Here is a 52184-nt window from a genome sequence, read left to right as displayed (position 1 = left end):
TAAAATATTGTAGCAACTAATTCAAATAAAATCGTCATACCAAAATTTTAAAAAATTTGCAACAATCTATAATAAACAATCTGCAAATAGAAAGAACGAATAGTCATGTGAATGGAAGAAGAGTTTACAAAGCACCATTATCATTGTCATTTCTTATTATTTGCCTTTTTAAGCTTTTTCTTGTTTGTTGTATTATTTTGTTATATTTAAATATTTTATTTTGATTTATAGTGATGGGAGATGGATTTTGATAGCTAAAGATTTTTTTTTAGAAAAAAAATAAAAGAAGAGAAGAGTAAGTAACTTGAGTTTGGATTAATTTGAAAGAATCTAAATTAGACTATTATTTTTATTGTTGTTGGGAATTGCTTGAGGCACTGATAGAGATTTTCTTGTAAACAAGGAAACATGATTTATCTATTCTTTTCCTATTATTCTTTAACTTTAATTTTTGTGTTTTGATATTTTTAAAATGAAAAATCATATTGAAGTGCAATTGGTTTTTTTTTTTAACCAGATATTGCAGTTTAGAAATTGATTTTGTTGAATTTAGATATTGCAGTTTAGATGTCTGATAAAATATCTGTATAAAGTGGTATTGTTATTATTGACCCAAATAAATATGATAAATAGTATATATTGGATATATAATGAATTTATTTCATGTATATGAGACTCTGATTCTTGATGAAACTTCTCCACTCAAATTATAAAATCATATTTTATATTCTTTTATTTAAATATGGATACAATACCTATTCTTTTCACCATAATGAATACTGAGAAGAAAACATAAGATATGTAAACTTTGATATAACATGCATTCTCATATCGAAGGATAATAAATAGTTAATGATATAGTATACTCTGAGTTTATTATAAGTATATATTTTATACTAATCTTATTTCGAATATATAAAGAAAACAATACAATTACAAGTCTTTTCTGATGTTCATCGGCTTGTTTAAAAATCATAATTACACATGATCTTTCTTCATAAAAAGACCATACATTTGTAAAACTAATAAAATGTAAAAAAGAATTAAAAAAATTACAATTTTCTTTTTTTGAAGATCTAATTAGAAAGAATCTAACAAGATTTATATTTTGGTTCTTTAAAATCCAAAATTGCAGTTGTCTTATGCATGAATTAACATGATCTAACAAGATCATATTATATGAATAGAAAAAAATGGACTTTTCTCCCAAGTTTCTAATCAATGGTTTTTCAAGCAAACACAAAAATAAGACCAAAAATTATTAAAAAAATATATAATTAACAGTATATAGTATACGCTGAGTATATTATGAGTATATAATGCATATTTACTACCATTAAAGTAAGAAAAAATATAGAGAGAATGGCATGAAGTTCAAGTCTTAGTGCCTATAATTAACAACCAAAATTCTCTCTAAATCTCTAATTAAGTTCCAACTAAATATAAAATAAAAGTATAAAATGATATTAAAAATCGAATTAAAAATAAAAAAAAAGCTATAACTATTCCTTAAGTATAATAAAATGTAAATAAAAAGTACTTAAATAATAATAAAAATTAATTATTATAAGAATATGATTCATGCACAAATTAAAAATTATATAAAAAGAAAATATTAAAAATATGTATAGAAAAATAAAGAAAATGTAGCAGTATATAATATATTCTAAGTATAATACGAGCATATAACAAATATCTATAACAATTTCGTAATTAATTAAAATTTATAAAATTGTTGCATCAATGTTACCACATTATAGTGAATGAATTTAAATATTTGAAGAAATTCTTAAATTAATTTTAAAAATAAAATTCAAAATATTAAGAAAATAGATAAATATATTATAATTATATAAAATATATCATGAGTATATTATGAGTATATAATAAATATATATAGATATTAGTAAATTTGTGTTTATATTGTGTGTGTTTGATATATATTTAGTAAAATTTTTGTATATTGACTATTATATGATGTAGATATATAAAAGAAATATATCAATTATACATTATATAGAAAAACTATCTTCTAAAATATATAAAATAATTTTTAAAAGATATAGTGAAAAGTAAAAACTAAGTATATAATAAGTTTTTTTTTTCAAGTATATGATACTATGATTCTAATATAGTTTTCTTCCTTCAGATTTTGAAATCATTTTTTATATTTTTTAGTTTATAAATATAGTCAAATTATTTATTTTTCTTCACCATAATGAATACAATAATAAAATTGAGTTAAAATTGTTTATAATAAATTCAAACAAATAAAATAATTAATTCTTAAAATACATCTAAGAGAAATGATACATACTTAGTATTAAAGTTAATAATCCTATTACTAAACCTATTAATATTATTATAAAACTACTTATCCATCATGTATAAATTATTGACTGACTAATTATATGAGAATTACATTAAATTTCTTCTTTGAATCTTTTTTGGCTTATCGAACTCCTTAACTTTCCCACATGATTTACAAACTATTAAAACATTCATCTTTCTTAAATTTTATATAAGAAGACAACACAATCACAAATCTCTTCGATATTTATAAGTTTATTATTTAGAAACCATAAATACATTAAGTCTTTCTTTATAAAAAGATAGTACATTAGTAAAATTAGTAAAATGTAAAAAGAACTTAGAAAAGCTATAGGTTTAATTTTTAAAGATCTAATTAAAAAGAACTAACAAGATTTACATTTTGATTTTTTAAAATCTAAAAGATTTTAGTTGTCCTATGCATGAATTAATATGATCTAATAAGATCATATCACATGAACAGAAGAAAAAAAAAAACTGAACTTTTTTTGCCTAAATTTTTAACCAATATTTAGAATTGACTAAGCAATAGCTTTTAAACATAAAAAAATATAGTTAACAATATATAGTATACTACGAGTATATTATGAGTAGATAATGAGTATCTACTATCTTATCATTATCATAATTAAAATTAAAACAACAACAATAAAGAAGAAAAATAAATAGCATGAATGGAGTTTGGGTCTGAAAAAAAGAAAACTTTAAAAGGGATTATTTTGATTCAACCATCTTTTTTTTTTTTGACTTGCCTACTAAAATTGTATATTTTCAATTTAAATTATATATTTTAGATACCGACAAATCACATAATATACCCAGTTATTTTTATCTCTTTTGTATTTGTACCCAAAAGTAACGAGCAAAATTTATATTTTACTTCTTTAAAATTTAAAATTCTAATTGTCCTATGCATGAATTAATATGATCCAACAATACCACATCACACGAATAGAAAAAAAATTAGAATTTTTGCCATAATTTTTAACAAATAATTAGTATTGACTAAATAATAATTTTCCAGCAAAACACTAGAGAAACTAAAATTTCAATAAAGATGCAGTTAACAATATATAGTATACTCTCAGTATATTATGAGTAGATAATAAATATCAACTAATATTATTATTATAATAATTAAATTCAAAACAACATCAATAAAGTAAAAGAAAAATAAAAAGCATTATATGGAGTTCAGATTTTAGTGTCTAGAAGAAATGACCAAAATTTTTTCTTAGTCTTCTTTTCTCATTTTTCTATTTTATATTTTATTTACCTTCTCAATTTATAAACTCTCAAACTATATATATTTTTATTTTTTTCATTGAAATTGTTTTGCATTTCATTAAAAACTTAGAATGCATTCATTTATAACACAAATGGCAGCCTTGCCGCCAATATCAATATTTTCTTTTTATTTTTTTGAAGCTTTAATATCACCGTTCTTTTTTGAAGAAGAATTATCAACAACCTTTTTCTTCTTAAGAATAAAATCTCTATTATGCTTGGTAGGAGATTTTAAACTTTTTTTTTCTCCAAAACTTCAGGTCCGTTTGTTGTAAAACGAGAATCATTTTTCTTACCTATTACACGTAAATCTTTACTAGTAGAAAAAGAACTATTGTCTAAATTTTTAATAATTTCTTATCCATTATACTTAAAATTATTTATATAAAAAATTTTAAAAAATAAGAAATAGAGGAAAGTTAGAAAGACAAAAACAAAAGAAATAGAAAAAAAAATCGTGCAACAAAAGAATTTCAATGAAGAAAATTGTAAAAGAGAAATGGATTTAGTGCAACAAAATGGTTAAAAACATAAAAGAAAATAAAAGAAGCTGAAAATGTATAAAAATAAAAACAAATCGTATAAAAGTAAAGCAGAAAGGAATTAACGTATACGGTGTAATTCTCTAAAAACAAACCCAAACTAGGTTTATAGCCCAATAAGCAATCGACACCAAGGCCTAGAATTTGGTCCCTAGAATATATACTAATTGCCGCTCTGATCCTTCCTCTTTTCTATTTGCACCGGTGGGCAGAGACAAAGACTTCAATCCTTTCCTAGCATCAAAACCCTTGACTACCTCCAGGCCTCAAGCCACAACAAAAGAAAAAACCAGGATGAAAACGGTGATGTACAACCACCAGACGACAATAGAAGTCGATCGAAGACAAGACCACATTATACCAGTTATTAATGATGGAAAGAGATGATATTAGTAGTCGATCTGGCAAGGAAAGACTAATACCCCCACCCTATAGGAGCACCAACAGCTAGCCCTCGCCCTTGTCCGCATCAATCCATGGACGGAGTTCCAGAGGATGACAACAAACACGAGCAGCGGACGATGTCGTGCTATTAGGCAGAGCAAAAAAGCCAACAAAGGGCACTAAAACAACAAATAAAGATTAAACTAAAGAGAAGGAATAGTAAAAAGTAAATCAAAGGCCAGCGGTGGAAGAACCACCACCAGCCACCCAAAACAAAATACTAATTTAAAAAGACAATAGAGAGAGAAACAAAACCATAAGAGAAAAGCAATCAAAATTCAAGTGTCATTTCTTGTTTTTCTTAACTGAAGCTATGTAGATCCAAAACTCAAACTTATATACCAACTGAGTTATAAATAAAAATCATTCCAAATATTACAATACATATAAAATACTCAAAATTTTATTAGATTTTTTTATTAAATAATTTTATATAGTGTTAAATTCTCCTTATATATAGGATAGTTGCACATGAATGGCGGACCTCTGTTGGTAAGAGTCTTCTTTTGGAAATAAATAACCCACAAAAAGATCGTTTTGTTTTATTTATTTTTTCGTCAAAAAGTATAAATAAGTTCATGAAATTTCAGGTAAAATAAGATTAAACTTTAAAGTTAATTATATTTCTAAGATTTAAAAAACAAATAATTATATTTTTAAAATTAATTCTATTTATTCTTTTTTTTTTTTTAATTAAAAGGAAGGACAAGGTTTTACCTACTAAAGGCAAAGCTAATAGGTTTTTATATACAAAAAGCTGAATTAGAAAAATTGAACTAATTTTTTTTATCACTTAAAACTAATTGAGTCTCATGTTACAATTTTAACTTCTATAATTTTTAAACTTTATTAATATAACTGAGTCACTTTAAATTTAAAAATTTAATAAAATTTAAATTTAATAATAACATTTATGTCTCCCAAGTTTGCAGCTGATGACCGGGCAGCTAAAGGTGTCGTATGAAAAATCTAGCCCAGAAAGAATATGTTCCCCGTGTTTTATGCGAATTCATGGCATAATGCTTCAGAATATCTATCTATGGGCCAATACTTTAGCTGTAAAACATGTGGAATTATTATAAAAAAAAAGGTGCTAGTTTTTGTCCCCATTCAAGTTTGTTTAAAATGCTGAACCTCAATTCACCCAATGAATTTGAGGTCTACTAGCACTACCACTAGCACTACCCTTTTGCTTGATGCTGGCATAAAATCTTTCTTTTTAATGGGGGAAGGATTCCATGCATGGCTGCTTAATACTTTCCTAGAGGACCTACCTTGATGGTCTCTCATTCATCTAAATACAAAAGTGCTAGTTAACTGCTTTTAAGGTCAAAGCATCATAGATTTTGGATAATGAAATCATGTTTGTTTAGGCTAGAAAATGAAAAGGAAAGAAAAGAAACATTTCTTCTTGAATTAAATTAGAAGCCTTTTCTTCCCAAGGAATTTTTTTTTTTTTCTTTTATCAGTTTACGAAATAAAAATTCGTCTCATAATACAGCTTTTCCTGGTAATTAGCTTAAGCTACATGGATGAGATATTTAGATTGGTTCCTCATGCCCAAATGTGCGAGATTAGATTGACCATACGGCTACCTACACTGCACTGCGCATCCATGAGAGAACTTGAAAGTTGGCATTCCATTCACCGGATTTAAAGCACAAATTTCTATTACAAACATTAGGAGAAAATTTTAGAATTTTCTTACCGAAATTTAGTATTATGTAATACAGTAATTCATATATATATATATATATATATATATATATATATATATATATATATATAATATTAGATAATTAATATAATATATTTTTAAAAAAATTAATAATACATGAAATGTAAAATATGAATATAATAATAATTCTATGCTGCGTTGCTTATCCTAGTAAAAAAATCCAACAAGATATGTGCTACGTCAGTCCTACATCAGCAAAATGAAAAGATAAAAATGAATAGATATACCAACTTTATCAAACACAGCCGAGTCGCCTTCTAATAAAGAGAAAACTATATATATTATCCATCATTATGACACGGTGGCTTCATCACTTGGCACATGGAGATGACGATTACATCAATATCATGACCAGTAATTCTCAGATAATTAATTGTAATATGGTTCTTCTATAGCAAATATTAACATCAATTGGATACCACCCCTGCAACAGTCTTTATAATCATGAAAGTATTACAATCATTTATTAAAATTCTTCACAAACACAAACCATAAATCAAAGTACAATAACTAGCTCATGGAATTTGAATATCGATGCTTCACGATCGCCCTCAAATGTTTAAAGAACCATCTTGAACAAACTAGAGCAGGAAGGAACCAAGTAAAAGAGAATAAATAAGAACAGAGCCAATTACATGGAAGGAAGATATGTGGGTTCTGATAGCAGATGATTTGGGGCGGGAGCGAGGAGTAAAGCGACCCCTCCTTTTGATGTGAACCCCAAGCTTTCTTGTGTGGAATGAAATGAGTTTATTTTCTGCTAATCGTCTCTCTCTAAGCATGGACGAGGCAATAGCATTCTCAAATTTATTGAGAATGCCCACATCAGCTGAACTTGGAAGAGATTGAGACAGGAAGAATAGGATAATGAGAAGGAAAGGCAATAAATATCTACCGTGAGCCATGTCTCGTAAGCGAAACTGGAGTTGAAATTTTTCCTTTTATGAATGGAAAGTGGAATGAGGTTAGAGAAAAGGATATGTAATGTAATGTTCTAATGGACAATAGCGACTTGGACCATAAGGAGTAAAGATATTAATAAGCAGTAGTTGAGGTGGGTCAGGGTAGTGGAACCTTAAGACTCGAGAATCTAAATAAGCAACGGATTTAGGTATTGAGCACGAACAAAAGCTCCTTAAGGACAGAAATTTTATTGAAAAATAAACAAGGTGACGGCAACAGCCTGGCCAAGTGCATGGGCAGTAAAAAAACAAAAAGAAGGATTCGACCAGCCATGTCTTTCGGTGAATAAAAGAGGATGCTACGTTTATAAAGAAAAGAATGTCACTAGTCATTCCTATGCTACCGAAAAGCAAAAAGAGTCCTAAATCAGAAATGTGGAGTGAGAAAACATCTCTGTTAGGTGGGACCATTGTCCTCACCTCAGGATTTGTACATAATACTTCACCTAACAGAATAACATCAATAAGATGTCTAAACAAAACTAGAGGTATAAAGTTAGAAAAAAAAGAAAAAGAAAACCTAAGAGTCAATAAAGGATGATTTTTTATACCAAAATCACATTTCGACATTGAGACAACTCATGTCAAAAGGAACCAAAAAAAAGGAGATATGCTTGATTCTAATTGCATCAAATCTTCATAATAGTCATCTTCAGTTCAATGGTTACTATTCAAAAACAGCAGGAATTTCAAAATTTCCAGCTATTTCGGGCTTCATGTATTGCTAAAACATAAAGGCTTTCTCAAGTATTCTTTTGATCTTTCTATACTTGTACTTTCCACGAGGCAATGCAAATAGAGCTTTAGAAACAATATACAGGACATACCTATAAGCATGTAGCTCACACTCACTTTGTAGTCAGCCGAATAGGCTGTCCAGAATGTCTCGGTTGAGCTTCTGGAGTGATGAAGCCTGGCAGACTTGTTTAGCCAGTTGGCCCATGACTCGATCCATGTATAATACATAAAGTCCATTTCTGCTTTCCAGAAGTCCTAATCCTTTCCGAGCATGAAGTAGGGATATCACCCACTCTTCAAACAGTACTGCAGGGTCAACGTTGCATAATCATTTTTCTGATTCCCAATGAATGCTTACAAGTATGGTTTTAGACTATTAAAAGTTTTAATAACAACATTTTCAGAGTGCAAGATGCTGATAGGCATTAGATTTAAATATAGCTAGTGAAAAGCGAATGAAAACTTGGTTGTAAAAATATTTTGATTGCTAAAATTTGACAACACAAAGAACAGAAGGCAGTTACCAAGAGCAGAATGCATAAATTAATGTAAGAGCACAACCAACATGGATAGAATGTGGTCAAGAGAAATACCATTGTCAAAACCTTCATCTTTTAACCAAGTCATCAAGTAATCTGATACCAGAAACTCAATAAGCTGGATCCTGTCAACCACATTAAGAAGATAATAGAAAAATAAAATCAGGTCAGTACTCTGTAAAGAACCAAAGGACATATATTTAGATCTTAACTTTATTAAACTCAATAAAACAAAGTTTTTCCATTGGGGCTCACCTGCAGAAAACATACACAGGCTCACAAACTTTATTCTAAGATAAGAGAGCAATTCAGCCATCTGGAAAGTCATTAGACTACACTAGGGGGTCTCACTATGGACTTGGTAATTAACTTAGAAGTAGTTGGATATAAAGAAATATGTCCCATTGATAAAGAGGTTAAAATGAAACTGCCAAGCAGGTCTGAAGATAAAATGAACAAGCCAGGAGGCTTTAAACGATCAGTTAATGGGAACAATACGAGAAGTGATAGAAGCTTGGTAAATGAACTGATGCGAAACTTGAGGAACCTAGAACACTTGACAGAAACAAATGACAATTCCATTGTCATAACATTCAACTTTTTAACAGATGGCATATAGCCAATGAGAGATTCACATGGTAAGGCCTCATTAATCAGTGGAAGAAAATAAGAGCAGAAATTAGCATCTCATGATTGTATAATATTATTCCTAAGCTGAAAAATAATAGGCTTCAGCCTTTAAGAAAATAATTTTAAAAAGGAATTTAGGATTAGGGATAGGACAATTGATCAAGACAATGAATGTTAATATAAAATACTTACATAATATACAAACACCTATGAATGTATGGAAACGAATCATCAAATGGATCCATGAAGAGCAAAGTCTCTGCCACCACAGAAATTCTTTGAGAAACTGAAAATAATGAGCGTTGCCCAATGTAGGCTTCACTTCCAAGCTTGCGGATCAAGTGTTGAATATAGAACTGGGCATCAGTGTCAATGGATGGCCCTAAAACAGCATATCAACTCCTCAATGAAGGAACTTGTTGAGAGAAACTCATGATAGTATTATTGCAGGAGAATGATGAAAAGAAATTATTCTTAACTGTACCAATCAAGGTTGCTTCACTAATTGAAAAATGGAACAAAGTTCCTCCACTATTAGTACCATAGATTTAAAAGAAGATCTAAGTACATCACAATTTCTAACCAATGCTTACCATCTTGTTGCGAAGGGGAACACATCCTTCTAATCAATCGCATAATTAGGCTGCTGACAATTCCTTCAATGAAGTCCATGTTCTTTCCTGTTGATAAGAGGTTCCTCAATGTTGCTGCAAGAAACATAAGGAGAGTAAAAAATGAGAAAAATTACTATAGAAGGTAAGCACCAAAGCTAAGGTTCCCTAAACCAACATATGAACAAGATGAGAACTTCACGGATGAAGCACCAATGATGCAAAAGTCTCATCAAAGCAGGTAAATAGGACAGCATAAACTTAAAGAGTACTCTTTCAAACAAAAATAGCTTCCTCACAATCAACCTATTAATATCATCGAGTTACTGAAAATCTTGCATGCATTCTAATTTTGACCTGTCTATGAAGTTCATAGTTCGCAGTTACATAATCCTGAAGATGTTAGGCAATTACTCCTGATTTTATACATCCTAGGACAACCTACCACTATCTATTTTGGAAGTTATACATCCTGAAACAACCTATCATTATCCATTATCAACCTCTTCCTACTGCTTCCGTGCTCGACCTCTTTCAGTCACATGTATTGCAAGAGTCCACATAACTTATAATATATTATCTGGCATGACATGCTTACAATTTGATGAAGGAAGTTCAACTAAATTATGAACAATGAGAATAAACGTATAAGAGCAGATACAATAATAATCCAATCTGTAACTATAAAGCATTTAACTAAGTCATGAATGTTATCAGACATCACCCTTTTGAAAATCAGCTGGTTGAAGAACGAAACACATGCATTCATGAAATAGAAAAGGAGATATGACAAAAACTATCATTTGCCATCTTAATTTCAACTTAATAAAACGACATTCACATCCTCACAACTTATACTAGTCTATTTAATCGCTGATACTTTCTGAAAAATAAACTGCATTGCTATTACCCAAAATGAAATCCACAGCTTGATGTGACCAGTTTGCAAAATTCGCCTCTTGCACCTGCAAAAGAACTTACACAGTTAAGAATGCACAATTAAGAAACCTTTATTACCTAAACTGCAAAAATAACAATGGTAAGTATGAAACTCTTACAGGAGAAGCAGTGTCACACAGGTCCACAAGAAAATCAATAGAAGCCCTGAGTTGCTCCGCTTCATCTTCACTACTAAAATCTATAGACGCATTATCAGCAGAAAGTAAAAAAAAAAAGAATTAATTTGACTTTCAACAATACGGTAACATATATTAAAATGGAGCCAATGACATTTTTTTTTTTTATTACACCTGGAAACCGCTGCCTCTGATTTGAACCATCTGTTCTCTTCCGTCCCTTTAACCGCACTGATAACTCAAACTAAAAGAGCGTTAATAGTAAAAAATTAGGATAAACAGCCAGAATGAAATAGAAATTTGAGAATAAGACCTTGTCTGAGAAATCGGCGACGGAGAACGTCGTTGAACCTCTGATCAGAGCCATCGGAGTTTAATTTCCCCAAATTGTCATAAAAAAAACATTTACACGAAGCACCTTGTGAAGACAAATCGCAACGAGAAGCATCTAAAAGAAAAACAAATACAAGTAAATAAATAAATAAGTTCCAAACGAAAAGAAGTAGTGTAGAGTGCTTTAAATGAAAAACCTTCAGCTTCTTTAAGATCTTCTCTGAGCCGAAAGAGTTGTTGTTTCCGTTCCTTAGCCTAAAAAAGAATTCCACAAACAAAAAACTGCAACTATTAGAAACGAACACTAAAACACGTACAATGACATGTTTAAGTGCAGAGAGAATACCTTTCGCTTCCAACGAGTAACGTCGGACTCTGGAGGAGGATCGCCGGACAAAGGAGGCTTCTGTTTTTGGAGTAGCTTTGATCGGAGAAGAGAAATGGCTACTGCCAGCTTTAATGACTGATCGTTAGTTATGGCTACTGTAGTATTTTTGGTGTTTGTCGCTGTTTGCTCGCTTGACGCCATTCTGCTGAAGAGCGCGCGACGTGACTGGTGTGGAAGTTCTTTTTTGATAGTTTTATTTTTCAAAAATATTTTAGGCGCTCGCGTTATACATATCTGCTTTATTTGCTATTTACTTTTTATTCGATGGAAATCAATAAAATTTATAGTAAAATTTACGCGAGTGAAAGTAAATTTAAAATACCGTATAATTAAATTTATATAAAAATTAATTATATAATTAAATTAGATTTTAAAAGATATAATTAAAATTTCTAAATAAATTTTATATTAGTTTATTATTATATTTTATAATATTAAATTATTTTTTTAATTTTATTATTTTCTTTACTTTTCTCTTTGTAGTATTAGTATATTTATTTTAAAAGAATAAAAATTCGTACTTAAAATTTTATTTAAATTGATATATACACCTACCCTTAGATTAAACATGTGAATGTTAAATTGTTGATTTTAAATTATAATCATAAATGTATTTTATCTTTCATAATTAGTTTTACAATTAGTTTGGACCTTTCCACGCAGTTTAGATGGAAGATAAAGAAAACTGTTTTTCAAGGGTAAATATAATTGGATTTTTTAATTACTCCCGACCTATATTATGAAATCGAATTGAGTATCATATATTTTTGGGTGAACCATACACAAAAGATTTTATTTATTTATATGTACAATACAAAATAAATTTAATTATTTTGATAGAATTCTTTTAATCTGAAAAGTCTTTTTTTTTTTTTTTGCTCAGATCTTATATAATCGCAATTATAAATTTGAATTTGAAATAATCTGTTTCACTCAAACTGGGCACTGAAATTTTTTTATATATGAACAAATAAAATATGTGGGGAGAAAATTCTTTCTATTTTGGTTGCAAGAACTTTTCTATTTATTTGGTTTTCTTCAATCTTTTTCTGGAATCACAAGGATTAAGAAAAAATATCTCGGAAATATTAATAGTGATCGGAGTAGTTTGTAACGTTAAAAAAAATAAATTCCGAATTCACTTATTTCGGTTTTCTAACCAAAAAGAATCTTAAAATGAACAACGAAATCACATACTTTCTTGTAGTTAGCCTATTTCCTTTCACTTCATATCCTATCTCCTCAGTCAATGAGAGTCTGCTAATCCTAGCTGTCATGCATTTTAGGCACTCGCACATTAGAAATAAGGGTCAAGCACGCCATAATTTGTCAATATTGTCTTCGGGACGTCATATACCCTGCTTTTCAGATTCATACCTCAAACATTGCTCAAGAGCTGCCTGGCTATACTTGCAGCACATTGGTCTATAATCGGACAAGGTTAATGGAGAGACTGCTATGCCTAAATGGTTGGATTTGAACAGCAACTGAATACAAATGGAACCCTATGGAGCCTTTAAAAAACTAGACACAACCTCCGTATTATGGAGGGAGTAGATAAACCGATAGCTGTAGCAGTAGAAGATGCGAAGGATTTCAAAAATGAGGCCATATTTTGTTGAGAAGCTAATGCAAGGAGCTGGTTACTAGTTAGAATCCTCCAGCTAGAGGGCTGTCAAAAATCAATACCAACGCACAAGCAACAAAGGGTGGGAACTTTTGATACTGTTGGACAGATTCTCTTTTGCATGCAGGCCATCTCTTATGGATGCAAAGCTCAGATGACTTGGTTCTTGTATCAAAGGAAGCATCAAGATAATAATAACAGAATCAACCACAAACGCAATGATCTCTCCATTTTACGATTTATGACTTGGGTAGTTCAAACAATAAACTAAATTAATCGAGGTCAAGAAAATGAAGATGATCAAAACTAATCAAATACAAAACAACTGGATCCCTTAAAGGGCCTTCCCAAGCACTTAGGCACATAATTAGCCACGCTCGAGAACAAAATCCATGGCATTATGGTTTGATTTCTTTGCTCAATAACACACAGCTATGACCTCAGGAGAAAAATATGACTCTGACAAAGAAAAAAGAAAAATGACCTGTTCTTGGCAGCTCCACCTTATCACATAGTACAAGTTGCTCACCTCATAAGGTTTTGGACAGGGCATTATAATGCGAAAACGAAAAAAAGCACAAAGGTTCATGTGGATACAGACACTGAGGTACTTGGGCAATGCTATGCTTACTACAGCAAAGTTTGGCAAGCCTCGATATCAGATGCCTGTGAATCTAATACAACTTGGCCATCTGGACTATAACTAATAGTCCTCATTGCTGCATCAACTATAGCTTTCTGATATCTATCATCCTCCATCTTCTTAAGGACCTCTCTCACCACTTTAAAGTCCATTCCTCCAGCCAAAACTAGTAGCCCAATGATTTCACCAAAATTATTAGGTGCTTTGGGCAGATCAATACCAATATCATCCAACATAGAACCATAGAGCAAGCACCCAGTCCCTATGTCTTTAGCTGTGAGAACCTTCTTGGAAAACAAATACTCCAAAAGCTTGGCAACTGGTTCAACACATGGTGGATTCTCCTCCAAGCCAAGACAGATGACTTCCTTAACAATTTCAGGATGGTAGACTGGAGAGTTCAGTTCTTCCACACACTGCAATGCTTCATCTAGAAGCCGAACACTGAAATATTCCTTCAACAGCGAAATTGTTTTTCTCCTAAGTTCATTGGGATTGAAGCTTGCAGCTGAAGCCACTGGTTTCTCCACAGCTGGTGGCATATGAGGAGTGGGCACAATTTTTCTAGGCGCAGGAGCCTGTGCAGGAGGCTCTGTACCCAAACTGATGTTGCATGGGCGGGGAGAAGGGCCACCACTTCCCTGCAACAGGGCACTACTTTTTCCACTCATAAAACCACCACTACCCTGAGGTAACAGCCTTGTATTCACAGAGGATGACTTGTTAAACATTGGTGATGGGACACGCCCCGTAGGCTGCATAGTTGATCCATCACCCCTTGGCATTGAACGGGTCCTGGGTACTTCCCAATTATCATTATCAATTCCGGGCACCCCAGGCATCCTCCTAGTACCTGGCATGCCAGGCATCATACCCCCAGTGCCAGGTCGGTTGATGAGAAAGCCCCCAGGACCAGCAGCTCCTGGAGCGGCAGAAATAACACCACGACTATTTCTAATACTTGAAGTAGCACCGGGACGCAATCCAAGATTTTTTTCTGCCTCAGAATGTATCTCAGTGATGGTTTTAGCTTTAACCTGCAATTATGAAGATATGAATATCTCCAATATGTGAAATCTTGTGGCATAATAAGATAGGCAGAAAAAAAGCTAACCTCTTCACGTCTAGGAACCCAATTATTTGACCGCAGATCAAGAACATCACGAACCATGAACCTTAGACGTGGTGCAAGTTGAGGGTTTGATGCCAGTTCCTTCAATCGATTAAAGTACATATCATTTATGCGCTGTGACTTCAGACTTTCATCAAGCTGCTTTCCTATAGTGTTGAAGAACTGGCATATGGCCTCAACATTTTCTTCAGCAGGACAAACTTTGTTATCAGATCCCAAAAGTTCCTGTTTTGCATAGTAACTTATGGTAAGCAAGATAAGAATAATATAAAGGAAATATAGGAGAAGCAAGCTTCGTGCATTAGCAGTGTAATGCAAAAAATTAGCTTTAAATTTTAACCATGACAATATGATGAACAATCTTCTCAGGAACCATCTTCTGCTTCAGAAGCTCTCCAATCAAACGGATGTTTCCAAGGGTACGAAGCTTGACCAATCTTTCCTTGTCCCTGCGTTCAAGCTCCTGATCTGGAGATGTCATCTGCCTAAGTTCCTCCCTCAGTTTATCAGCACCATCAAATGCCTCCTGGCAGATATTCAGAAGAGCTCGCTTGAATGTTATCTCTTTCCCACCTGGTTCCTCTGATGGGAATGAGGGAAGCCTTCCATTAAGATCAGAACATAGCTGAGCATACATGGGACAAAAAGTGGGCTCCAGAACAGCCTTCTCAAATATAAGCTTTATCACATCCTGCATGACAAGTTACTCACCGAGTTCAACTGACATTTCGTAAGAAATCTAAAAGAACATATAGAAACAGATAAATTAACCTTTAAGACGTCGGCAGATGTAATGCCAGAGTCGATAAGCTGACCCTTGAGAAGATCATATTTCTCAGGAGTAAGCTTGTTCAGTATACTGTAAAAGAAACAGAAAGTAATGTTCAGCATGTTACTAATCTGGAGAACTCAAGTCTCATACCAGGCCTTGTACTCAAGTAAATATTTCAAAGAATGATCGAATCAGGTAAACCTACACCGGGCACTAATTAAACAATAAAATTTACAGAAATAGAGGTTGTATTCTAGAAAGTCTATTAATAAAGGATAAACCGTATAACCTAATTAATATTATTGAGCAGGACAAAGGTATGAAACGTGGATTTTCCAAAACATAAAAGTTAAAACCAAACTGTTAGCCAAGAACTTGTATCTTACTAAAGTAATTATAATAATACTATAACCATCACAGAAGCAACAAATGACAGTGGAATTTTTTTCTGTGAATTACAGAAGGCAGAAAATCACAGTTTATACATCCTTGTAATAAATTACCCTTTTACAGTCTTCAAGATACGCTCCTTCTCAGAAAGATTCCCTCTTCTAGCTGACCATGGAGCCTCAGCCTTGACTAAAGCTGGAGCAGGGCCGCCCTGGTTATCAATAGCAAAAGGACAGTTGAAACTATGGCACCAAAGCAGAAGTTTGCAACAAAATGATGAGAATACAGCAACGACAGCAGCAAGATTAGCAATTAACAACTAAATAGCCAACAAATAAATGAACAAATATATACTACAGAAGAGCACAAATTATCTTAAATATAGTAATCAGTTAAGTTTTCGACCTTGTATTATTAGAAATTCTGATGAATCTTAAAATCAAAAAAACTATCACATGTTATGCCTACAAGCAAACATTCATATATTTTTATGTCAATCACACCACAACATCTCAATAGTTCCAGATGAAGAGAAAATGCTGTGCTTATTTACATAATTTTTAAGTGTTTCTTGAAGTAGAAGCTGACAAACCAGATAAATTTAAATCAGAAAACTACTTCTAGAAAAGTGATTTTTCAGAACATCTAAATTTAATTGCTCATGCTTCATAAAATCATGTAAGCAATGCCGCAGCAATATACTGAGAATGTACACTCAATTAAACTTCTTCTGCTTCACTATGCAACGCAACTTATTCAGACAATGTCTTTCTTACACTATAAAACCTGAATAATAATAGAAGGGACAACAAACATTAGATAGCTTTAACAGAGGAACTGAACTACTCAATTTCTTGTCTTTTTCACATCACAATATATATATATTAAAAGAACATCTACAATAAAAGCAATAACACAACTCCTAGGTGCATACGGAATTGTTTCACAAAGTCCAACATGAACAATTAAAAGAGCACAAATGTATCAAAATTAAGTAGACTATTGAGGTTACCGATTGATTGGAAAAGATTTGGGCTCTTGCAAATTGGGAGTTAAGTTGGTCTTGACGATTAAATTGATTTGCTTCTGTCTGTCTGGAGTCATATCGCCCGCCAGTCTCTCTGTTTTCTCTAAGAGAATCCCAAGACCTCTCCTCTCCAGAGGTAGAAAATTGTGCAGAACGACCACGCCAGTCACGATTATCTGGCTCTGAGTAGCGACTCGGGGGCTGATTTGGTGGCTGGTTGAAAGAAAGAGAAACCATTATTCTAACAGCTTGAAACTCCTATGCAGGCATAGAGTTCATCAAACAATCATATTGACACTTATGATTATCAGCAGTCAATTAACCATAACATAGATAATGACTTTTGAAAGATAATTAGCTACTATGATACCAATTTTTTTTTCTAGACAACTCTTTCAGACAAACAAGAGACATATGAACAAGAAGACAAATCAAATATAGAACAGGAACTCACATTGCTTTCTCCACGACTCCAGCTTTGATCTTCACCAAAAAGCTCAGCTTCAATTTCTCGTTTGATTTTTAAAATCTCATCAGAGATGACAACAGCCTAGGCAACAATAATGGACATGATCAGATGGCAAGGTAACACAAAAACTATGACAGCACTGACAAGAGGCTCCAGAAAAGATACTACTATATTCCATTGTTGTTATAAGAATCAGATGACATCATTTATGCATCTAAACCTTCTACTGGAATAAAGAAAGGAAAAGGAGAAATAATCCAATAAGCATACTGTCTGAAGAAATAGACTTTTTTTCGCAAAAAGAGATAATCTGAACAACGAACAAAATGGTGAGTGATTCACCCCTGGTGGTTTTGACGAGCTTCGAACAATAATTAGTACCTGAGAAGTTATTATCATCAAGCTTAAAAATTTCAGGCATACAAATACAAATATTACCTCTCTAAGCTGCAACAGCTGGTCTCTCGTGTACCGCACTCTATCACGGACCTCAAACCTTGAGTCTCCAGTCTACCAAGAAAATAGAGATAACAAAAGCAGATATATTTCAGTAATAAACAAACAAGTGAATTACAAGACACATAAGCATAACGAACACTCTGGTACTAGCCAAGTACCAAAGACATGTGACCTAGCTTGCAAAAAACTAAGATTCATTAGATTACATATTTATGCTCATCTTTACCACCTTAATTGTCAAAAAAAAAAGGCTTTAACCCATTTGCATTTCTTCAATAAATCTAGAAGATATTATGCAGTAACATCGTATTAATTCAACATGTACTACACGATGGACATCATCTTGATAATTCTGGGAGTTGAGATTAGAGCAAAAACAATGGTGCTAGCAGAGCTGCTAGATATGCTTCTTTAACACCACCACTCTGTGAAACTTTTTGGAAAGAAGTTTGTTCCTTGTTAACATTTGTTGATCACAACATTGTCACACAGAACTCAACAATAAGCTACCGCCCAGCAAAGACACACTTCTCTTATTTCATCAAGATTTTAACACTACTCTTGGCATAAAAAGTATTAACTATTAGTAGGTCCTTTATGGGCAAGCTGAAACTCATTAGATACCCACCTAAAGCCTACATATTGCTATTGGTCCATATTTACAGCAGGTACACATACTAAGTGGCCAGCCAAGAATTAGGACCCTTTCTCAATTAATCAATATACACATAGCAAGTCACTTGCATCATCCATCCAATTCTGTGCAAAATCGGTACTTTCTTAAAGCATAGTTCAACCTGTGCCCTTTTTTAATACCAAAAAATCAAGAATCACCATAGCAATCGATTACCAGATCCAATTATTTTAAAAAACAAACAGGCAACTTATCCAATAACAAAATCTATTAGTATGCAAATCCAAATAAGCAAATCCCTATATTCAAATAAGTTCAGATCCAGTTTTTTTTCCAATAATAATAATGATAAAAAAAAAAAAAAGCAACCTTTAGAGGAGCACCGGCATGAGGGCGCAGAAGAGGGAGATCACCAAAAGCAATAGAAGAAGAAGATGAAGAAGAAGAATTAGACTCTAAGCGTGGATTAAAGAGTCTGCTGCTTCCTCCTCGACCACCACCAGGTCTCAAGCTCAACACCGTCTGATCACCTTGCTGCATACCTCGATCTTTCACTCTAAGAAGATTTAATCTCCGCCGTCCAATCAAAAAACGCACGAGAACGAGAAGAAAGAAAAAAACAAAACAAAGATTCAGCTTACAATAACAAAAGCTGAATCAAGATATAGGATAGTTTCAATGTTTGTATATATATATATATATATATATAGATAGATAGATGGGTAGTGATAGAAAGGATAGTTTTTAGAGAGAGAAAGAGAGAGAGATTGGTTTGCGTTTCTCTCTCTTCTGTTTGAGAAACAGAGAAGAGAAGAGAAGAGAAAGAAGAAGAGTATGGGAGGCCGGTGGGGGCAGAGAAATACAAACCCTACTTTAGGTTAGTGTTTCTTTGCTTTTTTCTCTTTTCTTTTTCTTTTTTTTTATAATTGATTAATTCATTTGTTTTTCTTATAAAATATAAAATTATTTTCTTCGATGGAGATTTCCCGTTTCCCTTTCGGGGTTGGACGGCTTGTAGCTGTAATTACGATATTGTCCTCAGAAAATTCTTGCTGTTCAAAAATGTATGTTGGCCAAATTATATTTCTCGTTTTATATGTGTGTTTTATAAGCTATATGTATTCTGATTTTATATTTTAATAATCTATATAAAAATATATTAATTTCTAAAATCTAAAATTTTTTTGACACGTTTAATTTTTGACATTTAAAATTTTTATTTTGACATATAAATTATTTTTGACACATAAAATTTAAATTTATGTGTAATTTTATGGTTTTTTCTATTAATTTATTGATTAATAAATTAGATTCCTAATTAAATAATCATTTTAATTCTAAAAAATTACATATTAATAGTAAATTAGTTTCCTAATTAGATAATGATTAGTTTTCTAAATAGACAATAATTATTTTAAAAAATATCATATTAATTATATTTTGATATTATATTAACTAATAAATTAATTTTTTATTAAATAATGATTCTAACTATAAAAAATAATAAGATATTCACTGATAAATTAATTTTTAATTATATAATAATTTATAATTTTAAAAATAGTAATATCAATTATATTGATAATTTATATAATATTAGAATTAAAATAATTATTTTAAAATTAATTTTTATATTATTTTAGTAATAAAATTTAAAAATTAGAACATTTAAAAATAGTCAGTTTACTATTTTTTTTTAAATATTATAAATTAAATATTAAATATTAAAAAATTTATCAAATTATATCTATAAACTTGATTTTATAATTACAATAATAATAATAACTGTGCAATATATAAATAAATAATTAATTAAAAATAATTTTGATTAGTAGTTATATTATCTAATTTATGTTTGAATTACATTCTAAGGATGGAAATCTTTTCTTTTTTTACGAAAAAGATGACTTATATCGCTAAGAAACACTTAAATTAGGAAATACAAGAAAAATTAGAAAAATATGAAAAGAAAATCAAAATTAAAAGCTTAGATAATAGATTATACATATTGTTATTATTATCTTAAATTCAACGTGCTCAATTTATATTATTAAAAATCTCTATTTTTTTACTATAAAATAACTATCACCGTTAGAATTATTCATAACAATACTTATCTTTCCATTGTCTATGTCTAATATTCTAATTTTTTTTGATGATATTTAAATCTCACTGTCATTCTTTTATTCAATATATGATTATTAAATTAGTTTTTTATTTGTGTATTTTTTAATTTGCTAATAGATTTTATTAAATGAATAAATATTATATAATATTTATATTAATTGAGAAATAAAAAAAATATGCATGTTAGTTGATTTTTAAAAATGTTATATATATATATATAATGCATTATGTTTTTATTAACTTTTTATTTTTTTATATTTCTAGTAGTAAGATTGCAATCATGATTCAAAAAAAAAAACTCTATTAACTTTAGATGTACAATTTAATTAAGATGAGAAACTTTATGATTAACAAATATATTCTTTTTCAATAAGAGACAAGGGCAGCCAAGTACTTTCAACTCCAACTTATCACGTTTGCAATCCGAATACAGAGGATATTCAAGGACAATATCGGTATTTTAACTAAAAAGAGAAAATAATTTCCCAAATGAATAAAATCAACATCAGTTTTATCTTTTCATCAAAATCTATCTTTTCTAAAAATTAAGATCTGCCTATAAGTCAAACAAAACGACAACGTTTAGTTACTACCTTTTTCTTTTCTTTCTTTTCTACTACAGGGGATAGCCAGTAATAGCTATTAGTGAGGTACGAAGAATTATCTTGTGGGCTGATGTCAAAGCAACAGCTAATAGAGCATGGACCTAACTCACACGTGTAGGGCAGGCTACTTTATTATTTAGACTGTTTGTTTTAAATATAAATTTAAACTTAATTAATAAATTATTTTCTAATTATATAATAATTTTAATCTTTATTCATATTAATTATATTTTTGATATTAATATGCATATAATTAATAAATTAAAAAATAATTTTTTGATATATATTATTTTTGGATACATTTATAATGTAAAATAAATTATATATATATATATATATATATATGCGTGTGTATACTATGAATGTACATATATATATATATATATAAATCTATAAAAAATTATATTATTTTAATTTTAATAATTTATTAATATAATTAAATATATAAATTAGTTAATTATATAAAATATTTAGTTATTGATTGATTAAATATATTATTTTTATTTATTACAATAATTTATTTATTTTTAGATTTAATAAGCAGTATTTGACAATTATTAATTTCATTTATAAATTATTGAATTGTATAAATTATTAAAAAGTTTTATATAAATTCATTCATTGATAATTTAAATTAGTAAAAAATATATATATATATATATAATTAATAAATTATTTAAAAAATATTGATCGGCCTCTATAATTAATAAGTAAACTTATAATAACAATGTATGATAATAGTACTCTAATTTCTGTATAACTACTAATAACAAACAAGGAAAGTACTCGCCCTATGGGCGGAATTGATATTGGAGTAATAATTACATTTCATATCATAAATTAATTTATTAAATTAATAATTGAATAACATGAATTTCATATTTTTTAATAAAAACATCTTGATAATATTTAATTAACTATATATAATTATTTTTAAAATAATATACATAGAATTAGGACTGGTTCTAGTATTTTGGTGGCCCTAGACAATTTAAAAGGTAAGAAAATTAATCAGAAACATAAGTTCATAATTTTTTTTATTTTACTATATTAAAACATCAAAAATATATTTTTTAATTTTTTTCCAAATTTACAGTATATTTTTATTTTTTAATTATTTTTTAATAAAGCAATTGAAAAATAATTGAAAAATGATTAAAAAGAACCGAAAGTAATTGAAAAGCAACTGAAAAACAACAGCAATATAAATTTAAAAAATATTGTTAAAAAGCAATATTTCTAAAAAGATAATCTTATTAATAATAACTTTTATTGGTTTTAGTATATTTTGAAATGTTCTAAAAAAATAAAACTTGAATTTTTCATTTATCTATATAAATATTTGTTTCAATAAACATAGCAACTTGTTAACTCAATAAGTTTCAAATGTAAAATTATTAATAATAAAAAAATAGAGAAAAATATTACATATGCAACATATCTAAGTTAATAGACTATTCCAAGTATGCTAGATAAAAATCTAAGCGTCTCAATACTATGAAAAAGAACTCAAAAATTTCAATATAACACCAGCTTTAATCCATTATTATAAACCATACTCAATGCAATAAATGAAACTAATTAATGTATAACTAAATATAAGAAGAAACAGTATTCTCACATTTTTATGTGCAAAACTTTTATTAATTAACTTGTTGGAATCAAATTTTACTATTTGAAATAGATAATATCGCCAAATCGTTCAATCTCTCGTGAGATAGTTGATCGAAGGTAGTTTTCGAATAAAAAAATATAAATATATTGAATGCTATGTGTTTAAATATTATAAAAAGTTATTGTAGGCCTATATAATATATTCAAAAGTCAAAAGAATCAACTCTATATTAAACCAATTAAAAAAATATGAGACTTCTATTATTTGAAAGGCCTTAAGCAACTGTCTATGCAGGTTGCTCTTGAAGCCGACTCTACGTTGAAAATATTTTATATATATATATGTTAATAAAGAATCAGAATAATTGGAAGTGTTTGTTTAATATTTCCATTTGAAATAATAACGTTGGATATAAATACATATGAGTAGTGTAAGTACCTTTTTTTGGAATTAGATATGGAGAGAAATATAGAAAATTTTATAATAAGAGTTATTACCTTCCTAGGTCTCGGAAGATAAAGGACATGCGAATCTGAGATAGGACTGAGGTTATTCTAGCTGGAATTACCTTTTTAAAATCAATTTGGATTCAATTGTAAAAAAAAAAAAGTTTAAGGGTCAAAACAAGAGATTTCATAAATTTTAAGGACCTAATTATAAATTTTTCCTCAATTGGGGCTTTTTCATTTCGACATCATTTTTTTCGATAATTTCACGTCTAAATACAGATTCTAGAAGATCTTTGGCGACAATCATAAATTTTTTAATGATCATTATTTAAATTTAAAGAATTAAATTTGATATTATTAACTTATTTTTTAAAAACAATAAGGATTATTATTTCTTTTAGGGTTTTGTTTGAAATCGCAGCTATAAATAGAAAGAGGCATAAGGAGTTTTAAGGGATATTTTTCAAAAGATACTCAAAGAAAAAAGGCAAGAGATAAAAAGAGAGAAAATTATTATGGTCTTTTATTAGGCAGGACTCAAAAAATAATTTTTTTTAGAAACCCTTTTTTTTAATTCACAAAAAATTTTCAACCTTACATCTAGCACTGGATTCTCAGCCAGTTTTTATTTCAACTGCAAGCATCCTCATCATCTAAGACTCGCAGAGCCATCAACTACGGTGACAACATGAGAGTTCCTATAAACATGCATCTATCATCATTCTAAACCAGTTTCTTTATTCTTTTTTTTTCATTGTCTTTTTGGTGTTTTTAGAAACATAATTAAGGTTATTAATGTTAGTCTTTTATGATTAATATGATTAGATTGGGATTTTCTTATGGATCTGCATATTAATTGGGTTTAGAATTCTGATAATAAAAACACTAGGGTTTTGAATATGATAATTTTGCCAATTAGGATTTTGAATCTGATTAGACATATACAATGGAATTAATGATTAGATTTATATTTTCATCATGATTTAGTAATTAAATATGTTTAATATAATTACATGATTAATTTACTGTTTTTATTTATTGTACTTTTAGCTTCTAAGGTCTTTTATCAGTTTTTAGGGTTTTGATCAATCGATGGATTTCTGTTATTTTTTTATTTCATTTCTTTCGTATCTAATTGATTTTTACTCTTTGTGCATGTGAAATTCGGCTCTGGAGATGCGAGAAATACATTGACGGATCAAAGACCTGCCTGGAACCCCTAGAGTTGATCGGTTGTGCAACATTTTGTCCCAAATTTTTAGCTTTTATCGAGTTTTGATGTACTTTGTATATTGTATTAGGTTTTTAGGTCTTCTTTCTTACAGTTTTAGTTGTAGGCCAGGTTATAATAGTTAAGTTTATTTTCTGCATCTTACTTTGTTTATTTTTGCTTACTGTATAATTAAATATGTGTTATGTAATTGATTAATTAAAATAGGTCATGTTGATTTAAGGTTAAAACTGGATTCAATATGAACATTGTAGTCTAATAAGCTAACCAATATTAACTGGGCTTAAATTCTAAAATTTAAGTAGGCTTAATGGGTCTTGGCATGTTTTAGTTAGGATTGGACTTTATTAAAATTAAGTTCAAATGAATGAGCCTTGTCATAATAAGTAGTCCATTGGGTCTAAAGATTGCAAATCAAAAGCATAATGAGTAGCTATATAATTAATTAGTAAATTAGACTAACAACTCCAATATGGACGGACATAAATAAAATGGGGTAGACCTAGGTAAATTATGTGTATTATTTGATATACGTGTGTATAAAGTGCTTGTGTTTATAGAAAATAATTTATTAAACAATAAAATTAAAGATTAATATACACAAATAAAAAGTTGGCTTCCGAATCCATTTTTTAATTTTATAGCGCATGCTTTCTTATGAAATCTAAGAAATGTCACTCATTAGTAAAAGTATCATGGTGATTATTCGGGTGTTGACTCCCATCTCCTCGCAAGTCTCAATGACTAGTTAGCGTGTTTCTGATTAGGGTGAAAAGCCTTACAGTGTCATAATCACTAAAAACACTTTATAGCGATACCATATATAAGAATAACCTTTTACATAATAATAAAAATTACGATCTAAATTTAGACCAGTTTTAAATCGGAATAAACTCTATATTATAATAAATTATAAATTTTTTAAATCTCACCTTAAAAAAATATTTTTTTATATAGCAATATTTGAATATATAATTTTAAAAAGTATATATTATGCTATATTTTGTCTCACTATAATATTATTTTATTTATTTATATAATATAACAAAATATTTACTTATTTTATTTTTGGTTCTATTATTTCACCAATAAAATTAAATATTAAATCTAAAAAAAAATTTAGTACTCAAACTTTTATTAAGTTATAAACTTTTTATAGTCATAAATTTTATCTGATGTTATATGGATAACTAAAGAGATATTTTACTATAATATATATATATGTGTTACTGACACTCCCTTTAAAATAATAAGCACTCCAATTATTATTAAAAAATTAAAATTTTCCTATATATCTTTTTTTAAATCTCAAGTTTCTAATAAGTTCATAAATACCTTACATTTCTAAATCTTTCCAAATTCCATCAAAGTCTTCCTTTTTCTTCTTATCATTCCGCTTTGAATAAAAAAAATTAAAAACCTAAAATACATAATGTGAGGGACTTCAACATTATATAGATGCAAAACGCCATAGACAATTTTTATCCATTATTGTCAATAATTATATTTGTAAATACATTTAAAGCTTATCAGACAATAAAAAATATGATGGTACTTTTTTATCATTTATAAAATAATAAGCATGTTTTGTGTCTGTGGAATCTTATTTTACATTGACATTATACTCATTGCTCACTTATGCGTTGCACGGCTGTTTTGATTATAAAATTAAATTGATAGACATAATTTAATAAAAAAATTAATATTAGATATTAATTTATAATATTTCAATAAATAATAGCAAACTAACTATTTTTTAAATATTTTTCTTAATTTTTTAAGATTTTAAAACTTTATTAATGTAATAATATAAAAATTATCTTAAAATTTTAATTAACTAATTTTAATATTATATAAATTAAACTATCAAAATAATTGATATATTATTTTTTTAAGTAAAAATTTATTATATAATTAAAAAATTAATTTATAATCAAATATAATATTAAAAATATAAGTTAATATGTTATTTTTTAGAATTAGAATTGTTATATAATTAAAAAATTAATTGATTAGTTAATATAATATTATAATATGATTAATATGTTATATTTTTTAAGATAGAATTAGTAATATTATTTGATTAGGAGAGTATTTGTTAGTTAATATAATATTAAAATATAATTAATATGTAATTTTTTAGAATTAGAATCAATATTTAATTAGAAATGTAACTTATTAATCAATAAATTAATAAACAAATTATAAAATTATATATAAGTTTAAATCTTATATGTGAAAAATAAATATACATATATCAAAATAAATAAATAGACATATCAAAATAAAAATTTTATATGTCAAAAATTAAACACGCATATAAAAATTTTAAAATTTTAAAATTAATATTATTTTATATATTTTTAGATTTTCTTTTTGGGATTGTGTTGAATCAATGCATAGCAACTGTGGCGCACAATGAATCAATGCATATCAACTACAGTATTGATAAATTTAATCTTTGATTAACCTTTGAAAGTAATTATTGCATGATATTTTCTTTTTTACGTTTTCTTATTAATTGGTTTGAATTATTCTACCTTTAATATCATATTTAATTTTAATTATTTAATGCGACGTTAATATTTTCTTAAAACAAATTATGATAAATTTATATTTAATTATTTGAATATATTTTATTTAAGACTTTTTTTATAATAATTTAATTATATGTAAATGTTTGGTTTTCGAATGATGTTTCAATTTATTAATAAAAAAATAATATTTATCCAAAAGTATGTAAATAAGTTAGTAATGATGTTTTATAACTTAAATAAAGTCTCGAATTTAAACTTTATGTATGCAGCTGTATTAAAACTTTTAAGATAATGTTTTGCTCCTCGTGACGGTTCTACCCAAACACTCTAAATTAACATGAATAGTATATATATTTACTAATTTATATTTTATTTATTTATTTCGTTACACCAATAAATTATACATCTATATAATTATTAGTTTTAATAAACCAGTTCGTTAGGGTTCTTTCTATTTTTTTTATTAGTATTTTTTGATAATATATATATAAATTGATTTATTTATTATATTGGATCAATAAATTTTTCAACATATATTTTTTTGGTTCAAAATTAAATATGTTATCTTTACTATTTTATTATTTTTTCATTTCACAAATATAATATAAATATATTTTATTAAAAAATAAAATTAATTATTAATAAGTAGTAACTATAATAATTGTTATATTAATTACAACCATTTTAAAAGATAATAATTTTTTATATAAATAATCATATAATTTTTTATATATTTATTATTAGTATCTAAAATTATATTTAAATTTTCTATATAAATTTGTAATTAATATTTTTATAAATATTAACACATATTATTTTCTCATTTAAAAAAACTTCACATAATTTCATAAGATTATGCCTCATAAAATCTTCATCTTTTCTTATATAAGTATATTATATATATATATATATATATAAATAAAGGAACTATTTAATATTTTCATATATTTTTATCCTTATCTAATCAGATTTTCAAATATTAAAATTCTACTATAGAAAACAGTAAGTTAGTTTGTCTAACTATACAAATCTCTAATTTTAGAAAATTAAATATTATTATAGTTATAGTATTAATTTATTTACAGTTTATAAATTAATTGATAAATATTTTTATACTAATTATTAAAATATCAAAAGCATTATTAAAAATTCTTGCAAATTTTTGAATGTTATTTTTAAAATAGAATATATATTTCATTACAAAATATTAAAACTTATATTACATAATTTTTTTATTATCTAAATTATATATTAATAATAAAATACCATCAAATCAGGATATTTGAATATGTGCCAAAAATAAAATATCTGACATGAAATTGAGATTTTTGTAATGGGTATTCTTTTAATGTTGACGAACATTATGTTAATTTGTAATTTTTGTTATATATTTTTGAGTTAATATTTTTCTGTTTGTGTTATTATATTAATATATCAACTAAAACAATATTTCTTAATGCTTAGAAATATTAATTATATTTAATATTAATTTTATAAAATAAAAATCAATTAAATTATTTGTTAATTTTATAGATCTTTTAAAAATTAAAATTTAAAAGTTTATGATTAAAATAATAGAAACAATTCGTACCAAATTGATTTTTAAAAATATTAAAGTGAATATGACGTTTGGGAAGCGGTAGCATTTGACCTCCAACGCAGCCACATGTACTCCTTTCCCTCCTTCACTGACACCTCACACCTCTGTTTCGACTCACCTTGACTGTAATCTCCCGCCACATCACGAATCCCTCCACAGCACTTCCACCGGCACCGTCCATAATCACCGCCCGCAAAACTTACCCAGCCCCCACAATTCACCGCCTCTGAAGTCCGAAATCACTTTTACCCGCCACTAGAAACCAAAAACAAAAAGCAAGCTCTCCGGAATAGTCTAGGCAACTCTCTTAGTTTCTTGTATCCTTCTGGACACTCTCTCCTTTATGTAACCCTCCACTATTTAGATAAGTCTCACCTGAAGCTTCTCTATCTTTCACCAAACACAATCACAACCCCTTTCAGAACACCAAGTTTTATTCCAAAAGCAGTTTTTCAACGATGGCAACAAAAACTGATAAGGCTATAGGGATTGACCTGGGCACCACTTACAGTTGTGTAGGTGTATGGTTAAACGACCGTGTAGAGATCATTCCTAATGATCAAGGCAACCGTACTACTCCTTCTTACGTTGCCTTCACCGATACAGAGCGTTTAATCGGTGATGCAGCCAAGAACCAAGTCGCTATGAACCCAGAAAACACTGTTTTCGACGCCAAACGTCTCATTGGTCGTCGTTTCACGGACCCTTCTGTGCAGAACGACATGAAGTTGTGGCCTTTCAAGGTGATCCCTGGAGCTGGAGATAAACCAATGATTGTTGTGAAATATAAAGGGGAAGAGAAGCAGTTCTCTCCTGAGGAGATATCGTCGATGGTGCTGACGAAGATGAAGGAAATAGCAGAAGCGTTCTTGGGGCAGACTATAAAGAATGCTGTTGTTACAGTTCCTGCTTATTTTAATGACTCGCAGAGGCAAGCAACGAAGGATGCTGGTGCTATAGCAGCGCTGAACGTTTTGAGGATTATAAATGAGCCAACAGCAGCTGCCATCGCTTATGGACTTGATAAGAAAGCATCAAGAAAAGGTGAGCAAAATGTTTTAATCTTTGATCTTGGTGGTGGTACTTTTGATGTTTCTCTATTGACTATAGAAGAAGGTATTTTTGAAGTTAAAGCTACTGCTGGTGATACTCATCTCGGTGGTGAAGATTTTGATAATAGGTTAGTTAATCATTTTGTTTCTGAATTTAGAAGAAAGCACAAGAAAGATATTAGTGGCAGTGCTAGAGCTCTGAGACGATTAAGAACTGCTTGTGAAAGAGCGAAAAGAACGTTATCTTCGACTACCCAGACTACGATAGAGATTGATTCTTTATATGAAGGTACTGATTTCTATGCTACTATAACGAGAGCAAGATTTGAAGAGCTGAACATGGATTTATTTAGAAAATGCATGGAGACGGTTGAGAAGTGTCTTCTTGATGCCAAGATTGATAAAAGACAAGTCGATGAGATAGTTCTTGTTGGTGGGTCGACAAGGATTCCTAAAGTGCAGCAAATGTTATCAGATTTTTTCAATGGGAAAGAGCTTTGTAAGAGTATTAATCCTGATGAAGCTGTCGCCTACGGTGCTGCTGTTCAGGCTGCTATCCTCTCTGGTGAAGGAAGCGAAAAGGTGCAAGATTTGCTGCTGCTTGATGTTACACCTCTGAGTCTCGGTCTCGAGACTGCTGGTGGTGTGATGACCACTTTAATCCCAAGAAACACCACAATTCCGACAAAGAAAGAGCAGATTTTCTCTACTTATTCTGATAATCAACCAGGAGTTTTGATCCAAGTTTATGAAGGAGAGCGAGCTCGAACCAGAGATAATAATCTTCTTGGAAAGTTCGAGCTTACTGGTATCCCTCCGGCTCCAAGGGGTGTGCCTCAGATAAACGTAACTTTCGATATTGATGCGAATGGGATATTGAATGTCACTGCGGAGGACAAGACGGCAGGAGTCAAGAACAAGATTACAATCACCAACGACAAAGGAAGGCTGAGCAAGGAAGACATTGAAAAGATGGTGCAAGATGCAGAGAAGTACAAGTCAGAGGACGAGGAGGTGAAGAAGAAAGTAGAAGCAAAGAATGCACTGGAGAATTACGCTTATAACATGAGAAATACAATTAAAGACGAGAAGTTTGCTGGGAAGTTGGACCCGAACGACAAGGAGAAGATTGAGAAGGGAGTGGAGGAGACTTTAGAGTGGTTGGATAGGAACCAACTGGCTGAAGTGGATGAGCTTGAAGACAAGATGAAGGAGCTTGAAGCACTCTGTAATCCTATAATTTCGAAGATGTATCAGGGCGGTGGTGATACCGATATGGGTGGTGACATGCCTGGTAGTGGAGGCTCTAGTTATGGAGGTGGTGGAGCTGGGCCAAAGATTGAAGAAGTTGACTGAAGAAATGGAACCAAGTTGGGCAGCTCTGTTTCTTCCGATTCTGGTTTAAGCTTTGTGTTACTAGTGTTAGTGTAGCCGCCTTTTGTTTTAGTTTGTTGAGCAGAAGTCTTTGTCTTTTTGTTTGGGAGTGGGATGAGGAATGAGATTATGAATGCAAGTATAATATTATATTGCAAAATTATGCAAATGACTAGGTAATGTTTCTTTGAATGGTAGATAGTTTCAGCTATAAATAAAATTAATAGCATATACTAGTATTTTATTTTATTTTATTAAATTGAATTTATATATTTGATTGAATTATTTATTTTAATGATTATTTATTGTTAGAAATAAATTTATACATGCAAATTAAATGAGGAATGTTATATTCGAGTGATTTTGGCCGCTTTTGACGAAAGGCATCTTCCACTCTTCCAAGTAAAGAGAGATTTAAATTCTTAAGTTTCTTTTCTTTACATTTGTTGGAATCTATGCAAAAAATTTAATTTTGTTTACACTTGGTTGAAATCTCTATGTAAAATTGATTTGTGTTTTATTTTTTATTTAAACATATTATTGGATATTATAAATTTTTTATTTATTAATTTTTTTAATAAATATTGATCCTAATTTTAAAAAAATTATATATTAATTATATTTTAGTATCAAATTAAATATTGATTTTAACTTTAATAAATAATATATTAATTATCATTTTAATAGTATATGATAAATAATTTTTAGAATTGTATAATAATGCTAAATTCTATTTTAAATATAATTTTATTTTTTAATATTATATTAATTAATAAATTAATTTTTTAGTTAAATAATAATTTTTATTTTAGAAATAATAATATTTTAGTATTGTATTTAATAATAAATTAATTTTTTATATAAATAAAATAAATTTTTAGTTTTAAAAGTAATAATATTAATTATATAATATAAAATTAATTAATAGATTAATTTTTTATATAAATAAAATAAATTTTTAGTTTTAAAAGTAATAATATTAATTATATAATATAAAATTAATTAATAGATATTCTTTGTACTAATAAGATTTTAAAATTCAATAAACTAAAAATATTTAAAAATAATTAATTTATTATTAGTTTCAAAATATTATAAATTAATATTAAATATTTAAAATTTTATTAATATTAATATTTAAATCGTATCTATTAATTTAAATTTATAATTAAAGTAATAGTAAGGTCGTATATTTAGAACTTGAATAATTTATGAGTGAACATAATCCTTAAATTTTATTGGTTTCCAAAATAATTTATGAGTGAACATAATCCTTAAATTTTATTGGTTTGTCTTTGGAAAGAGACTTATTGTAGAATGAATCAATGAAAGAATAATTTCTAACAACGTCTCATGGTGATGTTGGGTTTGGGCTCGAGTCCTAGTCTTTGAATCTTAGATCCCTCTCATTTGAACCATTTTTAAGACGGCCAAGCCCTGTAGAAGCCTTCACCGTACGGCCGGAGAAAAATCTTTCACTCATTGAAAAGTAAAATCTTGTGACGGGAGAAGTGATATCTTACAAGTGTTGCTGACTTAACATTTAGGTTTCGGCATACTAAACATTTTCTTATCCAATTCCATTTATGAGAGATTTGAATTTTTAGTTTGTTATCTCTTTCATAAAAATAAATATTTTTCGGTGTCTAGACTGAGCAACTCAAACGATAATTAGTGTTGAGTTTGGAAATTTTTTTTTCAAATTTTAGTTTTTTTTTTCTATTTTATATTCTAATTCTTCCTGAATAGCCTGGATTCTCCCGTCGAGAGTCACTTTGAAAGTATTACCTAAACTCTTCCGACTGAATATGATAAAGCCTATAAAACAACGAGCTACTATCATTTCTTCATTATAGATTGAGATCTTCTTCGAACTTAATGCACAAATAGATAGAATAGCAGCAAATAACATCTTTCTAGTCTGCATATTCGTGGAACTCAATCTCATTTAGAAAGCTTATCTCTATCTTTCAGCAACTGAACAGGAAGTGGTTTAGGAAAGGACTTTAGAATCGGATGCACTCGCCCAGCGAGAAAGGCCCTGACCCTGCCAACCAAGTCAAAATCAAAAAGAAAGAAGAGAGATTTTCTTAGAAATACATTTGAAAGAAATTAGTTTATAGAAAATTAAAAAACTAATATATTTAGTCAAAATATTCTAAATATATCTTTTTAGTGTCTAATAATAATTTTTAAAAACACCTAAACTTGAAAACTTAAACTCTTATTTAAAAGATAAGTTAAGAAACATTAGCTTCAGCTCACATGAGTGTGTATTCAATTAAAATGTTTAAAGACTTTGATGGAGTTTAAAAGTTAGAATAAATAATAATTTTGAAAAATTATATACAAGTCAAGGGATATTCAATATAGACTTTTAAAGAGTTTTAAAAAGACTATAAAACTTAGGGGATATTTAATTACAATTTTTATAAAGTCTTCAAAAGTACTGTTAGTTTCGGTTTACATGACTAAGGAGGGTGTATTCAATTAAGACTTTTAAAGAATTGGATGAAGTTTAAAAGTTAACGTGTATTCAATAATAACTTTTAAAAAACTCTGTATAAGTCATATGAAGTATTCAATATAAACTTTTAAGGACTTCAAAAAAGTCTATAAAAATTAAAGAGCATTCATTTATAACTAGTACTTTTAGCTTCAGCTCACGTGACTAAGAAGGTTGTATTCAATTAAGACTTTTAAAGATTTTGATGGAGTTTAAAAGTCAGAGTATATTCAATAGTAATTTTAAAATTCATATGAGGTATTCAATATAGATTTTTAAAAACTTTTAAAAAGTTTATAAAAATTAGGGAGTATTCAATTATAATTTTTATGAAATCTTTAAAGTAAGCTAGTATTTAAAAAATCATTAATTTTTACAGACACAAATTTTTATATACTTTTAATTACTTTCTTATGCATTGTTATGAATAAATTTTTTTAAGATTTCTCTTTTACTTTCTTCAAGATTTCAATAGACTTTTTTATAAAAACTCATATTTTTTCTTTTCAAATTCTCGTGTATTATCGTCTTCATTTTTCTTTACTATATTCTCCATCTTAAAAGATATAAGAAATTAGATGAAACTTTATAAGCTAAAAATTATTTACTAATAATATTCTCTTATACTCGCACATACAAAAAATTAATTAAAAGGGGCCTCATAAAAATATGAATTTTAAATAAAACACTTAATGAATTGATTTGAACAAACAACTCCAACATATATAGACTTTTAGGTTTTATTAGAAAAATTATTTGGATAATTTTTTCTATTGGTAAGAGTAATTATCGGTTTAAGTATTTATCAAATAATTAGTAAACGTGATTATCGTTGATTTAAGTATTTATGAAATAAGTAATAAATAAAATATAACTAGTATGACATGAACTTTGTGGTTTAATTGGAGACAAATTATAATATGATAATTTCTTTTTAAAAAGAATTATTCTCTTGACAAAAAATATAGTGTTCATGTTGTGAGATAAAAAATTTATAAATGGTATGAATTTTATACAATAATGAAATGAAGTCCGTTACTTGTGTATGGAGTTGTATATAACATTATGTGGAATAATGTTTAAAGAAAATATAAAAAAATGAAGAAAATAATAAAAAATGATTAAATTTATTTTTAAATAAATAAATAATAGATAAATAATAGTATGTAAAATTCAATAAAAGTCTATAAAATAATTTTTAAGTAAAGTTTGTAAAAATCATTCATAAAATCCTGAACTCTGTAAAAGTCATTAAAAATTTAGAAACTCTTTAAAAGTAATTTATTTAAAAAAATTCTATAAAAATCTTAATTGAATATAATTAATTAATATACCACTATATAAAATTAATTTCATTTATGAATAATGTAGTAGGCAAATTATTCACACACAAAGTTACTTAGTGCGGTTTAAAAAGACACAAGTCAAAATATACATTAACTTTATTTAAGAATGACATAGAAATAGTCGGTATAAGAATTTATATTTGAAATAAATAAAAGTATGTCTATAAAATAATAAAAACTTTTAAAATATCTAATAAGATGAACAAAAAAATATCAACTTCATTAGGAAAATTATTTTTTTCATAAATATGTTTTTTTTACTTTTAATTTTTAATTTACGATTTGGTTGAAAGAAACCAAAAATCAACCAAAACAATAAATTTAATTTTTTTTGAAAAACCTTATTTTTAATATTTTATTATAGTAAAAATGTAAAAAAGTAAATTTAATAAAAAATTAAAAATATGAGGATTTTGGATTTTTTTTTATAAAATAAATTAAATTTAAAATAAATAAAATAAAGTACTTTGTGGTTTTACCATTTGATAATTTTCAGTATGTAGTTTTTTTGACAAAATAAAAGTATGTGGTTAAAATCGTGATAAAACAATATTCTACCCTTAAAAATTATTTATGGGTAATGATTTAGCCATCTTGAATTTGATGAATTATCATTATTATATTTTCTTTGTTTGATAATATGAGTTCAGAGCTTAGTAACTTAAATGTTATTATTTAACCGCTGAATTAATATCATCATATCAATAACTTCTTAAACTGCAATTTAACTAGGGCTGAGTATGGATCTCGGTGATTCCCGCCCGAACCGAATAACCGTACCGAAAAGTACCAGAACCGAAAATAACTGAAAGTTTTTATAACCGAATTGTACTAGATCCGATTTTTTTTTACTATTACGGTATGGTCGGTTCTTTAGTAAAAAGCAAATCATGTACCGATCCGTCTTGTCTTGATCCGGACCAAACCGTAGAACAGAATTTTTTACATATATTTATAAATAATTATTTATATTATATAAATAATACATATTAAAAAAATAATACATATACTCTGTAAAAAACTATTTATATTTAACTATAATATTATAATATACTTTATACTCTATAAAAAATATAAGTTATATATATTAATATGTCACATAGTATATTGATACTAGTAATCTAGTATACATACTATTTTTCCTTATTTTACTTTTAATTGCTTGAGGACAACCAATGAGCTAGTGTGGGGTTATTTGATGTGCGTAAAATACACACATCTAAATGAGGTTTTTAAGATTGATTCTATGGACATTTGGATGTGAATTGGTCCCAACACTCACCCTATGTGTCTGTTTGTGTGCATTAGGTCCAAAAGAAGTTAAAGAATGATAAAGGGAAGAATTGGAGCATAATTGGAAGTCAAAGCTGCCGAAACGAGCTAAGTATGGGCATGATGAAGTTGAACATGGCCGTGTTAGTTTCAACACTGGCCGTATTCCCAACACGGTCACAAACACGGCCGTGTTGGATGCATCAAACATCAAAGAAAAAGAAGCTTTTAGGGAGCACGACCACAGAGAGTAACACGTGCATAAACACCAGCCCGTGTTGGGAACACAGGCATCAACACGGCCGTGTTGTCGTCCACAGGGGGAATTAATTAAAATATAAAAAAATATATTAAATTATATTCACAGTTTAATTTTTTTCGAAAAGGATGAAACAAAACTTACAAAAAATTGTCAAAACATAACAAAGTTAGGGTTTTTCATTCTTTGCGTTCCCAGTCGCCCATCATTCGCCATTCCGTCGCCCTTCCCATTGCTTCTCGTCACCCATCGTTGCCGCTGTTCCCATCGCTTCCCGTCGCCCATCGTTGGTCTTCCGTCGCCCATCGTTCTTTCTTTGTTCCGTCGGGTATTATTCTTTGCCATTTTTAACGATGAAATCGTATGGTTGGTATCTTTGTTTCTTGTTTTAACGATGAAATCTGTTTTAGTCGCCATTTTATTCTTTGTTCTGTTGCATTATTGAACTGTTTGTGCAGAGTAAAACTTAAGCTTTACTCTTGATAATGATTCGCATGCTTTACTCTTGATAATGATTCGTATAACTTAACTAGGACATGTTTAAGGACGACTGCCATTGAATTAGTAAAAATAATAGTTGAAAATGAAAGTGCACAAATTAAAAGATGCATATTTGGTTATATTAAATTTATAACTTATCTATAGCAATTAAGCTTTAACTTAATTTTATCTTATATGTTGCAGTAAAGATGGTAAAACATGGAGTTAGCCAACTATCCAACACTAAGAAGAGAAAAACAACTGATTCTACTTCTTCAAACAGCAATGGCTTGTGGTTAGCTTCAATTCCACCTCCATCGAAAAATAATGCTTCATCTGCTGGCAATAACAGTATCGCTGCCTGTTCAAGTAAACATCCATGTCCAGCAACAGAAAAAGAAAAAAAAACTGTTGACACTAATGAAGGTACTAACACCGCTGATCCACCTTCTTCCTCTCCTAGTAAAACTAGGTCATTTGTTTGGTTGCATTTTGAAAAAATTAAGAACTCTGATGGTAAAGAGACGAGTAGAGTTAGGTGTTTATGGTGTGGTAAGAATTACCAAGGTGGTAGTGCCATGGGAACTTCGGGTCTTAGGAAACACTTGCGAGTAACCTGTAAAAAATTCCTCATAAACAACAGTTGATTAATGCAGAGATTAAGAAGGACAAATCGCAAAAGACCCTAACGTTCTTAAAGTCCATAAATACAGAAAGTCCTAAGATTGGAACTTGGTGTTTTGATCAAGAAGTTTGTAGGAAAGCATTAGTTCGAATGATAATTAAAGATGAATTACCTTTTAGATTTGTGGAAAGGGAAGGGTTTAAAGAATTTATTCAAGTTGTTGTACCTAATTTTATTATTCCTTCTAGATTCACCATTGTGAGGGATTGTTTCAGTTTATTTGCTGAAGAGAAAAAAAATTGAAAGCCATTATTGCAACACAATGTCAAAAAGTCTCTTTGACCACTGATACTTGGACAAGTGTGCAAAATTTAAGCTATCTTTGTTTGACTGCTCATTTTATAGATGCTGATTGGAATATGCATAAGAGGATTATTGAATTTTTGTGTTGTTAAGAGTCATAGAGGTATAAATATAGGTAATGCAGTAGATACTTGTATGGAGGAGTGGGGTATAAAAAAGTCATGTGCATAACTGTTGATAATGCATCTAATAATGACACTGCTATTCAACAGTTGAAGAAAAGATTATTAAAGAAAAATGCATTTATTTTGGGTGGAGATGCATTTCATATGAGGTGTTTTGCCCATATCCTTCAATTAATTGTGAAAGATGGACTTCAAATATCTCAAGTTTCCATTAAAAAAATTAGAGATGTTGTGAAGTACATTAGAAGTAGTCCTCAAAGAATGGATCTATTTAAGAAGGCTTGCGAGTTAGCAAATTTAAAGAATAAGTCCTCTTTACAGTTAGATTGCCTAACTAGGTGGAATTCAACTTATTTGATGTTAGATTGTGCTTTGGGCTATCAAAAGGCTTTTGATATATTGGAAGACATAGACTCCAAATTCCTGGCTGATTTTGGTGATGATTTACCTAGTGAAGTAGATTGGACTAAAGCTAAGGTGCTAATAAAGTTTCTTAAGAAATTCTACGATGCTACTTGCAAGCTATCTGGCACATTGTACTCTACTTCAAATCTTTATTTTCCGGAGGTCATAAAGATTTTAAAAGAACTAGATGCTTCTAAAATTATTAAGGATAGTGAGCTAAGTCAAATGACCATTGAAATGCGAGCTAAATTTGACAAATATTGGGGTTCTTTAGATAAAATGAATGTTATGTTATTTGTGGCTGTTGTCTTGGATCCTAGGTGCAAATTAAAGTACTTGAAAGCTAAGTATACCATTTATTATGGTGAAGATGAGGCAAAAAATTTGAAAAAAATGGTGAAAACAGCTTTAGAGTTGATGGTGGATGAATACAAGATAATTGAGGATCAATTACATATGGGTGAGGTTGTAGGAAGCTTAGAGAAATTTGCATATGATAGTGGGCCAAGTGATATGGAAATAGAAGAAGAAATTGATGAGTTCTTTTTAGAGGAAGAAGCGCAACAGAATCTGTCTAAGATATCTGAGTTAGATAGATACTTCGAAGAATTTGCAGAAAAATTCACCATTGATTTCGATATCTTAGCATGGTGGAAGGTGAATTCAGTAAGGTATCCTATCTTGTCCAAGGTTGCACGCGATGTATTGGCTATCCAAGCTTCAACAGTAGCCTCTGAATCTGCATTTAGTACTGGAGGACGAACTCTAGATCAATATAGAAATTCTTTACTTCCTACAACAGCGGAGGTCCTCATTTGTTGTCAAGATTGGCTTAGAAGTTCAAATAAACCTATCCAATTAGAAGAATCAATAGAGGATATTAAAAGCATAGAGTCATGTAACATTTCTTTACTTACATATGTTTGTTTATTTTTTATGCTGTTAAGTCTTATTGACGTAATTTTTTACTTTTATTGTAGAAATTATTCAAGATCCTGAGATTGATGAGTCACTTATGCCAAGATTAAATGTGGAGTGCTAATTTTAAGGGGAGGTAATAACATTCCTTTGCTAATTTTGGACATGTATTTTAGTGCTACATAAAGTTTGTAAATTTATTTATTTTAATGATTGACATCTGTAAAATATTTTTATGCTACCAGTAACATATATTTTAATGGTTTCTATTTGAATATTGAATGAATTATTGTATTTGCAAGTGACTGAATTACGAAACAGGTTATTCAAAAATGTGATTGCAATTTTAATTCAGATTTTCATGCTACTTTTTTTAGGTTGGTAATCATATTTGCTCTAAATGTATTTGATTAAAGATGAGATTAAAGTTGTATTTTTAAAAATTTTTGGAACCGAAAATAGCACCGAACCGAACTGTATTGAACCGTAAAATTGGTACAATACGGTATTGGATCTTTTTATGTTTGGTACGGTACTGGTACCTTCAATTTTAAAATAACCGAAGTTTGGTATGGTACTGGTGATTTATAAATAACCGAATTGGACCGATCCGTGCTCAGCCCTAAATTTAACGGTTAGATAAAAGTATTAACAATTATTAAGCTTTAAAATCATGTTATCAAACCCGAACAAATCATGTTAATAATGATGATTGATCATAGTAAAAATGACCGAATTTTTATAAACCAAAACTTTTTGACAGTAATATACCTTCTTTTTATAACGATTTATAACTACATATATCTTTTGGGCTAAAAGAATATAAGCTAAAAATTGTAAAAGAGTAAAATCATCAAAATATATATATATATATATATATATATATATTACTTATCCCATTAATTTATTCTTAATGGGCTAAACATCCATGTATAGTTAAAAAGTGGACCTAAAAATTGAGCAACCAGTCCAGCCCAAACCCGAAAGGAACCAACTTTCGTTCTAAACGAAAAAAATAAAATTTCTGGATAAGAACTTTTAAATCTAAAGTTAAAGCTGCTACCCTGCAGTGTCTGCTCCATCACCAAGCCATGGCTGGGATCACCACCAGCTTCCCTTTTAACCCTCTCCTTACCCAATTAACAACGGCAACCAAAACGACTCAGTTTATTCTTTCATCTCTTGAATCCAAGCTCTTTGGACTCCGTTTTCACTGCTCTAAACCCGACTCTCTCATTTCTCTCTCCCGCGCTTCCGTTGTCACCTCCGCTCGCTTCGGTGGTGGGTTCCGTTCTTCCGGCGACCGGCGGTCCAGGCAGAGTGATTCTGAAGATGACCACGCTCTTGATATATCTACCATTAGGTGTTTATTTATTTTTTGTTTAGTTTTTTTTTTTGGTGAGATTAACTGAATTTGAATTTTGTGGATGTGTTTCAGGTCAGCTACTGTGAGGCTTATTGATGAGCAGCAAAATATGGTTAGTGTAACTATGGGAACTGGAATAATATTTAAAGATAATTGTTTCTTTTTTGGTTAAAGTTTATTTTTAAAAAGATTACGTAATTATGCTCAGTGGACTGTCTGTAGGTTGGAGTGGTACCTAAAAGTGAGGCAATTCAAATGGCTGAGAATGCTGCACTTGATTTGGTATGCAATATATTTACTCATTCTCACTTACATAAAACCACCGAGTTTCTTACTATTAATAGTTTTCTTTAGTTTTATTGTTTCTTTACATGATAATATTGCATTATATGAATTATAAAGATGTTTTTTTTTCTTTCATTTGTGCACAAGGCATTGTCTCATAGACATGCTTGTTTAGGTCTGATTAATGATTCTTTTTCTAGAGCTTATTTGCATGTCAGAACTAATGTTCTAGTTTATGACCCTCGATAATTGATACTCTTTTGATGTTTCAAAAAATTAGTTTCCCCATGTTAGCTGGCGCAGCTGTGGTTAGTACTGCATTTGACAGAAGACAGAAGTTTTATACTATTCTTATTTTAAAATTTTTGAGCTTCTGATGTGTGCACATTTTATTCTGTTATTTTTGCAGGTGATATTATCCCCTGATGCTGATCCACCAGTTGTCAGAATAATGGATTACAAGTATGATAACTTTTGCACTTCTTTTTAAAATATATAATTAATTAAGAATCAAGTTTCTGCATGTTTTAATATTCAAATATTTCACATATTTTGTGTTTTTCCACAATCATTTTAAAATTCCAGAATATGTCACTGTTGCATTCCACAGTTTTTTCTTGCTTGCATATCAGGTAATGCTATACATGGCATCATTTAGCAATTGTGACAGAAGTGTTTTCATAAGTATAGAATGAGGGCTTGGCTTGCCTTTGAATTGTGGTTTACTAGGTTATTATCCAATATAGCTCTTTTATTAATATTGGTATTTTCTCTTTTCTGTAATTTCTCGACTTTATCATCTACCAAATTTCATTTGCCTTTTCCACTGTTGCATTTTTTTTTGGACAAGTGACTAGATTATCTTTTGTACTAGCCTTAACACACTATTATCTGGATTTCTTTTTCTGTTTGAATATCAAATAAAATTGGACTAGCCACTTATGCTTATCTACCTATTGTGAGGCTATTGATTTGTGCGCTTGTAAATTAAGCGCTTTGAGAAACCTAAAGTTAATGTCCAAAAGCAAAGTGAGAAGGGATAAAAATCACATGCTGCAGGAGGGGGCTGATGCTGACCCATTTATAAATGTCATGTCTAGTTTCATAATCATACTAAATTCTTATACTATCTAACAGTGATCGCTTTAGCTTTTCCAATTGGAATTTGCATTAATACTTTCTTTACTTGTTTGTCAGCAAGTATAGATATGAACTGCAAAAGAAAAAGAAAGGACAGCAGAAGAAAAGTGCTGGTGAATGTTTAATCTTTTGTAGAGCTTGATGCATTTCTGGTATGTGTAAAGTCTCTATTATGAGAGCACAAACTGACTAAAGTATGCTATTAAATGTCAGCAACTCGCATGGATCTGAAGGAACTTAAGATGGGGTAAGTTGCACAGTCTTATCACATGATTATCTTATCCACAATCTTGTGTATTATTACCAGCTTGTATCTTTCTGTAAAATTCTAACCTTTTAATCTCATGAATTGCAACCTGCTGTCCTTACCTGCAAAACACGATGTCCTTATCTTTTGTAATCTTTTCAAGTGGATGTTTTCACATTGATTGCATGCTGTTAAATATCCATCTGAAAACTGATGTATCAACTTAGTGAAAATCTGGAACTTTATGATAATCAGTAGAAAGCTGATATCTTTGTTAAGTTTTAGGGCAGTTGGAGTTGATATTCAATATTTCCTTTGTCTCTGAAGTAATTTATCCCTATGGTAAGCTGAAAGAAATAATGTGGTAGATATAAACATTTGTAATTCCCTTCTTATACATATCCACATTCATTTCTGGGGTGATAAGGAACCTCAGTTTTGGTAAAATTTCATGAAGTAGTTAGCTTGCTAGAGTATTTGGTTCTTGCTTCTGCGCTTAGGCTACTGGATACCACTTGGTCACAAGGCTGGTGGTGCTCTGTCTCTAAATATAAACATCCCTCTCTCTCTCTCTCTCTTTTCCTTTCCCTTTCTCTAACACTGATTCCTGGGGATAAAGCAACTAGCTAGCTAGTATCTGTGAAAATTTTGAACTCTTGTATTCATGGTTTCTGCTTGTGCTGTTGATGCGATTGCTAATGTTGGAAACATGATTGGTATCTTGAATTCAGAACTCGTGTATGTTTTATTGATTTTGTCATTATGTGGTTTAAAAGCTGTGGTGTAAAAGTATCAGACTGGCTATACTGTTGTGTTTCTGTTCTTAATTGAAATATGCCTGTTTTTCTTTCTTACTTTATTTTTATCTACAGTTACAACATTGATCAACATGATTATGATGTGCGTTTGAGAGCTGCTCGGAAGTTTTTAAAAGATGGTGACAAGGTTGTTTTAATTTTCTTTCTAGTGTTACCTTACCTCTGCAGACTCTAATTTCATATGTAGGATGTCAGTTCTGAGTGAGTTATTGTGTTCATTTCTTTCAGGTTAAGGTCATAGTGAACTTGAAAGGCCGTGAAAATGAATTCAGAAATATTGCTATTGAGCTCATCAGACGTTTCCAGAATGATGTTGGGGAGGTAGTTCTCATGTGTCATGACTTCTATTAAGTTTGTGTATGGTTAAATGCCATATTTAAGGAAGAATGAATGATATACAACATGTCTTGGAATGTTGAAGTTCATGATACTCGTTGCAAGATCAAACCAAAAAAATAGAAAGAAATCGGAAAAGAAAAAAAAAAAAAACTTATTTCGTAGGCTTCTAACTGGGCTGGGTTGCATCTGTTCATTGCATACTACCCTGCTTCAAGCAGAATCCAGTTCAAAATTGGTTATCCTAATGGGCTTGTACTTTCAAATAGATTAAAACCCCATACATCTGAACACCACTCAGTATCAACTCTCTAGACTTTTTCCTTATCACCTCACCTGTCATTCTTGATTAAATTGGCTATGAATTTTTCTGCTAATAAATTCTTTATTAATTCTCTAACTTGCATTTGATGCTGCAATTTGTAGCTTGCGACTGAGGAGACTAAAAACTTCAGAGATAGAAATATATTTATTACTTTGGCACCCAATAAAGCCATTCTACAGAAATCACAGGAGCCACCAAAGAAAAGGGACAAATCAGCTGTAAACGAAGTGTCAGCTGGTGTGTGATTGCATTTGGAAGTTCCATGAAGAGTTTCAACAAAGGATAGATGGCAGGTATCACCCCTTTTGATTTATTAAACAGGCTTAGGATCCGTGTATGTATAGTTTAGTGTAATACGACATGTATTATAACACACCAAATTTTACAGCAGAAACAACCTTTTGTAGTCTTAATAATTGTGAGATTAGCTAGGACTTTACATCATTTGTTTATTTACTTTTTGTATGTTTCAAGTCTGAAGTAGTGTTGGGGCTTATACAGTAAAACCTCTCTACAGTCATACACTTAGGACCAAATAAAATTTATGACAATGACGAGGTTATAACTTAATGGAGGTTTGAATACTAAAGTTTTTCTTTGGACTTAATACTTAATCTTGTTAGTGAAATACTAGAAACTAGAGATAGGATAAGTAAATATCTTCATATTATAGAAATAAGATTGATGAAATAAAATAATATTACAGTAAGATAAAACATAGCATAATATAATATTTTTTAATCTTATATATACAAATATTACTATATGGAGGAATATTTTCTTAAGGCGGGACTTCAAAATTTAATAACTTATTACAGTAGAGAGTATTGGCCTAAATTGGGACCGTAATCTTTTATTACTATATAGAGTATCACTATAGAGAGATATTACGGTAGTTACTTTATTCAATTAAATTGCATGAATAATTATATTTTCATATTAGAAAATTAGTAACATTTAGTTTGAAGCTTGAACCTATTCGATAAAAAACAAATCCACAAGTCCTTTAAACCCTGTTTTAAAATTTCAGCACTTTTTTCATCTATAAATTGTTACTGAGAATATAATTTCAAATTTTAAGTAAATGAATTAATAAATTACAATTTAATATATTTTTGGTTTCATTTTTTCCAAGTAACTTTGAGATGTAATTACTAAAAGCCAAGCATGTAAAACTTTATTTGACAATATTTTATATCCGTTTAACTTTGTGTTTAACTCTTATCCTCTTGAGTTCACAAGCTATTGTTTATATAGTGGATACAAAACTTAATCAGTTTCATAATATTTTTAATAGATACTCTGAATGTTTGGACAATGATGCAATAGTAATTAGTCATGAATTAGAGATAGCTAATCTCATTTAGGCTTTTGAACTTTTGTTTTTCGTACAAACTCATGGAACACAATGCCTCAGACGTTAATAACAGCGCTGTTAAGGATATATATATATTGTAGAAAGCAAATATTAATAATGTAGTTAGGAATCATTCATGAGAAAGACTATATGTTATTTCATAGATTATAACCATTGGATGATACGGTGGAACCTCTTGTAACGGATGAGATTTTCATACTAATTGATTGTTGATTCTAAATAAATGTTTACTTTTTTTTAGTGGTTACTTCTTGAGTAGTTTTTCATCCAATGGATGACAAGTAACAAGCATAGATGAATAATTTTTGAAGTGAGGTCACTGATGTCTCTTAGCATTTGATATGAAATATAAAAGTACACAGAGAGATTGTTTATAATTAGATTGAAGAAAAAATTGAGAGTTCAGGGTTTAACTAGAAAAAGTAAAAAAGATAATCGATGGATTAAAAACAAATTGATATTAGTGAAGTTAGAGGAGCTGACTTACGAAATAGGCAAGCTCTGGACTGATATACAACGATTAAGAGAAATGTAGGAATGCAGGATATAAGAAATAAGTATGTTAGTGTAACGGAAGTTATTATAAGATATTGGATGCTCTGAAATACATCCAAGATGATGTTAGGGCTATGAGCCTTACAGGGTTATCAAGAAATGTTGATAAGAAAGACTCATTTAGTCGATAATGTTTCATGGTTGAAGAGTTAGAGTCAAGCAAAACTCTCAGCGTCAAGTGCAAGTGAAAAATAAAAGAGAGCTCGACATCTATCTAAAGATGAGATTTTGGCTATGGAAACTCCAGAGGAGAATGAACTCAATAGAAAAAAAATTAAGCAAACACTGTATAATATGTTTAGTACGGGTTCATCATTAAATAAATGAAGAAATCTCGTTTATTTTATTACAAATTGTTTTTAAAGACTTTCTAATGCGATGGAATGCTATCTAGGTAGTAAATTAATTGGGTTTATGCACGTTCCATATAAGGAGTCTAAACCATACAAGGAGAAATTACATTAACTATTTTTAGATTATAAGGAAAAAGAAATCCAAAACCCCTATTGATAAATCCTATTTATTCCCCTTTTCAATGGCAATGAGTAATAAAATGAGTGCTGAAGATGCAAAAATGGTGAAATATGCTATGTATATCGACAGAAATAAAGAAAGGTAAAATTTCAATTTTGTGACTCGAATATTAAGTTAGGCAGAGTTTCATTCATAGAGTCTTGTAAATAGTTGAGAAGAATGAGTCGATACTTCTAAAATCAATGTTGGCATTATAAAATTTCATCATTGTTGATATGCAAAGTATATTTTACTGTTGTTACATCTCTAACACTCGCTTTACTATTTATTGTCATGAGAAGAAAAAAGAATGAATTCTTCCTTGTAGTTTGGAAATAGCTGCCAACATAGATTTCTCCTTTTACGGTTTAAACTCCTTATATCGAACATGCGTAAAGTTGATTGCTATTTAGATAGCATTCCATCACATTAGAACGCAAGACTTTCAAAACAATCTACAATGAAATAAATAAAATTTCTTCACTTATTCAAGAATGAACTCGTAAAATTATCTTTTTAGGTGAGGTATTTGCATCAGTTGACACGCCGATCACGGGCTCGCTTTTTTCTTTTATTCATTCCCCTTTGGAGTTTCTGTAGCAATAGTTTAATATTTAGATAGCAGCTCAGCTCTTCTCCACTTTCCGCTTGCATTTGGTGTCAGGGCTTTGCTTGATTCCGAGCCTTTAATAACAAAACATTGTCAACCGAATGAGAGTTTTGTTTGTCAATTTTCCTTGATAAATCTATAAGGTTTATAGCCTTAACTTCATCTTGAATGCATTTTAGGGCATCCGATATTTTTTTGATAGCTTTCCATTACATTAACACATTGATTTCTTAGATTCTGCATCAATACTTTTATATTTTTCTTTCAGTCGTTGTACTATTAGCCCGGCACTTGCTTATCTCATAAGTCATTTCCTCTAACTTCATTAATATTAATTTGTTCATAATTCGTTGATCATCTTTTCATGCATATTTTAAAACCAAGGTCTAAACTTTTCATTCTTTTTTTGAGTCTCATCGTAGACGTTTCCATGTTTGCCTCTTATATTCCCTAAGAGATCAACCATTTCTAATTTTTGTCCAACTATTAGTGCATCAATGTATAAACATTTAGTTATCTACTAATCAAATTTTGGACTAATTAAAGTTAATAAATATAAGATATTGCAAGTAGTTTTATACAAGCTCTGTTTTTAGTAATTACATTTCAAGATGTAGGTCTTTTCTTATCATTATTAAATGAAAATAAAAATTTTCGAAAAGTAGTTTATTAATTGATATGCTTGAAAGCTGAGATTATATTACAAATGGGTTCATTCTTTCATATATATAATGTTACTAATTACTATTGGGGAGATAGTCCAACTAAGAGGGAATTAAAATACGCTTGAAAGAATTACTAATCTTTATGTATAACAGCTATCCATAGAGCAAAATCCTAATAATTGTGCCTTCAATAATTTGGTCAGCAATGAAAATGGGGAAACAAATTGGATAGACAATTAAATAGTGGTGGTTTGTTCAAAGAAGTTGCACCTGTGTTGTAAACGAAAGAGAAGGGCTTTCCCTCTTAGATTTAGAGATGGCAAACTGGCTGATCAAGGAAGGGCTTGGTATTGATCACTTCAGGTTTTGAAATATTTCGTGCTCAAGTTATTTTGGATTCGGGTCTTTTTGGAACATATCTTCTTCGGATACAAATCATTAGGGTTCATGCAGCATTTATCATACTAATTTATCGAGTTATGGTTATTTTTTTTTAATTATAACTTATCCGATTTTGTTAGTGGGTTAATTTCAAAATAGATTATGATCTTTAATGATTTTTGTGAATCTAACATGACTTTTGATTTTTGTAATGTCAGTCATTAATTGATATAATCTTACTGATGTAGTATAAATACGAGCGTCACCTCAATAGTCTCATCTTTGTCTAATTATAAAATACATTTTGAACTTTAGCTATTTTATAATTTTATCGCGATTTTTTAATTTTGACAAATTGGTTAACGAATTGAAGTATTTTAGTTACTTAAAGTACAACTCAATTAGAATAACTAAATAATTATTTAATTATAATCATCCGAGATAATGAGCAAATCTACCTGTCTTTACTTGATTTATCAAATTTGCTTGGTTTGAAATATGAACTTTGTATTTATTTAGTGATTTTGCTTGGGTTTTGTCTAAGCTAAAATGATGGGTTCTTACCTTTTTTTTTTCTTAATTTAATTTTATTTAACACATCATCATGCCCATATTAAAATATTGGTTTTCAATCGTTAAATAATTAATGACAATATGTTTAATAACTGATTTTTTTAATCGCTAATATTAAATAGTAACATATTTTCTCGTTTCAGCAGTAAATATTCCCATTGCTAAATTCAATTTCTTTATAGTGTTATTTGAAAAGTAATAATTACGTCCAAATTAGCTAAATTATATTAAATTAAACCATAGAGTTAGCTTGAGAAAAGCAGGTGAATGTATGTTTTTCTATAAAACAGATTTGAGAAAAGCAGTTTATAAAAAAATTAAATTTAAAAAATTTTAAACCATTCAATAACAATTCCAAACATACCCCAAGAAAGTTTGAAAAATCTATAATAAACTAAGGATAATTTGGACTCAGTAATCACTCTTCCACTGCTCGAATATTCCTTTCTATTACCTCCCTTTTCTTCCATCCGCCTTCCACCTTTTTTCTTTTTTTTTTCTTCTTTTGGCACTTTCCTTCTCTGTTTCTCCATTCTCTCTCAATCAAAATACACAAACTAAATTATAAAAATAGCTAAAGTTCTTTACCTATTGATGACCAGTAAGCCCATATCAAAAAGCCCGAAAAAGGAAAGAAGAGTCTATTAGTTGTATATATATATATAGTAGCATCGTATATTAGTTGGCTGAAGTAATAATAATAATAATAGGTCACCTCTTCCATGGATCCTGACAAGGAAAAGCTTCTGGTAAGCAGGCTATGAGCCGTATCCTTGATTTTAATAATAAGTAACTTACTACCAAAAATGAAAAAGAGAGGAAGAAAGAATCCCCCAACTGCTGATGCCATTGCCAACCCCAAAATGGGAAAGATGAATTTAAATATTTTTATAGTAATGTATTACAAAGTAGGAAGTGTAAGTGTCTGTGTTAGATAGAGAGACCTCAACTTACCCAACTAACGAATTGAAGTTGGCTTAGGTGCTAAGTTCTTGCATCTCAAGCATTGCTGCTTCACATGTTTTTCTTCAGCTTTTCATAACCTGTTAACGGACACTTCAAGTTTTTCAAAATGATGCATTTTTAACTCAATTTGGTACTGCCAGTGCCACATTTAGTAGGCCCTCTGTTTCTTTTGTTTTGTTTTGTTCTCTTGTTGCAATTTTTAGCTTTTCTATGTGTGTATGTGTATATATATATATGAAACAAATAGCAAATACATGCATGTCAATTGTTTTCTTAGATAAAAAGCTTACCATATGAGATACATGCATGGCCTATTTCCTAGAAAATTCTTTTAAGAAAATAGAAAAACAGAGTTTCATATTTAAAAACTGAAAAATAAAAAATAAAAGATTAGAAATATTTAGAAATGAAGAAAATTAAGAAAAAAACTAAAAACTGAAAATGAAAAAAATTATTCACAATTAAACAACCCCTAAATTCATCTCACCTTCCAAAATTTCTCATCTCTTAGGATTTTAATTTCCCACTTAGGCGGTGGAAAATTTCAAAATCCACCATTTTCAAATAATTGTTATAATACTTCTTTATTCTAATATTATTTCTAATAAATTTATATCATCCTTAATATATATATATATATATATATATATATATATATATATATATATATATATATACTTAATTGACATATGATTTAAGTTTATGTGTAATTTTAAATTTTTATTAATTTATTAATTAATAAGTTACATTTCTAAAATTTTAATATTATATTAACTAATAAAAAATTTTATAATCAGATAATGACACTAATTTTATCATAAAAAATAGTATATTAATTATATTTTAATATAAATAACATCTTAAATTATATTTTTAATTATTTAATAATTTTTAAAAATAAAATATAGTAATATCAATTATATTGATAGTATTAAATTACATGTACTTAATTTTATAATTGAAATAATAATAACGGCCGTGCAACACATGGATAAATGACTAATTATTTTTAATTTTAAATAAAAATTTATTATTTTTATGTTTAATCCAATTAATAAAATTTGTAAGATTCATAATTTTAAATTTATGAATTTTAGTTAAATATTATTTCTAAATATTTATACGAATTACTAATTTTTTTTTTTACGAATTATTAATCCCTTAATCCAAACAATGCTTATATGAATAGTTTGATTTGTGAATTACTGATTTATTTTTTTTGAATTATTAAGCCTTTGTTGCCAGACCAATAGGATAAAATAGTCATGTTGTTTGTATAAATGAATAAAACAAAGTTCATATATAAGTTTTCTGTGGAATTCATTTCTGAATCTCAATATAATAATATTTGAAATTGATAAACTAAAATTTATTTATAAATAAAAGTTGACCAAGGTAGTGCCACTACATTTTATTTAATTGACTTTGTGGAGCACTAATTGCAACTAAAATAAAAAATAAAGGAAAAATGCAATTGCAGGTTATTTATCATATGATTATATCTAATCAGTACAAGGATTTCCAAATTGAGGTTTTCTCTAATTAAAAAAAAAAAAACTTGAAGGGGGAAAAGGGCTGTAATATACAACATAGCTCAAGACTGTCCACCAAAAAAAAAAATAAAAAAAAATGTAAGCAAATATATAATACATACTCTCCAAGATTAAAAAGGATAAAAGATATAAAAAATCTAAATTGAAAAAGAAAGCAAAAATAGATTAATAATGTCATTTTTATTTAAAAAGTAATCACAAGCATTATTTATTTTCCAAACATATGAAAAAAAAAAACTATATAACAAAGGGTTGGCCTGGTTGACAATTTTGTTTGTTGCAGGTTGTTAATTAATGATTGGGATCTAAATATCCGATATAAAACAATGAAATTATCTTTATAAATTTACTGTTTATATAGTAAGGGTAAGTTTACCACGAGATCAATATCTTAAGGAACTATGATGCTATTTATTATAAAGATTAATTATTAACACAAAATAATAAAAATAAATCTAAACACTCTAAATCAGTATTTTTAAGAAAGTAATATTTATAAAGTAAAGTAACTAAACAATAATTAAATATGTAATGCAAATGCTTATAATCTAAAACTATATGCTGAAAATAGTATTTAATTTAGCCACTTACTTAGTAATCTCTTTGTTTCACTTTAAGCCTAGATCTAATGAATGAGATGGTGATATGCCTTTTCCTTGAGTCACTTAAGCTAGTGATACAACCTAAATTTCTTATACCAATATAGATTAAAGTAAAAATAATGTTTCTAATATTTTTAACCTAAAAATTTTCATAACAAATATTACTACTAAATTGATATGATGGTCAAACAATAATAATAGATGAAACTA

General features: G+C 29.0%; 4 protein-coding genes and 1 non-coding gene across 5 annotated transcripts; 2 read left to right on the top strand and 3 right to left on the bottom strand.

Annotated features, from left to right (window-relative positions):
• Positions 1 to 6566: 6566 nt before the first annotated feature.
• On the bottom strand, positions 6567 to 11893 carry LOC8278107 (protein MULTIPOLAR SPINDLE 1). Its single transcript, XM_048371536.1, has 10 exons — positions 11578 to 11893; positions 11429 to 11486; positions 11212 to 11346; positions 11073 to 11129; positions 10881 to 10960; positions 10733 to 10787; positions 9805 to 9918; positions 9404 to 9593; positions 8636 to 8706; positions 6567 to 8348 (listed from the first exon to the last, which is right to left on the bottom strand). Exons 1-10 carry the CDS (start codon positions 11758 to 11760, stop codon positions 8164 to 8166), a joined length of 1128 nt encoding a protein of 375 aa, XP_048227493.1. The 5' UTR covers positions 11761 to 11893; the 3' UTR covers positions 6567 to 8163.
• A 1558-nt stretch (positions 11894 to 13451) lies between these two features.
• LOC8278108 (eukaryotic translation initiation factor-like) lies at positions 13452 to 19597 on the bottom strand. The gene is made up of 9 exons (XM_048371530.1): positions 19142 to 19597; positions 18118 to 18189; positions 17665 to 17760; positions 17196 to 17423; positions 16297 to 16394; positions 15793 to 15880; positions 15362 to 15712; positions 15004 to 15246; positions 13452 to 14926 (listed from the first exon to the last, which is right to left on the bottom strand). The coding sequence occupies exons 1-9, from the start codon at positions 19310 to 19312 to the stop codon at positions 13877 to 13879; spliced, it is 2397 nt and encodes a 798-aa protein (XP_048227487.1). The 5' UTR covers positions 19313 to 19597; the 3' UTR covers positions 13452 to 13876.
• On the bottom strand, positions 18717 to 18821 carry LOC112536972. Its single transcript, XR_003080893.1, has one exon. It is a non-coding gene; the product is annotated as a small nucleolar RNA snoR103 (small nucleolar RNA).
• A 9673-nt stretch (positions 19598 to 29270) lies between the features above and the next one.
• LOC107262581 (heat shock 70 kDa protein-like) lies at positions 29271 to 31611 on the top strand. The gene has a single exon (XM_015728746.2). The coding sequence runs from the start codon at positions 29395 to 29397 to the stop codon at positions 31342 to 31344; it is 1950 nt and encodes a 649-aa protein (XP_015584232.2). The 5' UTR covers positions 29271 to 29394; the 3' UTR covers positions 31345 to 31611.
• Positions 31612 to 40692: 9081 nt separating this feature from the next.
• LOC8270719 (translation initiation factor IF3-4, chloroplastic) lies at positions 40693 to 44622 on the top strand. The gene is made up of 9 exons (XM_002533181.4): positions 40693 to 41024; positions 41100 to 41139; positions 41250 to 41309; positions 41722 to 41774; positions 42510 to 42565; positions 42666 to 42699; positions 43572 to 43644; positions 43746 to 43838; positions 44280 to 44622. Exons 1-9 carry the CDS (start codon positions 40753 to 40755, stop codon positions 44421 to 44423), a joined length of 825 nt encoding a protein of 274 aa, XP_002533227.1. The 5' UTR covers positions 40693 to 40752; the 3' UTR covers positions 44424 to 44622.
• The last annotated feature ends 7562 nt before the right edge of the window (positions 44623 to 52184 follow it).

The sequence above is a fragment of the Ricinus communis genome, chromosome 3 (assembly GCF_019578655.1).
Source record: "Ricinus communis isolate WT05 ecotype wild-type chromosome 3, ASM1957865v1, whole genome shotgun sequence".
Taxonomy (NCBI): domain Eukaryota; kingdom Viridiplantae; phylum Streptophyta; class Magnoliopsida; order Malpighiales; family Euphorbiaceae; genus Ricinus; species Ricinus communis.
This window is presented reverse-complemented; position numbering and strand designations above follow the sequence as displayed.

Bases quoted from the DNA above. Each gene is read 5' to 3' on its own strand.
- LOC8278108 (XM_048371530.1), bottom strand. From the start codon at position 19,312: ATGCAGCAAGGTGATCAGACGGTGTTGAGCTTGAGACCTGGTGGTGGT. The intron at 18,190-19,141 runs GTTGCTTTTTTT...TTTTCTTGGTAG, and splicing joins ATGCCGGTGCTCCTCTAAAG to ACTGGAGACTCAAGGTTTGA. The intron at 17,761-18,117 runs GTAATATTTGTA...ATTGTTGCCTAG, and splicing joins AGCTGTTGCAGCTTAGAGAG to GCTGTTGTCATCTCTGATGA.
- LOC107262581 (XM_015728746.2), top strand. From the start codon at position 29,395: ATGGCAACAAAAACTGATAAGGCTATAGGGATTGACCTGGGCACCACT.
- LOC8278107 (XM_048371536.1), bottom strand. From the start codon at position 11,760: ATGGCGTCAAGCGAGCAAACAGCGACAAACACCAAAAATACTACAGTA. The intron at 10,961-11,072 runs GTGTAATAAAAA...ATGCGTCTATAG, and splicing joins TCAGAGGCAGCGGTTTCCAG to ATTTTAGTAGTGAAGATGAA. The intron at 9,919-10,732 runs GTAATAGCAATG...TGTTTCTTGCAG, and splicing joins AGCTGTGGATTTCATTTTGG to CAACATTGAGGAACCTCTTA.
- LOC8270719 (XM_002533181.4), top strand. From the start codon at position 40,753: ATGGCTGGGATCACCACCAGCTTCCCTTTTAACCCTCTCCTTACCCAA. The intron at 41,025-41,099 runs GTGTTTATTTAT...GATGTGTTTCAG, and splicing joins CTTGATATATCTACCATTAG to GTCAGCTACTGTGAGGCTTA. The intron at 43,645-43,745 runs GTTGTTTTAATT...CATTTCTTTCAG, and splicing joins TTTTAAAAGATGGTGACAAG to GTTAAGGTCATAGTGAACTT.